The 60948-nt window shown below is 30.3% G+C and overlaps 4 protein-coding genes and 1 pseudogene across 9 annotated transcripts in view; 3 read left to right on the plus strand and 2 right to left on the minus strand.

Annotated features, from left to right (window-relative positions):
* LOC145191908 (uncharacterized) overlaps nt 1–8724 on the plus strand; it is a 19150-nt gene extending 10426 nt beyond the window's left edge. The window contains exons 10-17 of the mRNA XM_090078882.1: nt 2322–2372; nt 3374–3714; nt 3933–4187; nt 4804–5247; nt 5416–5502; nt 5676–5892; nt 5978–6019; nt 8332–8724. Coding sequence (XP_089935008.1) covers nt 2322–2372; nt 3374–3714; nt 3933–4187; nt 4804–5247; nt 5416–5502; nt 5676–5892; nt 5978–6019; nt 8332–8468 — 1574 coding nt within the window. The 3' untranslated portion in view covers nt 8469–8724. The remainder of the gene's footprint in view (nt 1–2321; nt 2373–3373; nt 3715–3932; nt 4188–4803; nt 5248–5415; nt 5503–5675; nt 5893–5977; nt 6020–8331) is intronic.
* A 9680-nt stretch (nt 8725–18404) lies between these two features.
* On the plus strand, nt 18405–24871 carry LOC145192440 (zinc transporter 7-like). The gene is made up of 12 exons (XM_090095245.1): nt 18405–18544; nt 19119–19220; nt 20061–20174; nt 20269–20356; nt 20562–20676; nt 21008–21289; nt 21509–21586; nt 21992–22049; nt 23324–23414; nt 23642–23700; nt 23912–24002; nt 24442–24871. The coding sequence occupies exons 1-12, from the start codon at nt 18462–18464 to the stop codon at nt 24484–24486; spliced, it is 1206 nt and encodes a 401-aa protein (XP_089951371.1). The 5' UTR covers nt 18405–18461; the 3' UTR covers nt 24487–24871.
* Nucleotides 24680–33420, minus strand: LOC145192364 (uncharacterized). 2 transcript variants are annotated; one of them, XM_090095238.1, is made up of 5 exons: nt 33303–33420; nt 31382–33060; nt 30511–30764; nt 30158–30261; nt 24680–25760 (listed from the first exon to the last, which is right to left on the minus strand). In XM_090095238.1, exons 2-4 carry the CDS (start codon nt 33045–33047, stop codon nt 30160–30162), a joined length of 2022 nt encoding a protein of 673 aa, XP_089951364.1. In that variant the 5' UTR covers nt 33048–33060; nt 33303–33420; the 3' UTR covers nt 24680–25760; nt 30158–30159. The 2 variants fall into 2 exon arrangements, with proteins under 2 accessions (XP_089951364.1, XP_089951358.1); XM_090095232.1 differs by lacking the exon at nt 24680–25760 and having other exon boundaries at nt 30017–30261.
* Nucleotides 33421–37197: 3777 nt separating this feature from the next.
* Nucleotides 37198–59923, plus strand: LOC145191904 (protein patched homolog 2-like). Of its 5 annotated transcripts, XM_090092221.1 has the most exons (23): nt 37213–37352; nt 41945–42137; nt 42264–42459; nt 42716–42785; nt 42884–43081; nt 43191–43268; nt 43428–43546; nt 43694–44006; nt 44154–44312; nt 44409–44630; nt 45164–45282; nt 45563–45863; nt 46133–46384; nt 46653–46728; nt 51284–51429; nt 55678–55788; nt 56216–56273; nt 56380–56468; nt 56568–56759; nt 56925–57062; nt 58589–58731; nt 58871–58970; nt 59086–59923. In XM_090092221.1, exons 1-23 carry the CDS (start codon nt 37257–37259, stop codon nt 59833–59835), a joined length of 4119 nt encoding a protein of 1372 aa, XP_089948347.1. In that variant the 5' UTR covers nt 37213–37256; the 3' UTR covers nt 59836–59923. The 5 variants fall into 5 exon arrangements, 4 of the variants coding, with proteins under 4 accessions (XP_089948363.1, XP_089948347.1, XP_089948354.1 ...); XM_090092228.1 differs by lacking the exons at nt 37213–37352; nt 41945–42137; nt 42264–42459 and having other exon boundaries at nt 42748–42785; nt 42927–43081; XR_016453915.1 differs by lacking the exons at nt 51284–51429; nt 56925–57062; nt 58589–58731; nt 58871–58970; nt 59086–59923 and having other exon boundaries at nt 37205–37352.
* On the minus strand, nt 53466–55334 carry LOC149894678 (uncharacterized; annotated as a pseudogene).
* Nucleotides 59924–60948: the final 1025 nt, after the last annotated feature.

Here is a 60948-nt window from a genome sequence, read left to right on the forward strand (position 1 = left end):
CGCAATAATTAAAATATGTTAAGAAAGTTTGTCCATCCTACAGAATATACGTTTTTTAAACTGGCCTTCTATTTTTTTTCGATTTAAGCAGAAAAGAAGGCCGTGTATTTAAGTAGGCCATGAGTTCACATTTTCTGAATTCCACGGTAAATCATGATATTCATAAGACTTATGATATTATGGTAAATCATGATATTCATAAGACTTATGTATTTAAAAATAGTATATAATGTTATGCGTATAAGATATAAGTGTATATGATATTTGTATTAAGTTTTAAAATGCCAAAAATTTGTTTCAATGGATATCATTATTTGCATGAATTATAAATCAAAATTTTTTAAAATTTTTGTATTTTGATACTATATTTTGTTTATTTATCATGCTAAATTTTAATGGCTTTAGTGCGGAGCACAATATTGAATAGAAATTGGCCGGATGTTGGCTAGAAATTGTCTTGAATAAAAACAATTCAATCTTGATGTTTTGTATTAAGCTCGAAATTAATTTGTTTTCAATCTTTATCCGACTTACATTCGATCAAAATTGATTACAGCCCTATATGTAGGTTAAAAGGAAACATTTTTCTTTTTGGTCATTGGTCGCAGCGATGATCGCACATAACAGAAATGGTCTTTCTCCTGACCCTTTCACTTTAGATGTGATTAAATGATGGAAAATTCTTCAATCTTAGTTGTACTTGTTATAATTTTTATCATACTTATGTAATTATCATAATTATTATTATATTTACATAACTATCATAATTATTGTTGTACTTATATAATTATCATAATTATTATTGTACTTGTTACAATTATTAAGACTTAATTTGTATACAAATACATATCCAGAAGTGTGCATCACTTTTAATATCCTTTTTCTTTCTAAGATCCTTTTCATTAAAAGATTATCCTCTATATAGGTGTAGGCTATTCACCGTTAACCGAATCTTCATCGCCGGTTTGAGAACACAACACCCAACTTACGTTCTCATTTCAGCGATGAGGAGTTATGTAAGAAGTTTTATACAAACGTAGAACAAAAACTGGTGAGAGAAAATGTTAATTTAAGGCAATAGATTTCAGTAAACGACACTGAGGAAAGTAAGGGAAGGAAAAAAGAAGCTACAGGAGGCGTAAAAATTACCCACAAAAAAACAGAGAGAACTTTTTACACCATGAAAAAAATTATTGTTTTATGATTTAATTTAAACACATGATAAAATTAAAACACATTTTGTATTTTGATTACATTTACAAACTTATGAGATTATTTTTAAGGTGGCTTCACAGGAAATGTTTTTTTTTTAGTAAAATAACTTAAATCTGTTCTAAAATCAGTTTTATAAATTCAATTTAATGAAAATAACAATAAAATATAAATGCTTATTGAAAAAAAAAAAAAAAGAGGACTTTATTTATAAAAAACGCATAAAAAAGCATATATTTATTTATTTTTCAAAACACGATTAAACCAGAATGGCTAATTAAAACAACTCGCAACTTTGCAATATTATTATCTGATATATGAGGTAGAGGATGAACTAAGATCAATATATAAAAACAAAAACGTTTCTTTTAAGTCCCTAAAAACTGAAAATTGACTAATTTTTAGGGGGTAGGGTTCAAAAAAAGACTTAGCAATCAATAAATATTCATTCAATTATCAAGATTCTAGTTCATTCTCTACATATATATGTATTGGACAATTAGGGAAAATTTGAAGGTCTAAGCATTTTTTAATGTTGAGATATCGTGTTTTGAGTTTATAAATTATGTTAAAATCTTCATTTTTAGATATAAGGCAAATAAGTTAAAAAAGTTTTAAAAACATCCCTTTTTGTATCTATTTTTTGATAATTGTTCTTGATCTTTATCAATCCAACCTTTCCTAATTCCTCTCAACTCTTTTCTTCTTTTTTTTTCTTTTTGGTTGTCCTTTTTTCACCATATTCTGTAACCGCTTTCGGTCTTTTTTTACTGAACTGGTTATTGTATTTTTTCCAAAGTCTAGATTTAAATGTTTAAATACACGATAAATACCAGATGAATCTTCATTAAAAGAAAGAACTGCTGAGTTTACTCCCATTTCAAGAACATCTGTCTTTACATAAACATTTTTAGGACATCGGGACCAGATGATATTATTTAGTCCTTCATTACAATTTTGAGTTTGCCCATGAAGACATTTTTTCAATAAACTGTCATTACTCAATTCATCAAAGTCTTTCTTAATAATTTCATAAATCCATTCAGGCAAGTTTAATTTACGAGAATAGTTTTCATCTGCATCTGCATTACTACTTATATTGTCAAAAGCATTTACAGTTAAACATGACATGTTCATAAGTCGTGAAAAATTAACCATTGGTTGGTGTCCTCTTCCAATTTCACGGAATCCAATTACCATTCTCAGGTTAACATCAAACATGTTTCTACCTTTTTTATCATTTTTAACAATGTTTGAAGTAAAATTACTGTATGTAAAAGAACATTGTGCATTTGTACATGTTAAAATAAGTTTATGGGAGAAACCCATTCTGCTAGAATAATCATCTGTGATGTTAACTTTACTTTTACAATCAGGACATGCACTAACCAAATCAAATAACTGTTTGATAAAAATAAAATTAACAAGAAGAAAATAATCATTTGTGTTGGCATTACTTGTATCTTCGACATCAAACTTTAACTTTTTAGAACTGATACATGAAACATTTTCAGACAAGTTACCAGTTACATTCGTATCTTTAATACATTTGGTGTGCTTGTTACCACTAAATTTTCTCTTCTTAGATCTTGAAGTATTCTTATAATTACCCATTATATATTTAATTTATTAATCTAAAAAAATATTTCAAGTAAACATTGTATCAACACAACTTGTGTTAGTATAATGGTTTTGTCACAAGAAGTAATTAAATGATCGTGGAATGATGCAATTTTAATAAGTGGAACGGTTTTATTTTTAAAACTGAACATGGTTAGCCTCTAAAATAAATCTTTTATAATTGCAGAACACGAAAACATACCAAAAGAGTGGTTAAACAAAAGTTTTCATACTGCTTTTTTCCGTTGCTATAGGCGTTGCTAAGGAAGCTACTTTATATCATACCTGCAAAATGCAAAATTGTTGCTTAAAAAATTAAAGTTATTAAAAAATAATTGTACCATCATTTTCAGCATTGTTAAAAGTCTCAAAAATCATGTTTTTCAATTTTTTTTTTTTTTTTTTTTTGATTTTACACCTTTTATTTCCTGTGAAATATATATGTTTGATTTTACACCTTTTATTTCCTGTGAAGCCACCTTAACCGTAGCTTTACTATACATACGTCTTTTTTTCCTAGTTAACAAGCTATAAAAAAAAGAAATAAAAATAAGAATTATGTCTTTTGAATTGGACTCGTTGAACTTTTTAACAGAGGCTGGTGACCCAAATAAAAAATGCGAAAGAAAGAAAGCAAATAATAGAGTCATTATCAATGTTGGGGGTACAAAACACGAATGTTACATAAGCACCATTCAAAATTTGCCTGATTCTCGACTACATTGGATTGCAGAAACTGCCCTGAAAACTTCAGATTTTGATCCTGATGTCCATGAATTTTTTTTTGATCGCCATCCTGGCTGCTTTGTACATATCATGAACTTTTTCCGAACCGGGCAGCTTCATTTTCCAAATGATGTATGTGGACCATTGTTTGAACAAGTAAGAATTGATCTAAGAACGATTCTTAAAAGTGCAATCAACTGTTTCATTTTTACATAGATGTAATTTTACATGCCAGTTATAAAACTATTTTTGATAATTTAATACGCAAATTTGTTACAAAATTAGTAGCAATAAAATAAACTTTATGTGGTGCATTTTTAACAATAAAATCGTTTATTTTGAGCAAATAACAACTTGGTTTACATTCACAACAGGAACTAGCTTTTTGGGGGATTGATGAGCAGTTTATGGAACCTTGTTGTTGGAGTAATTACACACAACACAGAGAGGCGCAAGAACACCTTAAAATATTCGACGCGTTTGTTAATGAACCAAGTGTTCCTAGCCATGAAGAAAAGGCACTAAGCAAAAAATACAGATATGCGTCTCCATGGAAATGGTACATTTTAAGCAAAAGGTTGAAAGTGTGGTGTCTGATGGAAAACACTTTTACCTCTTTTTACTCACAGGTAAGAAAAAAAAAAACTCTTTTTTTTTCTGGTTGCAAACAAAAAAAGACCCAACAAATAAAAGTAAAATGCGCAAGGGATAGGAGCTTTTGACAGTTTTTTTTCTGATAGCATATTTTTGATAGCAAGTAATATGCATGTCATGACAGTTTTATTTTTTTTCTGATATTCCACTATATTAACCAATAGTTATACTATACTTACAGATAAATAAATAAATTTCAAAAAGGTCATTAGTATATTAGCATCACAGATTAAAAAAAGTAGTAACAGGGCTACATAACGTCTTTTGCATTAATGTTATTCTATGGTTCATCACAGTACTAATATCATAATAGTTTCAATAACATGTTAATATTGTTTAAATAAATCACGCAAATAAGTTTATAAAAAATTTTGAAATTAAACATTCTCATATTTTTTTGCAGAAAGTTGGCAATCTTTCCGTTAATAGTACTCAATTACAGAGATAAAAATTAGAGAGATAAGAGTATATAGATAAATAATTATTGAGATAAAAATTTGCGCTCGTACTCCAGGAATGTTCTATAAGTTGCGCTCATACTCCTGGAATGTTCTTTAAGTCGTTTCATTTGTTTCAATTACTCTTGTTTAGATTATTGCTTTAATATCAATAGCAGTTATCATACTCTCGATCACGACTTTCTGTTTAAGTACGATGGAGTATTTTCGTGACCAAAGATGGATTTTTGCTATTCTTGAACGAGTCTATTGCTGCTTTTTCACGATTGAATTTTTGATTCGATTGGCATGTTGTCCTTTCTACAAAAAGTTCTTCAAAAGTTCGCAAACCTATATTGATATTATTTCAACTTTGCAATTTTATATAAACTTTTTATCAAAAACTGTTTCTGTCGATTTTTTACTCGCGTTTCGACTTTTTCGAATGTTTCGTTTGTTTCGATTTTTTAAAAAGCTCAGCGGAATGCAGGTAATTGCACAGACATTGAAAGCAAGCTTGAATGAGTTAATGCTACTTGTGCTCATCTTTTTGATACCGATGGTTATCTTCTCAACATTACTTTATTATTCTGAGAGGGTAAAAAGTTTTGTGTTTTTCTTTAATTATCTTTTATCTTTTAATTTTGTTTCTTATAATTTACAGCTATTTACAACTATTTTATATAATATCTATTATATTTACGTTCTTTATTACTTCTGTTTTTATAATAAAAATATCTTGTAAAAAAAGTTTTTTGTCGTTCAGGCCTTTGCTAATAATGACTTGAAGAGTATTCCAGAAAATTTTTGGTGGGCGATTGTTACCATGACAACGGTTGGATATGGAGACATGGTATTCCCTTGTTTCACATTCTAAAACACCGACAGAATATATTTTTGACAAAAATTATTCATTTTTGCGTCTTTTGCGCGAAGCTTGAATTCATTTGAGTTTTGAAATGATTTTTTAATGCAGTGTTAAATTTTTGTTTAAAAAAGACGTAAATTATTTTATTGATCCTTTAGGTTCCTCAATCTGGTCTAGGGAAGCTGGTAGGAGCAATGTGTGCGTGCTGCGGTGTACTTATAGTCGCATTACCAGTATCTGTGGTTGGAAGAAATTTTACATTATTTTATTCGTATGCGCAAGCCCGTATTAGATTACCTCAAAAAAAAAAAGCCCCCTTAATTGCAGCTGATAAAATGCTAGTGGATAAACACCGTGATGGTTTTTCGGCTGCCGGTAAGTTGACTTTTTAAAAGCCGTTAAGTAAGAAAAAAATTTTTTTTCATCAAAATATTGATTGGCTTCGCACTTTATTTCCTAGAATCAAACTCAAACGAGTTGTGGAATGAAAAAGACACATCAGGTAAAGATTAAACTTCTATCTGGAATATTATACACCATAACAAAAATTAAATACATAACTGCTCCAGTCCGCTTCTAAAATAAAATGTTTTTAAACAAATTTCCCGATAAAATGGATGCTACTGCAGTTTTTCAAAGTTTCCCCTCTAGTCTTCAAAATGTTCAAGACTTCAGAGTCTGTCACAATGACGTCACAATTTTTATTTCACTGAACTTTATTTTTAACGAATGGCTGCATTTTGTATTTTCCAAAAAATGTTTCTGGATAGATAAACCAAGATATATTGTCACAGTATTAACAGTCCTACGATGAAATATTTTTAAGATTTTGTGTATTATAATAGCCATCTAACCCATTTTATTCAAAGTTATTGAGTTGATGGTTATTTTTGTACACAGTAATTAATGACCGTCAAGTCAATAAGTTTGAGTAAAAGGGGTTAGATGGGTTTGCCAAAGGAATCCGTTCTCATCTAACTTCGTCAAAATATGATAGCTAGCTGTAATATTATTCATCAGTGACTTCTCTGGTCTTGTTGCTGAACATAGAGAAGGAATGCTTTATTTTGCATACTCTTGTTTTACTTGATCCGAACGAAAAATGCACTTTAAAATCTGAACTGAAATATAAAGATATAGAGTAGGATAAGGAAATTAAAAATCAGTTATAGTTTGAATCTCTTATTTATATTCTTTTCATTTATCTCTTTAATTTCTTTCATCAATTCAACAAAATCAACAGAAATATATAAGAGGTGGGGAGGGGGAAACCTAATTCATATGTTTAAATTGAAGTTTTAAAGTCACTAGAAATAACCATCTTTGCAAGGCTTCGAAAACTCCTGGAAATTGATCCTCTAAAAAATTTGTAAATTCGTTCAGAAAACTATAGAAGAACTTTTTCGATTTTCACAGCATAAATCACAGTATAAACGCATCCTTCTGGAACCACAACTGTTCAAGTTACTAAAACGGACAATAAGCAACAGTTAACAAGTGTTAAGAGTAATCAGCAAGCCAACTGTTATCAGGTAGATGATAACAGAGAAAGCGAAGCCATTTCAGCTGAAACGATTTCTTCTTCTCTCCTGAGCTTTAAACTTAATATCTAAAAGCAATTAGTAATAGGAAAACATTTTAACCTAAAAAAGTTCACGTCTGGCTGTTGCTTGAAAATTCCACATTGGTACTTAGAAAAACCTAGATTTCTGATCGATCAAATCGTTCAAGATTCCAGCTGTAAGATTTTGATAACAAAAAACCTTTTATAGGTAATTGTTGTGAATAATGTAGCGCTAAACTAAAGACTTTCTCGACAATCCCTGAATAAAAGTGCACTATCAAATCATTTTGCAAGATGTAAAGCAGTATAGAAAAATTTGAACGAAAAAAAAAAGTATAATCGGAAACATAGTTAACACCAAAAAGAAATTAGTTTGGAATTGTAAACTGTACTTTACTTATATGAAACCATTTAGTATTTGTAAAGTTTAATTTAAAAAGTCAGTTTTTGAAGTTTGAAACTAAAGTTTATGTGGCTAATTGTCTCATAAACAATAGCCAGTCTTGTTGTTTTACAGCTCAGGAATAATTACTCCTCTAGAACCCGTTAAAAATACACATGAAAGCTGATAACATTAACGTTTAAAAATATATATATATACAAACTATATTTTCTTAAAATAAATATAAAGCTAATAAAATTTAATATAAAATTGTTCATAAAACTTTTTATTCATTCATTAGGTGGTAATCTCATTGTTTACAATGATTGTATCCTGTATCGGATTATTTTTTCTCTTGCCAAAAATTATATGATCGTGTTGTTACTTGAAGGTCATTAAACTTCATTCGCCAAACTTTTTTTAGCCTTAATAGCCAAAAAAAATTCAGTAAAATAAAAATTGTGCCGTCATTGTGACAGTTTTTGACGTCGTTGAACATTTTGAAGACTACAGGGGAAAAACCTTCTTATATAAAATACTGATCTGAAAGTGTCACATTCTTCCATAGGATATAGCATTTTTACTGCTTTGTACTGATGATGTAGGTAATTTTTCAATTAGCAAAGAAATTGAAAAATCATCTATTGAGCAATTAAAAATGCTTCTAATTCATCTAAAGAGCAATTGAAAATGCTTTATCTTTGGTAGAATTAGAGACACTTTCAAACTTAAAATCCATATTTTTCAAAAGTCGAAATATATGACACGTCTGTTTTTTTCTCCTGCAGTTTTCAAATGTAACGAGGTTTACTGTTCATTTATACCTTTATGAATGAAATATTATATTTTTGGAATATTTTTTGTTTAGCAGAAAACACTGTGATCAAGCCCATGGCAGAATTATCATCTTTAATGCTTCATTTGGCTCTTCCTCAATTAAACAAAACTGTGTTTAGCCCAAGGTTGAGAAATGAACGTCGCAATGCGTTTAGTCCGAGAACCTAAGTGTACTAGTTATTACCAAATATGTTTTATATATTTGTAAAATTTATAGATTATAAAGATTTTAAAACATAATTTTTTTTTGTGTTTAAATTTTGTTATCAAAATTAAAAATATTGTTCAGTGAACAGATGATTTAGATCTTAGGTGCTGTTTATGTAGAAGTAAGTTCAGGGTAATGTAATCTACTTATATTAGTAAAACTATTTTACAATTATATGAACAAATGAGCAGGCTCTGTAGTTCATATAAACGAGAAATTAGAACGAAATTTTTTTACAAATTTTTTTCAACATTAAGGTAAAAAAATGAGTTTTGTTTATAATTCTTTCAATTTCCTTTTTCAATAAAATTTAAGGATTGCATTTTTAACTATTATAATTTTATGTTATTTTGTATTTATACTTAGGCATATTTATGAATTAAATATTTATTATTTGTATTATATTTTAGACAAATAAGCTTACCAAACGTACTAAAATACTTCTGTAGTTGAATAAGTTTACTTTGTTAAAATCCAGTTTAAAATCCGCTCCATTTATGGCTCCGATTTTCATATAAACTACTAACATTTGAGGTGGGTTCGAACCTATCGAGAGGGGGAAGGGTTAGGGAGGGGATTTCGCTAATGTATTTACATAAATCAAAAATAATTTTTGCCAAATTTTGTTGTAAAAAAATTATAAATATTGCATAATTGAATTATAAAGTATTTAGAATTTATTTACACAAACCAAAAAGATACAAAAGGATGTGGTAAGAAGATGGAAAATCAGTTCAAAGTCGATAAAAATTAAAACTAAAAACTGACTTGGTTCATAAATAAAAATATTAAGGGTACGAAGCTAAAAGCAATACTCCAAGGTTTAATTATTGTTTCAAAATAGATTTGTCAACAAAAAATGCTTCCTTAGTTTTAATGACTATTTTACAAGTCACAGCATTCGAGCTACCAATATTTTTACGGTTTCATGTGAATCAGTGTCTCAATTATTTTAGTTATTCCATATCTCTTCTATTAATAATTTTAGTGAACTATTAATAGTTTTAGTGAAATTGACATCGTGTTCATTCCATAAAGAGAACTTTTTGAAATATAGGATCAAGGGAAGAACAAAAACTCGGCTGTTTTAACGCCCGTGCTTAAAAACCTTAGTTTAAGTGAAGGAAACGAGAATGACACCTACGTTTATACTAAAAAACTAACAAAAAGATTTACATGTAATCCTTACGTGAGAAGAGTTATCGCAAAAAAAAAGTTTATTTCTAAAGATAAAGAAGTGTTTCTAGAGGTTTAAGATAAAAGAATGCTTCTAGAGGTTCATAGACCAATGAAGCTCTGGAAGCATTCAAACACTCTTTTTATGTTTTTTTTTTTGGTAAGAATATTTTTTTAAATTGAAATGCTTCTGTACCAAGCTCAGAAAGAATAGATCAACCTTTAAAGAAATATATTACAAGTAGTAATCAGTCTAAGGAAAATAGAATTATGTCATTCATTGAAATTTTAGCTTAAAAGAGCTCTGTTAGACGGCCGTGGCAATGGTCACAAACTGCCTTAAATCAGTCTGCTCAAGTCTTTAAAAACGTAAAAGATTAATTTCTTAAAAGAGCAACTAAAATTAAATTGTTGATAAGTACACTCTCAAGTTAAACAGTGCTTAATATTTTTCTACATGCAATGTAATACGTGCATTTAACATAAAATTTAATGAAATTTTTGGAAATGCAGTTACTTTTGTCTCGTGAACGGATGGTTTTTATGTATATTGCACTTTTTTGCTTTTTTGGTGTTTTTTTTTTTTTTTTTGTATTTACAATCTGTATCTGCCTTCTTACTCATCTAACTTTCTTTTTTTTTTGAATATATGCAAAAATAACTAGCCCAGAGTTCATATCACTCCCCATTGTGTATTGTATATGTCGAATTGTTTATCATTTATACAAATTAGTAATCAGTTACCATCTGTGCCTGTTGTATATTCAATGTCATACGGGAAATCAACAAAAAACTAAAAGATATTCTAAAGGCCATTCAGTAGAATAAGCATGAGTGGAGGATATGTGCTGATCTGAAAGTAGTTGCTGGACTACAAGCAGGATACGCTAATTTCTGTTGTTTACTGTGCGTTTGGGATTCAAGAGCAAGACAAAGCCATTACAAAGAGAAAGTGTGGTCTAGGCGAGATGGTTTTACTCCTGGATTAAAGATTTTTGCTTGTTCTCTACTTGTTTTGCTGATTAAGATTATATTGCCACCTTTACATAAATAACTAGGCCCCATTAAACAGTTTGTGAAAGCATTTGACAAAGATTGTAATGCAATCAACTTTTTGAAGACAAAATTACCAAAATTAAGTTCTGCAAAACAAAAGGTGTTTTCATCGGGCCACAGTTGAGGGAGCTGCTTCCCGATCAGCACTTTGATGACGCTCTTACATCAGCTTAAAAGGTACTATGGTTATCTTTTTTTAACAAATAAAGCTGCAAATTTTGAATCTTCAATCAAGGATATGTTGCAGAACTATGTTAGCTTAGACAGTAATATGTTACTCAAACTTAACTTTACAGATTTTCATCTTAACTTTTTTTCCTGATAACATATGTGATGCGTCTGATGTATAATGTTGAACAATTTCATCAAGAAAGCAGTGAGATGGAAAGTCGTTATCCAGGAAAACCTTGACCTTCATTACAAAGCCCCAGTATCCAAGTAACCTTTTGAATAATGAACACTTGCGACCATTTAAACAATAACGAGAGTTTGCCTGACAGTCATAGCCACCGAGAGATATTTCGGGCCCCGGGAATCTTTCCGTCCCCCCCTCCCCCTCTCGGCGGTCATGCTGACAGTCCACAGTGGGCCAGAATGCACTTTTACTGGAAAAAATTCGTAACTAATTTAATATTAGAGCTATATTCACTAAACTTAATATGAGTACTAACATGATGTCTGCGCACACCCTGTAAAAAATGACAATTAATACCAACTTCATGTCCCCAGGAAACCCCTTTAGGGGTAAATAGTAAATGGGTACAAAGTTCACTACAAGAAATTTCAAAATCAAGTATGGCCGTCTGAGCGAGATATTAACGTTCAAAGTTTTTGGTCCATAAATCTCATTTTCACCATAAAGATATTGTCAAAACCTAACACATTTTTTTTTTTTTTTTTCTATATTGAGAAGCTCTTTATTGCTGCTGATAGAAACAGCAACTATTTACAACATTGGCACCACAATCATGTACTTGGCAGAGTGGATATACTAGGGTGTAACTTTTCACCATATCACGTATTTTAAGCTAAAAATGAACCAGACAAAAAAAGATAACAAAGGGAATTTTATTCTTGTCAATTCATTTTAGCATGTATAAAGAACAAATTCTGATGCTATAGTTTCTGTCATTCCACATAAATTCACATATGTTTCCTGTTTAAGTCCACAACACATTGCAAAAGTTGAAGATTGTAATCAGAATGCGTTTGATCCCTCTTGAATTGCTGCCGATGATTAGCAAAGTTGGAGTGCATTGCCTCGGTGTTTGTTCACTAAAGAGTCCCAAAGAACAGTTATTTCTAGAAATGAACTGAGTAACATGGTGGAAAAGAGTATGAACGTTTGGTGTCACAGTTATTGGAAGTCTTAGGTAAAAAGATTTGACTGCCTCAATTTTCTGACAATAGTTGGCTTCCAAATGGTTTCCAAAACAGGCTGATACAACAGATGAAGTGTTTAAAATGCACCAGTGAACTTTGCCACTTCTTGAGCTTTGTCTATTGGTGCAAGAGATTCCAACAGATCAAAATTTTCCAAAATCTTCTTGCATTCATTTCCATTGAATTGACCCTCATGGTATGATTCCATACTAATGTGCAGCTTCAAAGGCCATTCTTGAGCACCTGGTCACACTTGAAGTAACCCCTTGAACATGTGATTTACAACTCCTAACATGAGATGCAATTCCATGGGTGGAATCAGATCAAGAATCAATGATGATTCATCTCCTGAAATGATTGGTGGGTGAATAACACTTTTAAACTCTCGGGCTTGTTTCACATTGCATCCTGTTAATTCAAAATCTTTGAAGCACTTCTTGATAGGTCCTATTGTTCGGAGAGTACCAACATTGGCAAGATCTGTTGATGCAATTTGACACCAGCAGCAAGGGTGACTACTAGAATGTGCCTGGATTCCACTGATGATGTTGGCAATCTTCAGGTCACAAGAAACAACAAAAGATACCTTGTTAACATGAAGAAGCCCCAAGACTTTTTTGATATTTTCATAAGCTTCTGGAACCTCTTCAGCCACTGCCACCAGCTGCTGTCTTCTCACTCCAGTATCTTTAGAGGCTTGATGAGTGAGAAGCCTGAAACTTTTTTGAGTTGGGTTAGTCTCATATGGGATGACTCCTAGAGCAACTTTAAAAAATGATCCACCACCATCCATGCCAATCTTTAGAAAGTATTTGTTCTACAAATCTCTTGCTTTCACAACCTTTTGTGCAAGTTGCTCAAGACATTTGAAACGACAATATTCTTTATCTGTTCTTTGCCAGTCCTATTAATAGAGATTATGATTTGGGAGGTGGTAAAAAAAATCTTGCAAAACTCGACCAGCAGCTGCAAAACATTTTTCAAAATTGGGATCATCAACGTTGCCTGTTGAAGATTGGTTTAATGTTGAAACCAATTGTCTCATTTTTGTGTTAGAAAGACCAGTATTCAACTGTACCTGAACAAGGTTATCTGTTTTAAGCTGTGGTCCAAACAGCTGTCGTGCAGCAGATCTTCCTAAAGGTGTAAAGTTATTAATTAGTCTAATTTTTCACGCAAAAACAATATAACTAAAGAAACAAGTTTTGCTCACTTGGTTTCACTGACAAAGGTCTTCCACCAGATCCTTGGCTTAGTTAAATTGTACCATATGCGGATGATTCCTTAAGTTTAATCACTTGAGATGCTATTTGTTCAGCACTCTGTGAATCTTCCATAGCAAGTTTTCTTAGATTTTTATGCCTTGTTCCTGCTGAGCAGAAATGTGGTAGGCCTCGGCCAATTGTTGAGAGGCAACTTGCACAGATTTTTTTAGTGATCGGTTTTGAACTTGTCTTACCTTGTCTTTCAATAATTTTTCTGCAACCACTACAGACAGCTGTAGGTACCCTTTGATTGGTAAATTCAATGTCTTTGTTTACAACTAAATGCACTCTTTTAATTATGAATGCAGTAAGTTGTCTGTCGGGTTTCTGAAAGCACAAAAAACGCACTGTTTTTCTGCAGTCCTCATGAGTTTTGCTTTTGTTAGGCATTTTAATTTTGGAATTTTGAAATTAGAAAACCAACAATGCACAAAAGAAAATTAATCTATGAAAAAATGTTTAAAAGAGGGTGAATGCCCTTTCCTGGATAATGGTGACATCTTTTCCCGGAAACAGGAGTTGTGAAAAAAAATTGTAATCTGCCAGACAACAAAAAATAAAACCAAAAATACGTGAGAGAAAGACATTGTAATCCAATTGACAAAAGAGGAGATGTTTGTTAAATATCCTTTTATTACCTTTTTTTTGTCTGTTTCCGGGAAATGATATGGGTAAATATTACACCCTAGTACATCCACTCTGCCAAGTACATGATTGTGGTGCCAATGTTGTAAATAGTTGCTGTTTCTATCAGCAGCAATAAAGAGCTTCTCAATATAAAAAAAAAAAAAAATGTGTTAGGTTTTGACAATATCTTTATGGTGAAAATGAGATTTATGGACCAAAAACTTTGAACGTTAATATCTCGCTCAGACGGCCATATTTGATTTTGAAATTTCTTGTAGTGAACCTTGTACCCATTTACTATTTACCCCTAAAGGGGTTTCCTGGGGACATGAAGTTGGTATTAATTGTTGTTTTTACAGGGTGTGTGCGCTTTTTATGAAGGCAATATTTTTTATTTTGTCGCTATGGATACTTTTATTTTGCTTAGCAACAACCTACTTTTGTTATCTGCAGATATTTTATAAGTGCTATATTCACTAAATTTGGCATGAGTACCATTATGAGATCACACTTCTTACAAAAGTGATAATTTTTCAAATTTAGTTGTTATAGATACTTATATTGCTTAGTTACCGGATACTTTCCTTAGTTACAAAGTGGTAAGTTGATATTTGAATATTTTATCGGATTTTTGACCCACCTATATTGAATAACAATTGAGTATTTAGGTAAATAATGTTTTAGGAATAATAAAAGCAAAAAATAGTTCAAGAAAACATTATCAACTTTAAATTACATCAAAAAATTATAAAACAATAATATCGTTTGAAAATTGTTTAAGTAATTGTAAATCATCTGAAGGAAATGCTTTATGATTTGTTTGGTGTGATGTTGATTTACGCAGTGATGAAATAACAGGATCACTGGAAGCTAGGAGTCTATTGATAAGATCAGTATTTGTTGCTTTTCTGGATGTTTTTCGGCTGAAATTTTCGCGATAAGATTTGAAGTCTTTATTTCTAGCCTCTTGAGCTTCCTCTGACATAAGTCCGATGGGTAATGTAAGACTTTTAATTATGTCATGTCCATGTATCAATACTTTTTGAACTGATTGAGCCATGTAATACCATGAATAAAGGGATACATATAGTCTAAAGTGTCAAAACAATAGTCCTTGAACTTTTAGCAGTCTATTTCATCCTGAAGAGAGCGTTACCAAGATAATATAAAATCTGAATATAAGTTTTTGATCAATACCCAGAATTTCAGCTGTTTGTTCATATGGTGCAAAAGCACGCCTTGAGGTATTGCCATCATTGCTTGTTCCAGAACCACCACTTTTAGGGAAATCAACAAGTCCCATTTTTTTCATAAAATTAGTCTGAATCTTTCGTTTAGCTACAGATGCCTTTTCTTTGTGTTCTTTAGATCTTGCTTGTCAATTTCTTGTTTCTTTTTTATATGCAATGTGCAATACCATCTTAAAAAATCGAATCCATGCACGAAGACTGGAAAGACCATATTTGAACTCTCTGTTAGTATAATCTATATTAAGGATATCAAGACTATTCATATTTTTTGGAGAGACACCACACATTGAACAGCATTGTTATGAGCTATTTTTTTCAGATAATATTGTTTGAACTTTCCCATCAATCATTGTTAGTTCAATAATACAATTCACTTCAATAGATGATCCGCAAACCTCTAATAAAAATCATACCCAAGCTTTCTATCTCACTTTTAATCTACTGATCTTCTTCAATCACAGATTCCTTGGATTCCATTTTGTATGCAAGTCTTATGGGTCTACAATAGGCTGTGGAGGACGACTTTTGATTTCTCCAAAAAGGCACCTTTTTGTTGCTGTTGTTAAATCCAGTCAAATCCAATAGGACTAGACAAGTAATAAATAATGATTCTTCACGCTTTAAATCTCTGTTAATGTCAGGTTCTTATATAACTTGTTTATAAATGCTTTGGCCAGTAGCACCATCAAAATCAGCCTTACACGTTAGTGTCATTGTTTTATTGCTTTGTCGTTCAATATCAAATGCCTTAGCACAGGTTCCTGAACTGCACAGATTCTTTGCAAAGTATGAATCATTAAATCTTTTAAAGAAACTGAAGCTGAATAGTCCTCCACTGTTATGTTTGCAGGATAACATTTCAATTTTGCATCTCTGACATCATTGTAAGCGGGGTAGATGTTATATTCTTTCTCCAAGGCTCCGCTTCTAATCAATTGATAGGAAGCTTTTGTCAGACTTGCATCAATTATTAAAGCCGGTGCTTCGTCTGCTGAATATTTAGTTGCTTTATCTGTATTTGAAATATTTAAAACGTTCTTGGCAGCAATAACAATAGATTCATTTCAAAATTTTTTATTAGCAGCAAAAAATAATTCATTGGGTGAATGAGATTCAATTAAACAAGATACACGCCGTTTTTTAGTTTTATTAGAACTATTATCAAATGCAACTGGTTTTCGACCACGTCTACTTGCAATTGGTTTATTGTCTTTTTTTCTGACAATTAAATATTCATTAAGCCAGTTCACAAACTTCTTTTCAAAATTTTTGACAGTTTGCAGATTTCCACTTTTTTTTATACAAGTAAACAAATCGTTGAACAGCATGTTTAAAATCAACGTCTTTAAAATCAGCAAGTTTTGGCTGAATGAGTTTTAATATATCTTCAGTAATATTTTGTTTTGAAATACTAAGATTGTTTTTTTGGTAAAAATTATGAATGTCTAAGTTTAACAAAACCATATCTAAATAATTATTGTAACAAGTATTTTGTATTTAAAAGTAAAATGTTATAATATATATGCCGTCCGGACTACTAATACTTGTTAGTAATTAATTTGCAACAAGTGTTAGTAATTAAAATTAAAAGTAATTAAATTACTGCCAGTGTTAATAATTAAATTACTTACAACTACAGAAATATGTTGTTACCATGCTATGCAAAGTAAGGTATCCGTAGTAACCAAAAAAAGTTAACCTCATAAGAATTGTGAATCTCATTTTAATACATACCCCCAATATTGTGTACTTAGCGCAATTAAAATACTGTTAAAACAACGTTAATGTAAAAATGAGTTGTTGCTATGCAAAATTTAGTACCATAGCAACCAAGTTAAAACATACATAAAATCTGAACGGGGATTTAAGGGGACGAGCAATCAATTAAAAATCGATTGAAGCATCATATAGCTCAAATAAATATAAGACAACACATGGCAAATTGTGGTAATTATTAGTTATTGTGCGGCAAAAAATAAGTTTCTTAAGAAATTTTTTTTTTTAATCTGTGATTTTCAAAGTATAACTGAGATAACATGCCATGACAAATTTATTTCACACATTGGTTTTTCTTATCTCTAAATACTCTAGAATAACATGTACTAATTTTTTGTTTTAAAAACGTAGATGTAATTGAAATATAACACAACGTTGATGTCACCGTTAATTACTTATTTATAATTTTTTTTTTTTTTTATCTCAATATTCAAATGCTTAGAGTTCTGGTAACTAAGGGATTTAATATAAATAAAGTATGAATAAATTTCTCCTAATATATGCAGATACTAAAAATAAATAGGTTTTCAAGGTTAGACAACTAAAATTTTTCCCATTTTGTCCACCTACTGGCCCACTGTGCAGCCATGTGAATTAATCAGGGTAATTTTAAGACTTAAGGAAGATTTTGCTTGAAGAAAGTAAATTTTGAGAGTGTGAGGTGAGTTGATTTAGTATCCAAACTTCAGAGTTACTTTATTTAGGTCCTTTTCTTAACTACGACTTTAACCTTAGAAGCACTAAAATATATCAATTATGCTTAGTAATTCAGAGTGGATTTTTTCCACATGAGTATAAATTTTATACAGCTATCTGCTGAGTTTCTTATGGAAGGGTAATTTATACACATTTATCCTTCGTTTTTTGAAGTCCTTTTTAACTTATAAATTATCAATTATGCACTTTTAAAATTTTGCTAAAATAATGGTTAAGTCCGTTTAAAGCTGGGTTACTGTGAGGTTTGTCTCGATTTTCAAACTAAAATATTTGTATACATTCTAAATCGAGACTTGCAAAACAAGGAAAAACGAACACGTCCACATGTGTACTGAGAAACTTAAATCATAAATGAACTCTTATGTTTGATGAGAGTTACTCACTGTCATTGTCATTAATCATACTCTTTTTAACCTTTAAGAGTGCTCTTGCTCAAAGTACAACCAAATGTATATTTTTCTTAAAAAAAATGGGTACCGTTTATACACGACGTACAGTCGCATAAAAATATTTTTTACTTTTAAATAATTTTCATTATTATTATTCAATAACATCGCGGTCAATATACGATATAAGATATACATCTTTATCTGTATCATATTTATTTTTTAAGTGTATTTAAATCTATTTAAAAGTGTATATATTTGTATCTATATAAGTTTGTTTAATTTTTTGCAGATTGACAAAAAAAATTACAGATGCTATGCTTCCTATAACCTTGTATGACAAAAGTGATGACTTTAAGCCTAAAATTAAGTTTAGGTCTCGCATTTTTCGATGGATAAAGTATGCCTACATATATTTTCTAAAATTTCAAACTTCTATAGGTTTATAATTAATTGCTGTATATGTTATTTAGATATTGTAGTTTATGAGGAATTTTACAAAAATATAGTTTTAAAATTATTCTCTTAGTTTATCTTTTTACATGACCTATACAAATCTTGAAAAATTTGTACAATTTTGAAACTTTAGATGACAATTATTTTTAAATCTGAAACTAAAACAGCGCTCTGTTTTTATTTATGAACTATTTAGAGGAAATATTTGTTTAACTTATTAAAGTAATATTCATTTAAATGTTCATAATTCATTTGATTTGGTAGTTTTTGAATAACTTGTATGTACTATATCTTTTATTATATTTTTTATCCTGCTTATAATAATCCATGCACTATTACATATCTATTACAGACCTATTGTATAATTGTATTATAGACCTGGTTTTAGAATGAAAAAAGTTTTGTTTTTTTAAAGTTTTATAACAGGTTAGCAGTAGCTTGAGAGAAGAAAGTAGCAAATTTGTTTTTAAATTCAAATAACAATAATAAAAGAGTTTAAACTTTTATTTTTCTTTTAGGTCGGTTTTTGATGATAAAGCTTCAAGAAATATATTTTGCTTTCTTATACTTAATCTTGTGTTTGCATTCTTGGAACTAATTTATGGAATCTGGACTAATAGGTAATGCAAAAAAATCTCGTTTATATACGCATTTAATTATAAGTTTCAGAGCCTTTTAACTTATAAAAGCATAGTAATCAAGTAAAGTTAAAAATCAAAACTTATGTTGTGTTATCATTAAGACATTTTTAAAGAGACTTTTTGCATGAAAGCACAACTTGCACAGTTCTAGGTAGCCACTCTTGAGAACTTTTTTAAGCATATCAGTCAATTGGATTTTTTCAAAATTGTATTGTGGAAGTGGGCTTTTTTTTTTAACACTTCTCTTTAGTTCAACTTGCAACAGCTCAGGCTTTGTGGTGATCGTATTATTATTTGCACTTTATTATTTTCCTGCATACTATTTAAATAAATTTTCACTTAAACACTTTTTGTTTTGGGTTATTGTCATGCATGCAAATAAAAGAATTGCACCTCTGACATAATTTACATACAATACTTTAAGTGATATTTCACTTTTATACCCACCCTTTGCATTCATTTACTCAACCAATCTATTCACCTTAAGATAGGTATGAAAGGTATCTTTAGTCTCAGCAATAGAAAAAAGCCAAGAAAATTATCAATTTTTAAGGGTTGCATCAGAAATGCAGTAAAAACTTGCAAGAAGGCAGGTTGCATGTTGCATCCTGAGTCCAGAAGACCCCAAAAACAAGCTAACACAAAAAAATTGGATTTTAAAACAGTTTAGAAAAGATTTTTCTGACATTAACTTAAATGCTAATTTATTTTAATTAACTAACAAATGCTAATTTATTTTAATTAGCTAACAAATGCTAATTTATTTTAATTTTGTTGATAAAATCAAAATTTTGTTATTAAGAATTTTGTTTCATTTAGTTTGGGATTGATATCAGATTCTTTTCACATGTTTTTTGATTGTACAGCTTTATTGACTGGTCTTATAGCAACTGTAATTTCAAGATGGGGTAAGAATGAGCGATACTCTTATGGGTGAGTGTTTCGTTTATAAGATTCTTCCTACACATAAAGTTTTGTTCAACAGAAATAAAAAATGAATTTTTCAAAGTTTTCTTTTTTTTTTTAGGTATGTGCGAGCAGAGATTATGGCCGGCTTCATGAATGCTCTTTTCTTGATCTTTGTTGCTTTTTTCATATTTTCTGAAGCTGTCGAGGTAAAAAATTAGATTAGTTTGTTGTAAATTCAAACCTAAAGAATATTAAAAAAATATAAAAAAGAATATAAATTTTAAAAAGTTTATTAATGCAATAAGCAAAAACTTTATATTGTAATTTTATTTGACTTTTTAGTGATGTAAAAAGTACAAATTAAGAAAGGAAAATTATTTAAATTGTAATTTGAAAATTGTTTTTTTTTAGCGTGCATTTCACCCGCCTCATGTTGAGCATGAGCGATTATTTCTGATTTCTGTCCTTGGTTTCATTGTCAACCTAATTGGTATATTCGTATTTGGCCATGGACATGGTGATGGTGGTAAGTACAACACACTCTTTGAGCAAAGATTAAATAAGCAAATTAAAAAAATGACATTTGCAAGCATTAAACTTCTTAAAATTTAGAGTGTTGCTTTTTTAATTACTTACATTTGTGATAAGAGTACTATTTTTTTGAAAGTATTACTTAGTTGCAGAAAATCTAAAGTCCTTTAATTTCTGTAATATTTTGTTTAACTTCTGTAATGCAGTGCTTAACATCACAACATAATGTGAAATCTAAGTGTTGCATAAATGTAATAATCAATTAAGATTTTATATGGTTGCAATCATTCTAGAAATATATTGTGTGTAAATAAATATTTCTTAAGACCATGGTCATTCACATGCGGGTGCTTCTCATGGACATTCCCATGCTGGTGCTAATCATGGGCATTCTCATGCTACTCAGGTCAAAGGTTTATTAAAAGGAGAATTTAATGATGATGATTTCCACAATGATTTTCATATGAAAAAGAAGAAGCCTGTTGATGGACATGGACATAGTCACAGTGATCATAATCATTCTCATGGTGGAAATAATCATGGGCATGCTCATTCTATTTATGATACCTCAGACAAAATACACAGATCAAGTGATCAAATAATGCAAGGTATCTTTGTTAAAGAGTTTTTTTTATTAATTAAAAAATTATATTTCTTGGATCTGTATAAAAAATAGAATTTAAGCGTTTATTTAAATAACTGTTGGTAAAAGCAAAATTTGCAGTCAAAAGTCTGGTAAATAAATTGCTTAAGTTGTGGTGAGTTTTTTTAGATGCGTCCTTTTACAATAACTTTGTAGGTAGAGTTATTTTTGTTCCTTTTATAAGGTGTGTTTCTTCATATTTTGGCGGATACACTCGGAAGTGTTGGTGTTATTATATCATCACTTTTGATAGAATATTTTGGTAAGTTTGTTGAATTTTTTTTTTTTTGGAAAAACAATTTTGTGTAAGCTACATCTTGTAATTAATGGTAGTCAAACAAGTCTAAAAATAAATTTCTTAAATTTTTTGATATTTTACCAATACAGTACTTTTGATAAATTAACCTTAACTCTAATAAAGTGTCATTAACACTCAAATTTCTAACATGACAAATAACAAGTTACTAATATTGGATTTAACCTCTTTGTTTCCTAAGTAAAAACTTCAAACAAATGCTTAGTTTCATTGTAATATTTTTTTGCTTGGTAAATTACAATATGCTGATTAAAATAACATTTCATCTAAAACTTTCTGTTGAGTTTTCCATAATTGATGAGTTTGAAAAAATAATTAAAAAAAAACTGTGTTGTTTAATCTTTTATGTAGGCTGGATGCTTGCTGATCCATTGTGCTCAATGTTCATTTCAGTTTTGATTTCTTTGAGGTATTTTGTTGATTATTTACATGCATGCATGTATACATACATACATACATACATACATACATACATACATACATACATACATACATACATACATACATACATACATACATACATACATACATACATACATACATACATACGTGAAGTCAGTATTATGAAATTTAAGATATTAGTGCATGGTAAAATACTGAAAAACAATATATCATGAGGTAAAAAAATAAAGCACAATAACTTGTTGAACGCCTGAAATGTTAAAATTGTTCAAAACTCAAATTAATGGGTCCACAAAAGGAAACTTTATTGATATAAGAAATTTGATAATACAGCTGTGAAAGGTAAATTTTTGAAAAATGCTGCCTCACTATTCAGACTAATAATGAGCTACTAGAAATGAGTTAAACCAAATAGTGATCATCCACATGCTTATGTGATCAAGATGTTTTTAAAATATTCCTCTGTTATTTATTTGGGATCAATCACAATAGCTGAGCAGATTGGTTTTCATTGAAGGTATACTAGACCATTGCCTATACCTACAGATTTAGCTAGGTAATTTATAAATATCTGTCAGCAGATTATGCCATGACTTCTTTATTGACTTCTAATAGGACAGTAGTTCAAAACATACATAAAAAGTCCTGTAAGTTGTAAGTCATACTTATAGTTGTAATGAATTAAGAACTAGTATTAATTGTCCTGTAAAAGTTCTAAAAGTCCTGTAAAATCAAACAGCTCCATTCACCACCATAGTCAACAGACCTAAACCAAATTGATCATTTGTGGGAAGAGCTTGAACAAAAAGTTAGAAAGCACAAAACCTCAAACAAGGAACCTTTAAAAGTTGTATTATCATTGGCATGAGTGGAGATTACTTCAGATACAAGGAAAAACTTGGTGATGTAAAAGACTCTCGGTTTTGCTCAAAACATTGTTGGTAGTGCTCAAAAAATTGTAGGCAGTGCTTGAGCAAAAGGAAGGCCAACTTACTAATTCGATTTTAAATGCATAAATTGTCTACTGTTTTACTAATCAAAAAGAGATGACTTATGGTGAGGGCTTCTGATAATTACCTAATTTTAATTTCCTTTTTGTTAATTTTTTTATTTGATTTACTATAGATTTAAATATACTACATCTTTATATATGCACACTGTACATTTACTATTGATGTGTACTTTTTTACATGCAACATTTTATGACAATAATAGTAGATTTAAATAATCTAAGATTTACATTTGACTGCATGAACGAATGTTTTAAACATTTTATTTTAGTATTTGGCCTCTTTTGATGGACTCTATGTCAATTTTGATGCAACGTACACCTAAAGATATAGAATACGAACTTCCTTTAGCTTATCAACGAGTATGAATGTTAATTTTGTTTTGTAATTGAATTTGTACACTCTACTTTGTTTTATTATTAGTTTACGGAAAAAATTCTTTTTTTAAATTTTACTCGTGATTAGCACAAAAATAGAAATTTATGATAAATAATTTAAAATACTGCCTTTCTTCTTGCAAACCTACTTATCTGAAGGATGGCTCATTAACAGATATTTTAAATTTTTTAATAAAAATTTCTTTATTGAGGTGAGTCAAATAGATGGAGTGTACAGTGTCCAAGATCCTCATTTCTGGACGTTATGCAGGTATGATTTAAATATTAAAGAGTTAATCTTTCTAAGCCAGTCATTAAGTTAATACTGTTTTCTCTGGAATCAAATGAAATTTTGCTACAACGTTCAAAGAAAGGTTTCTACATTTTTTTATTTTCTTGTTTCATTTTTCGGACTTATGAACGCTTCAAACGATCTCAAATTTTTCCGATCAGTTAATAATCTCAAACTTTTTTTTTCATAGTAAAAATAACGTTGGTTCCATGAGGGTGCTGATATCGCCTCAGGCTGACTCAGCTTATGTTTTGAGCCAAACTCACGGCATTTTTAATCAAGTAAGTGCTTAAGTGTTATTTCATTTTCTCTTAAAAAAAGACCGTTTAGTTATGCGTAAATGCCGATGTATCTATGTAAAATTCAACACAATTTATCTACAAATTAATTCCCTTGGCATTTACACATCTTTTTACACATACAATTATTTACAAGTAACGCTATAATAACATTTTTTAAGCACACAATTATTCACAAGTAACGCTATAATTACAGCATCATACATATATATGCAATGTATGATCATCTATGTGTGGTTGGGTGTGGGTGGGTGTAAATGCCAATTGGTCTTTCATGAAAAAGTGACATGGATTTCTGAAAAGCCTCCTTGAATTATTTTTAATGACTAATATATTTTTATGTCTATTATTGTAACTCGTTAATAATATTGATTTAAACATTTTTTTGTTTAATATTAGTTTTGAGTATTTTTGTTTTCAGCTTGGAGTTAAACAACTGTTCGTTCAAATTGAGAGGTCGAGCTAACAAGATTTTATACGGGACTCCATAATAATAAGAAACCAGAGCATTATCGTCTCTAGTTTACTTCAATTAACTAATAATTTATACTCATAAAATCAATTTCGACAATTTTCTTGGTATTTTTATATTTATACATTGCAAGTACGTTAGGTACGTTATGCCAAATAGCAACAAAAGATATAAATTGTTATAAATATTGTCAAAATTTTTATCTCGTATATTTCTTTACCTTAACAAAAAAATGTCCAAGATATTTTTTTACTGAGAAAGATTTTATTCTATTTATTTACAAATTTGTTAGAGTAGGTCTTTATTCTATTAACATATTTAAATTAAGTTTTGGTTTACGGTTATAAAAGCTTCACAATTAATAAATAAATTGAATTCACCCTTTGTCTTTATTTTATGACATTAAAGAGTAAAAGGTTTTTACAATCTCCTCATAATCCCAAATAAACAGATGTTTAAACTGGAAATTATTTCATTTTTTAAAATGATCCTCGGTTACACCTGATACTGTCATTATGTAAATCGTAAAAATTCAAATAATAACTCATACCCCCTCTCTCCCCCTCCTCCCTGAGTAAAAAGTCAAAATTTGATTTGAGATTTGCTTCTAACTACTTAGATTTACAAAAATGCCGATCCACGTAGCAATGCTGCTTCGGTTCTGAGAGACGTTAATCACCTACATCTCCCCTTGAAGCTATGTCGAGTCACGATTGATCATGAGGTGTTCTAGCACTATGTGTTGAGGGATATGAACTTGAATCTATTTTGCTATTATGTATTAGAGTTGAAAGTTTATGCTCTAATAAGATCTATCGGTGAGGTATAAGATGCAGGAGTGTGGTTTCAATGATGATGAGTTTATTTGACTTGATAAACTCCCGGATTCCTGGCATTATACGGACGAGGAGATTGATTTTCGGCCTACGAGGTTCTAATTTTACCGAACTAGAGGCTTCATTCCAGTTGATGCACCGCTTCGTACGCGTGTGCAGATCGCTATTAATCACTTTTATATACTGCTAAAGGCCCTTTTTTCACAATGCTTCAGAGCCGTTTAAAGTGAGGAAAAACAACATAAAATTCAGAGTTGATGAGACTAGTGACCAACATTTTGTTGATGATGCAAGGAGCGTTAGTAAGAATAGGGGGTGGAATCTATCTAGCTTGGCATCTACTCTGCATCCACATTCCAAAAAATGGAGATAAGCTGCGATGTTCGGACGTCGAAATTGTTCGCCAGGCAAAGACGGGATGCAACTCTAATTCTAAAAAAAATTCGAGAAGAAGAAATCATGGGTGTTCTTAACAACATCAATACATTTACTGATGGAGATAATGAAGAAAGTGAACCTTTCAAATCCATAAAAATAGAGCAGAATAATCCAGGAGAAAAGATGCCGGTAAAATGAGGTAAAAAAATAAAAGAAACTATCATAGATATAAAGATTGAGACCCTAAATCAGAGTAAAGCAGCAATTGAAAATGTGGATGAGCTAATCAAAATTCAGGAAAGATATCGCGAATAGATACGAGCTGAAAGAAATTCTATCAATAAAAGCATATTGGATCTTCCAATTGACATTTGGGATCAATAAACCGACTTTGTGGTTTGATAAAATTCATCATCAGTGAGTATTTGAAAAAATTTATCTGCAATTTTTCTCAAAGAGTGGTTTACGCTGTGTTTGCACAGCAGATTCGCTGACTCCATTAGTTTCGTCAGTCCTACTAACTCCCTCAGGTCCATAAAGCTTCCAAGTATTCTTGATAACCTAAAAAACGCGCTACATCGACTCGCAGATAAAGCTGCTTCAGCTCTTACCAGAAATCCTCGGCTCAATCATTTCTTGGATCTTCAGTGTGACCGCAAATGTTGTCGACTGGGTCGCTGAGAACCTGTGGATATTACTAGTGGCCAGTAGAGCATTCATTATTACCATCGTATAAATGTACAAGTAAAAGCGAAGGCAACATGTAAGAAGTGCGAGTTCTTAACGTTGATAGAAGGGGGGGGGGGGGGGCATCACTATTGTCACTGATAAACTTTGTGATTGATTTACAATTGAATAGTGCTCTGATATTAGACGATAGGTTTTATGTCGTTTATCCAAATCAAACAAATATAACACCAACATAAAGTGATGGATAATAGATTAGTGGTATCGAGCATTACTATCCAACTCTACGGAATATATAAAGTTTTAAGCACAAACCAGAGGAGCCTTTACCAAATTACCCACTGAAGATAGACGGTGTAAGCTGACTATAGAGGAGTTTTTTCAGAGGCGGTACCATTGTTGGTAATGGTACTTCGACTTAATAATATACAAAAAATATCGCTAGCGTTATCAATTTATTTATTTATTTTTTGTGATCTACAGCATGCTACCAGCTAACCCATAACTCAATGCTGAGGATAAAAATACATAATCTCTGATGAGATATATCTGCTGATTCATTACTATATAGGTTCCTTTTAAGTGTGTATCTTTAACAGCGTCTAGCACTTGGGAACGAACACTTTGTCTTGATGGGTTTGTGCGAATGCAGAAGGCCTTTGGTGATGTTATTTCAGCAATTGACACAATAGATTTTAAGGTTTTTAGTCAGGTTTTGATACACCTATACGTATTGCAAATTTGTCGTTTTCTCTATGCGAATATCTGCTCATATCCTTCATTACTACCTGTGATGCAAGAACTGTTAGATGTATCGGAAAATTTGCTCAACAATTGATGGAATACAAAAAAAAAACGTTTTATGCTAATGTGCTTTAGTGGAATGTTTCAGCGTATACATTTCAAACGCTTCAGCCATGATTGATAATGTTTAATTTCTATGTTGAAGCTTCCGCTTCATTTGCACTAGCGCGAGCACCCATCCTAACAAATTTATCATTTTGGCTCAATCCGCATGTGGCTTTGTTTGAACAGAAATCGCTAATGGATGATGTGCTAAACCATAATTGAAACGACATGGTGTTTGCAACTTTTACTTTTGATATATATGGCAAAGACCACCGAGACGAGTATTGAGACATCTTTCTATAATCGATATGCAAGCTTCTTTTTAATTTGAAGTAATTACAGTTAATTGGTATGATCTGAGCTACAACATAGTGATATATTTTTTTCAGTTCAAGCAATATCTTATATCAAGAAGCTACTTTGAGAAGGAGTGATTAAAAAAAAGGTTGCTTTGTTAAGAGCAGCACCTGCACAAGCGCAAGTTCAAGCCCGTCAAGACGAAGTGCGGACGCAACCTATCCCTGTACCTAGGCTCAAACCTATACTAACTCTGCGGGCACAGGTACGGGGACAGCAAACAGCAAAAAGGCTGCTACAACAGAACATTTTCAATGCATAGTAAAATAACCATATACGAGAACAAGTAATCCGAGAATTTGATCTGTTTGTTGTCAGAAAAAACACAGCTGAGGCTGTAAAAAAATCTGGTCTCTAATAATTGTTAGCGGTTCCCCTAGAGCACAACGAACTTCCAGAATTTGTTCATCAATCAAATTAATCGGTGAAACAGACATTGTAAAAGACTATAGAGCAGCATACGTGCAATAAATCTGCTACTCCTTATAAAAAATGACTCCATTAAGAACCATTATGTATAGATCTAAGATCTGTCACAAATACTATGTAAAATCAGTCAGCATAGAGATAGAAAGCATTTTGTGGCCGATGACTGCATGCATTCTCGAGTGAGAGATAATTCAAATCTCATATGGAGATCTGTCAAGGTATAAGCGAGAAAGCATAACACACAAAAATGCGAAAAGAGAGCGAAAAAGTCTCGATGTTTGTTAATCATCACAAACAAATGCGTATTCCATTCATCATAATGCTGATTTTGAAGCGTTAAAGCAACCAGTTAACAAAATTACTTCAAACTCCACTCGCCAGATCTCTAGCAGGCTCCATGTACTACCGATATGTAGTAGTCTGAAGAGATGTAGTGGTCACCAGAATTGTACCGTAGTGAAAATGCTGTTGAGCAATCCTTGAAAGCCATGCAAGCCAGATATACTGAGATCCCCAGGGTCTTATAAAAAAAAGTAATTATGATGACTTGAGCTTAACGAGAAACGTTTAATAATGAAACGCACTGTCATATATGTAATTTTTGTCTTAACAGGTTCTTTGCGGGAATGAAAAAAAATCCGCGACTACTGCTACATCACTGAAAAATATCGAGGTGCGCGCGATGAGCGCAATCTTACGGTACGCATCTATCCTTAAAAAACTAAAGTGCCAGTTGTCTTTCACAACCTTCGAGGCTGTGATAGGCATCTGATCATGTCAGCACAAGTAAAATCAGAAGCGGTAAGTGAGCTGCAAAATAGGCTGCAAACCTAATAACATGGAAAAATACATAAACTTTGGCGTTAGACAGCTCCAGTTCATCGATAGTTTGTAACTTCTGCACTTCTCTGTTGACCGGCTGGCGGCAATTCGATGGTCGGATGATTTAAAAATAACCAGATGACTCACAGATGCTGAGTTGCAATTGTTGCGCCGCAAGGGTGTGTATCCATACGAGGCAGCTGACTCGAGATCACATCACATCACAGATAGAGATTATCAACATGGACATGATGTCTGGAACGCATTAGGGTGTAAAGCGTATGGTGACTACCACGATATATACTTGAGGACCGATGTCCTACTATTTGCTAATCTGTAGCACCATACATTAGGCTGAAAACTGATCTACTGGCGAGGGTCACTGAAAAAATTTTAGTTTAAAAAATTTTAGTTAAAAAAATTTCTGGTTGGCTGTAAGAATTTTATTGGAAGACACACAGAGTAACAGATTACCAAAGCAATTGATAACAATTTGTCAAGCTTATGGCACCCATTATTGTTTAAAAATTGTGTCACCTATGCAGTGACCAACATGACAGTGGCGTGGTCGCCCTTGATAGAGAACGAGAACTCTTTAAAAGAATAAAAAGAAATCTCCAGGGACCAAAGTATTACAGTATATCAACTAAGCACAATTTTTTAGAAGAATGTGAAAAAAACATTTCGTAAACTGAATAATCATTAAAGTCTTATAAATAGATTTCAGAAGAAAGAAAGAACGGTCATATTTAACAGAATTATTGCGTATACTGTTTCAACTTCAAGGTTTGGAGGGTCTTCTAAAGCTGCCCGATTGAGCTGAAGTTTTGCAAAGATCGTTTTTTTGTTGATGGAAGTGGGAGCAACAAAATTTTAACTTTCGAAAATTATTACATTAATTATATATATTACATATATTACATATATACAAAAAAAAAACACTATTATTTATACAATTGTTAAAATTATTTACAAATTAATGTGCAATCATATTTATCACACGACGTTTTTGGTTTAATTTATAAATATTATAAAAAATGTTAGAAATATTTCAAAATATTTTTAAACTATTTATATAATGTAAAACATTTATAAGATTGAATATAATTAAGTTCAATAACAGTTGAAATAATGCTTAAAATCTCGAAGACAATATTTTTAAAAAATTTTGACATTAGAAATCAATACGCTGGAAAAAAAAGCCTTAGTATAAATATAAATCAAGCAGGAAAATGTATAGAATATTTATCTTTTAAATAAAAAATATTAAAAGTTGTCTATATGAAGTTTAGGTTCAAGATACCTACTTTCACAGCCTGAGAACTTCTTTTGAAAATGGAGCTGTACTTGGTCGTGAATCAACATTCAGAGCATTTATATTGAATGGGGCAGACACTGGGCGATCCTGAAACTGCATAAAACAAAAAACTCATTTTAACTTAAAAAAAAATAACAAAAGAACTAAAGTTGAGTTTTTAAGAAAAGGAGATGAGAAAACAAATGAAAGGGAAAAATTCAAATTATCAAGAAAATGTAAATTGATTTTACATTTTCAGCTTGATAGAACCAAGAATCAGGCCAAGCATCACTAGATTTTTTTTTTTAATAAAAAACAAAACTTTTTTTTTATACAGAAACTCTAAAATTTCAAGTTAATTACCTCATTATCAAAGTCATCAATAAAAACTACTCGATTTTGTTTGATACCACTGTCAACATTACTAGAAGTTATCATATCTTCAACACTACCAGACCTTAGCAACCCTGAAGCCCACTGAATTGATGTTTCTGGACTAGCAGAACTGAAACCAATGCCTGTACCAATACTCAAAGAATGGCTGTCAAAATCGTCAAGAGATACATCCAACTTTGGTTTAGTTTTTGTTTTGTAATGTATTCTTCTCATGAAGACACCTAACAACAAATAAAAAAATAGTAAGAGTCAAAAATATCTTACAAATAGTAGGAATGCAATTTGAGAAATATATTCTGCAAACTTTAGATCAATAAATTTAAAAAATTAGCATTTTACAATTAGGCAATGAAGACACAACTAAAAAAAAAAAGTTTTCATTTTCACTCAGAACCACTTTAGAAAACAACTAAAGAATTATTTATTAGCCTATGAAAATGTGTAACATTTTTCATAGCTTTTTTATTTTATAAATAAGTTCCTTGAATATCTTTTTTTAAAAGACAGTTGCTTATTCTTGAATAAACTTTAGCTTGTAAAAAAAAATATTTGAAACTTTTAACTTTAAAACAACAGATTTTTGTGTTAAATATTAAGCAATAGAATCGACTATTCTTAAGCAGGTTGGTCTGTTAAAATCTTTCAGATTTTTAGGTATATGAGAAAGTCTCAAGTCATTTTTTCAATTAAACCATGTAATATTCCTTGATTAATTATGAAATCATTTTGAAAGATGGTGAGATATTATTTTTTGCCTGTTTTTTTTATTAACTGAACAATAAGTATTATTTGTATGTTGCTTAAAATAAAGGTCAAAAATAAAATAAACAATTCATACCTAAAATATACATTTTGAGTAAAATTCTCCTTTTTACTGGTGAAATAAGTATAAAGTCATATTCTCTCTGTTTAAGTCGTTTATGGAAACTTGGCATGAGTTTAATGAATTCTTCTGAAGTTTCTCGGATTGAGTTTTTTGCTGACATTCCAAACACAGAGATCTTTCCCAATTCATTGTGAGCTTCAATAAGCTCATCTAATAAATCCAACAATGTGTCATGAGCAGGATCTGATAGTATCTCTGCCTCTCGGCAATAAGCATTAATTACTTTTATTTCATGTGTTAACTCATGAATTGGTGCAAATAAAGGTATAGCACTTGTTGATTTTTCAAGAGCTTGTCTGGCTTTTAAAGCAGCCATCAAATATTTCTTTGTGTTATTTCCAATTACTTTTGTTGAACTGTAAGAGAGACGTGGCCATATCTTACCACTTGTTAGAATTGAGTTATTCAGGATAAATAAATATAATACCCATAAAAATAATGCAACAACCCATGTGATATTAAAAGCCTCAAGTATTTGAAGAATAGTTGGATAACGCAAAAATGACACTATTTGAAAATTTTCAGGATTTATCCATGGAGGTCTTACCATAAAGTTTCCTACGAGAGAATTACATAACAAAATAAGATGACACATTGCTAACATTGCACTGAAACATCTCACTCTAAATGGTGGCTGAATAATTACTGTAAACATTGATATGAAAAACAGCAATGTAACTGCAGCAGATGACCAGAACTCAGCTTTAGCAGAAAATGCAAAAGCAACAATAAGTAGGAATTTAAAAACAAATTTCAATGGATTATATAGAACCCATGGTCTTTGAAAAGATGAAAATAAATGATATTGATTAAGGTCCCATAACTTATTCAGCCCTTGCTCATATTCAGCTTCTTTTAACTGCAAATAACCTTCATGGCGTGATCTATCATCTGAAAACACTTGCTCCATAATCCACTTCCTTAGCAAAAATGGATAATAAAAAAACCATAGCACAAATATTATTGAGACAAGAGCAGCAAGGAATAAATGAGAGCCACTCAGACACTGTGTTTCATTATGTACATCCAAAACAAAGGAATTTCCCAGTAAACGACAATGAAAAATTCGTGCACCAACAAGTCCAAATGGAATACTCAAGAATTGTATTGTAATAAACATTAAACGCTTCCATCTTGCAATATAAAGCAATAAATAAAGTGGTCTTCTGTGCATCCATTTAATATAAACCAAGGCAAAGCTTGCAGTAATAAGTAATAAAACTAAAATCCAAACACCAATATACAATATATAATTAAAATTTAATGTACTTGAGTCAACATATGAGGAAGCTGAATGATTAAAGGCTCCTGCAGAAATCTTGCGAAACTCCCATATGTCTACATTAAAGAGAAATGTAAAAGAGGTCGTATTTACCCAATCCAGTGGCCATCCCCATTGATCTGAAAGTGATAAAAGGATGGCATAATATTGGAGATGTTCAATTACAAGGACAACTGCATCAGTAAACCAGAGAGTAATATCTCTTTGCTTTAAAGGTTTTTCACTAAGCAAAATATCATTTTCTTCATCTATATCAACAACCAATCTTTGGGATTCGTTATTGTACATTATATACTCGTTATCGTTATCTTTTTTACTCTTATGTTTACCAAACATTTCAAGTTTAACTCTAAGAAAGGAAAATATAGAAATTTACAAAATGAATTTCAAAAATAATCTTCGAGTTGTAGTTGTATATTAAGGTTTCGTTAGTTTTAGCTAGATTGCTATAACTACTATGTAAACATGCGTTCATATAAACATTATATATATATATATATATATATATATATATATATATATATATATATATATATATATATATATATATATATATATATATGTATATATAACTTAACCAAACTTTTTTACATTTTAGGTAGAGTGCTAAAAGTAGTAATACAGTGTTAATCTGGAGTGAACAATGAGATTTCTCATGACTTAGATTTTGATGCGATTTCTCATGGTTTTGGACGGCAACAACGAAACTATGTACAGGTTGATTAGCGGGACACAGCAAAAAGAAATTCATCGAGACAAGAAGCGGTAAAAGAGACCGTTCTAAAACTTCCTTAGTGGCATTAGAACAGCTCTACCCATTACAATAATTCGTTTAACGATTTATAAGAATAAACGAATTTAAATGATAAAATGAAGATTTTTTAAAAAGTTGTGGAACTGAGATAAAAAAAGAAAATCAAAATACACATAGTTTTCTATTGATTTCTAATGTTAAAAAACTGAATAGGTACCACACTCCTATGCGATTCCCGTCGTGGGAGGTAAAAACTAAAGATATAATATTCTTTATAATCTTTTTCTAAAAAGGGATAAACTAACTTTAGAATGACGGAATATATTTTTGGAATGATTTTTTTATTTGAGAACTTGTTCTTCTTGTTCTGATTGTATTTTGAATAAATGTAGATAACTAGTTAAAATTAGGCAACTTTTCTTTTTAATGTGCCCTTAAGTATAACTTTGCAATAGCATATTTCTATTACAACATGTATGCTTTCTCGAGGTACCATTATGCTATATACATGGATACATATGTATTCAACAAGCTCAACGTTTTTAACTAACGCAGACAATTTCAATTTAAACAGTTGTTACTTATTGGTCTGTTTTCTTCCACCAGTGTGGCGAGAAAGCATGGTTCCTTTAGGTTCTCAATGAAGCTAGATAAAGTAAATGCTAACATTATTATTTTTTCTATTTACGTTGCATTTGCATTTAAAAAGTTCATTCTAACAAAAGTTATATAAATAAAAATAAAAGTTATACAAACAGTCTTTTTCATGGAATAACCAACTTCAAGCAGTCCTAGTTAACTTGAACTAAATTAAGCCTTAAAAGTTAACACTAGTAATTTATGCGTCCCATAATAACGTCAGTTTAACGTCAAATTCTCTAAATGTGTAAAAATATTATTTGTGAGGTAGCACACAATGAGAACTCGTAAACTTACAAAGAAGACATACAGACTACAATAGCCCTTAAAACAAATAATCTTTCTTTCAGAGAAATTACAAAGCCAAGTCTTCAACACCATCGGCACTTGGAATCTGAAAAAAAAGAAACCTTGAAAAAAAAACTCCCGGAACCTGATCTTCCAAAAATTCCGGAAACTGATTTTTGAATTTTAACATTTTGCGTTATTCTTACTGAATAACAGCTTCAAATAAATCTTTAATCTTGAGAGCAACTTTTAATTTTAAATTTGACAGGTAATAAGAAAAGTTTTGCCAAGATCTTAAAGTAAGAAAAAAAGAATTGCCTGAACCACGAAGCTCCGCGAGTACGCAACGAAAACTCGAAGAAAGGTCTTTAGGACCAATGAATCAAGCTTTAAGCTCTTTTGTTCATCAAAACAATTTGTTTATTTTGATTAATTCTTAAATTTGATTGTACCAGTAGCAAAGACTTTTGTACCCTAATGTACTTTAAAAGAAGCATGTTTGGGCGACACGTTTAGGAAAACTGTTTTCTCTAAAATGACATCAATTTTTTCAGTAAAATTAGTTGCTCAATTTATTATATGAGCCGAAAAGACTGTTGTACTCTTATATAAAAACAGCTCAAAACTCTTACCAAGAACGTGAATAAAAAAAACACAAATAATTTTTCAAAACCTTAAAGCTTATTTTATTAACAATAAGCTTGCATAATAAAAAGACCACCCAACTAAATTATCTTATCAAAGCAATATTGAAATTTGTGGCTATGAGGTTTTCCTTTAAAAAGAAAACAAAAAAAACCTTTTGCTTTGTGTAATGTACACACGAACACCAAGCCTCATTTCTAGAAGCTAATTTGAAATTTCAAGTAATTTAAACTTTTTATTGCACATATGCAAGTCATACTTGAAATAAGATTGAAAAATATTGCTAAGGAGCTAAGAATGAAAAATGTACATTATGGGAGCATGGTTTAGCCTTAAGCTCAAACTTTGGAACCAAAGGAATAATTTTTACCAAATCTCTATCTAAAAGTTGTTATAAAAGAAGTCTTTTTTTTTTTTTTTTATTAAAGATGATTTTAATTTTCCTCCTGTCCAACGAAAGTTCAAAATAGTAAAAAGGAAAACCTTCATCCCATAGCAAGATGAAAAATTTAAGTAGAAATATGGAAGCATTTCGTTTATTATTTTTGAGAACATGAAATAAAATCATTAGAAATTTCAGAAAAAAATAACAAGTTACATAAATTGCTTCTAAATACGTGTTTGTTTTTTTTTTTCAACTTCTCTACTTGGCTTTTCTTTTTTTCTTTTTTTAAAATCGCTCACCAGCTAATTCAACCTTAAACATATGCAATGAAAGTGCCATATGTTTAGGCTGGTTTACAATAGTTTTAAAGACTGGTTTCTTTATTAAAGTCTGGTTCTGCCGGGATGAAACAAAAAATGTCTTTTAAATGTAAAAAATTAACTAAATAATGTACAAAGCTCTGCGCATTTCGAAGTTTGTGTATTTTTTGTGTATTTTTTGAATAGTTGGTTCTTGTTGTAAATGCTAATTATAATTCATAATAATGAAAAAAATAAATTTTATTTAATGCACAATAATAAAAAATAAATTTTTCATGTGAGACTTTCGTCAAGGAACTACGGGAGTGGTTTACGCAAAAAATTACAATCAAAAGAATATAATGAATTCTAGGTTTGTAATTACAAACTTTTATTACCTCTGGACTTTTTACCTTGTTGATTACGCTTTTATTTCTTTATATACTTAAAAAAAATTCAAGGCGTTTTATAGATGTATGGAACTTAGCAACTACATGCTCTTTAACCTAAGCCGAAATAATATTATACGTTACTTTATTCGATTCGTAACTGATATTAGTTGTAATAACAAGCCTGTGGTGGCTGCAGCTCACAATCTCGTTATATACTTTGTACTTATAAAAAGGCACTCTTAAGGAAAAATAGTTCATTTTCGCGCAATTAATGCTTGGAAAATTGACAGTTCGCTGCGATTACAGCTTTAAAGATTAGCTCCCATTGACTTAAAAGCTATCCTTCATTATAGTGATGCACTCAGCCTGTGAAGATAAAGAGTCAGTAAAGAATATTTTTAAATATTACTACAAAAAACGTTTAGAGATCGAATCCATGAACTTTATTTGAAAGTTCTTTTAGTTTTGAGTTGTTTTAAGAAGAAAGTACAAACTGGGTTCCAATTTTCTTAATTTTAACGCAACGCCTTGATTACATTTGTAATCTTGTTTTTTTTTTTGTTATTTTTTTTAAATATCTTCTTGTGTGGTATGGAAACTGGAAATGATTCCTTTTTTTAATTGAAATGCTTTCCACCAGTGTGGCGAGAAACACAAATAATGTAATTTGAGACTGCCTTTCTATAAAAGCGACAAAACATTCGCAGAAAATGCGACGTTGAGTGACGTTTAAATTTTTCACAAATATGGAAAAATAATAAAAACCGCTGAAGCTTAGTGAGAGATAATGAGACCTTTTTTTTTTTTTTTTTATCGCTGCTCGTTTTTATATTCTTCGTTGTTCGTTTGTGAAATAGTTGTATTGCGGATTAAAAAACGATAAATTTCATGATGTTATTTTGACCAACTTTTTTTACTTTTTCTTTTTAATCAATCGTTATTTTTATTGTTAAATATTTTGGCGAAACAAATGAGTTTATTTTTTTTTATTTAGTACTTCCAAATGTTAACTTTTATGCAATAACTTTACCAAGAACACTGATTGGCAAATAATGAAATTTGGTGTCATTCAACTTTCGAATTTTTTTTCTTTCATATTTATTTTAAGTAGAGTTTTCATATTATTTTATAGATATTTAAAAAATGTCTCCGATAGAAGCTAACAACACCTGCCACGCTGAAGCATCACTCGTTCAATCACCGAATGTTGGTTTTAGAAATTCAAACAAAAGTGAAAAAGTAAGGGGAAAATAAATTTGTAATCTTAGCAACTCACTAATTTATTCAAAAGATAATATTTTTAACTTAAAAGATTCCTAACGTTGAGCTGAAGCCTTATGAACTTTGTTTTGTACATAAAAGCTATAAATCTGTCAGACTTGTCGAACAACCTTTGACCACAGCTTTTATGTAAACGTTGAAATTTTTTTTTAATATTTAAAATTCAAGCCTACTAACATTTGAGAAATTGTAGTTATAATTTTTGAATATTAAAAAAAAACAACAAACAACTAAATTTGCTTTCAAAGAATATTGCTATTCGAGTTGTACTTACAATAAGAAAATAAATTAATGCAGATAAAAATTTGCTTAGCATGATTTTTTTTCCAAAAAATTTCCAAAAAATAATGTAACGAAGGAAAAGTTGCTGAGTAAATATTAGAAGTAAATAATACTTGAATAGTAAACCATTACAACAAAATTACTCCATCCATTCATATGTATAACTCATAAAATATTTGCTGTTTGCTGAAGTCACATGAAACAAATATCGTACGATAAGTTATTTCGGGAAAAGACAATAAAATCCACATTTCTTTACACATCACAACACTGTTTCAATAATCTCCGTGATCGTTGTTGCTTTCATTCATGAAAAAGATAAGATACCCTTCAAGGTAAAAAACGCCATTTTGAACTTCACAGTAAAAAAAAGTTGTTTTTAAGTAAGTAAGTATATATATATATATATATATATATATATATATATATATATATATATATATATATATATATATATATATATATATATATATACTCATAAAATTGATAAAATCTAGAGAAATGTGTAAGGTGTTCATAACGTGGAAATGAAAGAATCAAAGCTGATGCCGAATATTAGATTATTAGTTTAATCCGAAATATTTTTGTTAAATTAGCATATTCCACTCAAATTATGTCACGTGGTCTACATAATTTATATGGTTGAATGTTTTTCATTTTAAACCAAAAAAAGAAAAATAAATAAAAAAGATAGAAGGTAAATGTTCAAAAATGAAGTTTAACAAATTTAGCGTTTTTTGTTTACAAACAAAGAAATTTTTTGAAAGCAAAAGTGAAAAAATTTAAATTTTTTACCTAAAATAAGTGTCTTTCTACGATGCAGTTTCCATGATTTCAATACACTTATTTTATTCTTCATTTACACTTATTTCATTCGAAAATTTTATACCATCTCTATAAAGATTTCTGGAAGCTCTGCAAAATACTGATCTACGGCTGAAATAGCTTTTTAATTCGATGAAAAACGCTTTCTCCGAAGGAATAGTTTCTGAAGAGTCGCTAAGAGCCAAATTTGGCAAAAAAAATTAGAGGTTCAAGCAGTTCGCATTTTAATTCATTTAATTTAGCCATCATCAAAACACTTCGTCTTGATAAAAAATGATTTTTTTCTTCGCTAAACCAGGTTCTTTTCACGAATTTTAGCATCCAATTAATCCAAAAGATTATAATATTCGGAGTTAATTGCTTAAACCTTATTCAAGATAATCAATAAAAACCCTTTTGCATCCCAAAAAATTGATGCCAAAATCTTTTTTGCGAATCGTCTTGATTTCACCTGATTTGGAGCTGAACAACTAGCTTGAGTCCACTGCAATTGTTGTTGTTTTAATTAAGGATCTTGGTGGTAGATCCAAGTCTCATCGTTATTCCGCTTAAAACGCTCCAAACTGCGCAGAGTAAGAGTTATTGTTGTTATAAAGTTTCACATGCAGTCAAATTTATTTTCTTTATCACATTGTAAGAATAATTGAAAATTGAAAAGAATTCGTAAGACTTTTCTACCTTATAGATTAAAAATAATTTCACGCAAAATCTGTCATTCAATTTTTTTGTTTGAAGGAGTTTAATATTTATTGGGTAACATTTTCTAATATCCTAAACTTGTTTAAAATATACTTTCAACTTATTTGTCATGTTGCTATATTGGAGATGTACTGCATTAAATGCGAATTCTTCTTCAGGACTAAAAATCCATCTAGAATCGTACATAAAATTTAAAAAGTAGTATTTTAGAAAATTTTTTAGCACGGCTACAAATATGTTCAGAGAAAAATAGGTGACTGAAAAAATAAAGGACTTATAGCTTTTTACCAGAACTTACAAAGAAACTAGTAAAATATTTTTCACAGAAGAATATTGGTTGCAACCACCAAATTTATAAAAACCCTATATAATTACAATTTCACAAACTTCCATAAACAGAGGCTTTATTTATTTCAACGTTATTTTAGGTGTTCAAAAAAGCAGTAGTTCTATATCCATGTACATAGTTCTTAGTGATGAAAAATATTATGAGTTTTAAGATTTATTGATACAATTAGTTTTCAGATTATCGAAACAATGAAACCCTTATTTTTCTGAAAAACTTCAATTTTTAATTTAAAAATGGGCTGTTGAAAACATTACACATAAAGAAATTCAAGATATTGACGAATGTTCCCCTACCATGGTTGCTAATGCATTGTTGTTTGAACCAAAAGGTGAAACAAGAGGAAGAAATAGAATTATTGCTGCTACACAAGATAACAACATTGTACCAAGATTAAACATGACTTGAATTTGACACTGAAAAGACATTTGGTCCAATCAAACCTAAAGTCTAGAATCATTTCTGAAAAAAAAACAAAAAACAAATGTCAACAAAATGTTTGCCTAAGAACGTATAGATTTAAAAAATAATCTGACAAAAACAGAATCGCCTTTTTTGGTTTTGCTGTGTCAATATTTTGAAATCCTTTCCCCTTATTTATATTTTGAAATCCTGCTCCTTTATGAGAAATCATTCCTATATACCAACCGAGCCCTACCACCGCCTTGTATTCTTAGCATACAAAATCTTTTCTTATATTTCTCTGAAGCTAATTTTTTAACAATAAATCTTGATATACGATTAACCACCTCAAAGTTTGATTCATCACTAAAAATGACCTTAGACCAATCTTCTACTGACCAACGAAGTCTTTTCTTATCCACATATATCTTTTAAACCCATCTGTCACTCTTAAAAGCGGTTTTCTGGTAGTAGCATAACAATTAATACCCTTTTTTTTATTAAGACACCTTCTAACTGTGCTATAGCTAACACTAACGCAACCAACCTTATTATTAAACTCAGCTGATAGTTCTCGGTAGCTAATTTTAAGATCTTCCTTTCCTCTTCGTTTCAATAAGCTTTAATCCTTGGAATTAAGTTTTGACGGCCTGCCAACTCTTGTTAAAATATTTTACGTCATTTGAAAGTTAATACTTTTTCAGCGTTGTTTGGACACAGCATAGTGAAACACCAAATAATCTTGCTATTTCTCGTTAACTTTTTGTGTCATCTTTGGAATAGACCAACTATTTGCTATTTGATACTGATTTTCTGTCCATTTTTCTGCTTCTGGTGTGCCAAAAATTTACCAACTGAAATATCTTTTGAAATACTGGTTAGAAATTGATTTTTTTTTCGAATTTATTTGTAATTTGTATTGGTCAAAGCGAGTAAAAATTATCAGGATTCTCGAGTAATTGATTTAAGAATTTTTAAGTTTAATTTAATTGACCTTTATAACATTTTTTTTCCTAAAAGTAGTTAAAAGGGTTGCTTTAATTTACCATTAAATTACTCAAAAAGGATAAATAGGACCGTTAAGTGTTATATATCATTAGAAAGCTGATTGATTAACTAATTAAAAATGAAAAAGATAATTAAGTAGTCGTCAAAAAATTAACTGACCTCGTACTTTTAAAAGCCACTGTAGTACTTATCAATATATCAGAAAATTTTGCTGGTAATCATTAATATATCAGAAGGCCGCTACTAATAGCTTACAAGTCCCAAAATGCTATACAAACAGTAAGATACGGTTGTGCAAAACTTAATATTTGCCAACGAGAAACATCACTAAGGAAAAACTTATCATTACGCAAACCTGTGAACGTCATTTTTAATTCTACCATTTGAACACCACTTCGAATGCTTATACCTGAACTTCAAACTAATTCAAATTTATCATTTTAGCAATTCTGATTTGTCTAAGAATCAGTCTGATGATAGCGGAGGTATGAAAAATTTAATCCGAGCAAATAATTTCCGTTGACAAATATTTACCAACGCTAAGTTTAACAAAGTAAGTTTTAAAAAAGAATTTTCTAACTTAATCTTTATTTTCTTTTGAAAAATTTATTTCAGTTTTACTGAGATAACATCATTTCTTTCCTTTTTTCCATAGTATGCTTAATAAGTTAATAGAAATCTCCTTACATTGTTTTTCGCTTAAAATTTTTTTTCGCTGAAGCTTTTTAGTGAAAATTTCGTCACTTTCCCGGCAAAACTGTAAAAAAAAAAAAATCTGCAAAAACGAAAGTACGTCTTCTAATTCAAAACAAAGAATCGTGTTAAATTAGTTCTTAACTGCTATTAGTGAAAAGCTATTTGAAAGGATCAGAGAAAAAGAAAAATTGTTACCCACATTTGAAAATGTTTAAAAAACAATTTCCATTTATCTTCTATGTAGTTACGTATGGTTATCGTACAAATGTATATATTAATGTCTTTTTTGCAGCAAAGTTGGAGATGTCAAGCCTTTGCCAAACGATCCAGAAGACGTGTACATACATCATTTTTTAAACTTGGCTGTTTTATTCAGCGCCATTACATTGGAGTATTTATTTTTGGAGTTTCTATCTTAAGTATGTTTCTAATTGGACTTAAAGATATGAGTGTGGAACACGATATACCAAAAATGTGGATTGAAAGTAGGTACAATAAAGATTGAATACTATAGTTTTATTACAAAGAAAAAGAAAAATATATAGAGAAATATATGCCTACAAAAAATAAAAATAAAATAAAACAGATTTAATATACATAAAATTCTTTAGCTGGTGGGCGTTTACAAGAGGAACTTGCGTACACTGAAGGCTTTTGGGGTAAGCAAGGCTATGGTTCTGAGTTACAAGTGCTTATTCAAGTTAAAAGCAATGAGAAATCAGCAAATCTTCTTCATCCAGATGCTTTATTAGAACATTTAGAAATACTAAAGAAAGTGAAAAATCTAAGAATAAACAAATTTTACAGGTAGTTAAAACTATTTTTTTCTGATTTAAATAGTTTTTGCAAAACAGATTGTGTAATAAAATGTGATTCATAAATACATTTGATGCAAATATTTAAACAATAAATAAAAATTTACAATTGCAAAGTGTTTTTGTTAGTTCTGATGTCACAAACTTTTATGCTTTTCTAAGCAATATATTGTTATTATACATTACATATATTTATTTTTGGTTATGAGATTGATATGAACTCTAAATTTTAAACAATAATTTGTTAGTGATTGGTCACTCTACGATTTTTGTTTCAAATATGATGTTCCTTTTACTGCAACAAGAGAAGTTTATCTGGTATGATTTTATTAGCTCATCTTAAACAATGTTTATTTATCCTACTTGCTTGATTTTAGTGAATTAAATAGCGAGTTTTTTTGTGTGTTGCTATTTAGCAAATTAAAAAATTGATGCCGTGTGTCATAATGACTCCTCTAGACTGTTTTTGGGAAGGTTCACTAATTGCTTCTCCTGACACAAAGTATGAAGAATTTAGCTGGACTAAAAATTCACCTATGGAATTCTTAGATCTTATCAAAGAGATGCCATTACTACAAAATGATTATAATCAATCTTTAAAATTTATGAAAAAGGTAATTTACAAATTAGGATGACAATGAAGTGGTGATGATGATGACTGTAACAATAAATGATAATGATAAAATATATCTATTCCCATAGTAGATATTTATTATTCTTTAGGCAGGTATTTATAATGGCTACTTGGGAAAACCATGTTTAAACCAAAACAATCAACGATGTTTAAAACACCAAAAGAATGTATGTTTATCTTTGCAATCTTGAATCGAATTAAGTTCTATTCTGCAAGTTGTAAAATTTGTCTGATAAATAATTCTTTTTATCAACAAACAAAAAAACATCTTAATGATTTTATCAAATTTTATTGGGTGTTCTTGAAAAAAAAATTATTTTTTTAAGATGGAATCAAACCTCGGGCTACATCTGTCTAAAGGTTGTTATGGAATTGCGGAAAATTATATGCACTGGCCTAAGGAAATGATTGTCAGTGGTCTTACAACTGATTTAATTGGTCATAGGTACTATTTGTTTTCATTAAAGATGAAAATTCAATTGATCCGGATAAAGGTGTATTATGTTCAATTGATCTGTGTGAAATCATTCATTACATAAGTATTATTAACATTTATATATATTTTTTAAATGTATATATATTTTTTTCATAGAGCAGATGCTTTGCAAAGTGTCATTCAAATTTTTGACGCACAAAATTTTTATAAGTCGGCTCTAGACAACCAATTTTACAATGATGAATTGAAGTCAAAATTAAATTCAATTGAAGGAGGGTTCACACTTGAAGCAGCTGCAGAAATATTGAGAGACTGGAAGATTGAGTACACTAAACTTGTAAACTCAGAACTTTTAAAAAATTCTATGAAATATACATTCTTAGCTTTTTCAACATCATCTTTTACTGAGCTTGTTGAAGAAATGACATCACTAAACAAAAAAAATATGATTATAGCAGGGGTTGTTGTGGTCAGTGTAAATGATTTTTTTAAGTTAGCTAGTCAATAAAAGTTAGCTTTTGATTTTTTAAGCCATTTTTGTTAAGTTGAATTTTTATGATTTTTTAGTTGTTTTATTTTGCAATAGTTTTTTAATTTTGAGATGACTTTTTTTCAGGCAGCTTATGCTGTTATAAGTTTAAAGCGTTGGTCAAAAGGAGTTTATTCTTATGGATCAGTTGGCTTAGTTGGAGTTATTCTAGGTTGCTTATCCGTTGCATCTGGTCTCGGTTTGTCTTCTATTGTCAAAATGAAACTAACAGCTGTATCAGCACAGGTAATTTTTTTAGTAAATTTTGTTGTTTATACGTTTATTTTCTAGCATATTAAAAATTTTCAGAAATTTTTTAATTCATATGTTTTTCTGTAAAAGGTATTGCCATTTCTTGCACTTGGTTTTGGAATGGACAATATTTTTTTGTTAGCGAGAACTTATGTGTTTGTTTGTGATGCTGGGATTGAAGATAAAAGAATTGTTGGAATGTGTCTTGGTGAATGTGGGCTTAGTATAACAATAACTTCAATTGCAACAATATGTGGATTATTATCAGCTTCCCTCATGCAAATAACAACTCTGCAGACTTTTATTTACCAGGTTAATTTTTTGTTTTTTTGTAAGAGGGCTTCAGATTGAACAATTGAAAACAAAAGATTTGATTGGGAAATTCAAGTTTTTATTTATATTTAAAAAAAAAAAAAAAAAAACTGCAAATAATATTGTGCTTCAATTATATAAGTTATCACATTGTCTTAGAGTTGGCAGTTTATCATTATGGAGGGTTTTGTTGTGGGTTAAAGTTGTGGGTTTTCCCCTGTGGTTGTTAAACATTTTATTTTCATAATGTTTTTTATATCTGTATATTGAAAAGTAGTCCGAAAAAAAGAAAAAAACAGATTGAAATGTTAAAAAAAAAAAAAAAAACTAGAAAGTTGTTAATTCTATTAGTAGTTAGGCATATTTGCAAGTAATTGCATGCAGTTCTGATTATAGATAATGAAGGGTTAATGTTACTTGACTGGTTGCTGAAATTTTTATGCTTTAATTTTATGTAGTAAAATTCTATTCTCAGCAAAGTTCTAAGTTCTAACTCCTGTTCAAAATTTGTTTAATTGAAAATAATGTATTAGGCTGTCTTGATCATGGTGGTGTTTTGGTTTGCGGTTACTATGATATTCCCATCTGTTTTGGCACTTGATGTTGAACGGCTTAAGATAAAGAGATATGACTTATGCTGTTGTTTAGGAGAGTAAGTGTCTCTTCATTAAAATTAAAAAAAAAATTTTTTGAATTAAGAATTTATCATCAACAGAAGACTTGTAATTGTGATCTGTAACTGATTGATAGGATGTTAATTTTTGAACTAAGTGCGAGTTTGTTTTTTTGTTTATATGATGTAAATGGCTGTCTTATCAAAGCAAATGCCCACTCTTTAATTTTTTTTTTTTTTTGTTAACCTTATTCTCAGGACATGTTGTATTTTAAAATGCAAAGTTTTTCAAGAGGACTTTACTGTAGTTTACATTTAGAATTGATGACATTGATAAAGAAAGTCCGTCTCTAAGTTTGAAAAATCAATTTCCTAACAACTTTGGAAGTTTTAAAAATCAGCCATTTGTTGTCGGAAACTCCTCTTTTGCTGTGAAACCAAAAAACTTCCAGTTAACACGTACTCATAGGCAATTTAATGTTAAACAAAAAGTCTGTCCAAATGAAAAAAAACTTACAAAATCTGAACCTTCAAATATTGAACTTTGGTTGAAAAAGTTGTCAATAACATACTTTGCACAGAACTATTTTGGTGAATGGGTTATAGAAGTTCAACTAAAAGTAAAAACTTTTTTATTTTATTATATTTATTAATTGTTTTATTATTTTATTTATATGTTGATGATATGAGATTATTGGTTATTTTTACTTAACTATATAAAAAACAGTTTGTTTTACCTTATTGGGTGTGTTCTGATCATATTTGTAGTTTTTAGTAGAAAATGATATTTTTACAGTTTTTTCATACTTACTTCTAATTATAAGTTAAAAAATCGAAGATGGATGGCTTGTTAAATAAAATCAATTAGAAAATAATCCATTTATTTCAGATTATTATTATGTTTGTCTGCTGCATCCAATTATTTCTTGCGGGATATGGTACAGCAAAAGTTTACCAAGGACTTGATTTAGGTGAAATGGTCCCAAGAGAGTCTTCACAATACAAGTTTCTTAATGCAAGGCAAAAGTATTTTTCATTTTACCAAGTTCATGTTGTCACAAAGGGGAAATTAAATGGTAAAATATTTGACTACGCAAGTAATCAACTGTTATTAATGGAGTTTTATACAAGAATTACAAAAGTACGGATTGTTAGATTTTTTTATTGTGCAGTAATAAAAAGTTTTAATGTGTAGTTTTAAAATGTAATTTAATGTGCTTTTTGGTCTATAAGAAATTGCTTTGTATTTCATTCATGTTCTTTTTGGCCAATCAGAAGTAGCTTTGTGCTTTTATTCATATTCTTTATAGCGCCATGTTAGGTTTTATATACATCAGTCATATACATGGTATATTAGTAATATTAAATAAAACATTAATGTATTATTGGTGTTAAGTATATTTTTTCAGCTTCCTTTTGTGGTTAATGATAAGGAGGAAAAAGAACCAACATTTTGGTTGCCAATATACAGAAATTGGTTGCAAGGTAGCTAATAAATATTTGTATTTAATAAATATTCTTATTTAATAGAAATTTTTAGCTGTATAATTTCTAATGTGCCTGCTGACTCCTTAGCTTTTTAAAATCTTAAAAGATTTTCTAAGCAAAAAGGATTACTGACTGTCATGCAGACCATAAAAGCATAAAAAGATTTAAGCAGAAATACTGATTTTCTGAATTCCAGGTTGCTGAAATTACAGCTTAAGAAATTGCTGAGTAGGATGAATAGATATTTCCAAATAGCAGAATAAGAACACATTACAGAGCTTGATTACAAAGCTATTTTCAACAACAACTTAATAAGTTGATTGTTTTAAACAAATCTTAAAGTTAACTAATTTGTTTTGACTTTTGCATCAATAATTGTGCATAGGAAAATGACATTAGATTACAGAGATATGGAGCTGAGACAAATAACATCAAACCCATGGAAGAATATGTGTTTAGCTGTTAATATTCTTAAAGTCAAAAGATAGTTGAAGAGCTCTTCTTAGATCACTTGCATCATTGGTATGCAAAACTGAAATTTCACTTTGTGCTACAAAATTCCAGAAAAAATTTTGTCATGCTTTTAATAAACTATTTTTTTGTGTTTGATAAAAATGATAAACTTCTCTAAGTCTATACAAAAATCCTGGCTAGATAAATTAGATGTAAGTTAACAAATTGCAAAACAAAACATTGCATACATAGATTGATAGTCTTTTTCTGTTTTTTTTTTTTTGGAGGGTAGGTGGGCATTCTCTGTTTTTGTGTGTGTGTGTGTGGGGGGGGAGGGGGGGGGAGGCAAGACACTGCATATTTAGTTTGTATATGGTTTAAGCAGTGTTGAGTATTTTAAAAAGTATTTTAAATGAAAGTATTTAAAATACTATTTATAATACTTTTGTATTATTTTTATTTTTATTTGAAATGCTTTTATTCATTAGTATTTTCAATTTAATTTCAAATACTTTTCAAGGCCATTTTTTATTTTGTTTAAAACACAAAATACAAAATACTTTTCCACCAACAGCAAATTAATTAAAACTTGGTTTCCAAAAGTGTAATAATAAGACGACTACATTCTATATACGTTATGTATTTCATCCTGACGTTCATCCGCTTTTACAATTTAAATATCATTTCTTAATTCATTGTGCACAATGAATTATGCACATCGAGCCATATATAGTCATTGAACTACATATTCATTGTGCACAATGAATTACACAATGACGCAACTACAAAAAGTTCTTTGGCTGGATTGAGCTGCCTTAGACCACCCTTGGTAATGGTAATTTGTTATTTAATTACTTTATTAGAGGGAACCAATCTACCAAAAATTCAAAATGGCGGAAGAGAGGGAAACGACTAAAATTGTAGAAAATGAAAATGCTGAGAGTGAACAAGCCGTCCCTGCCATACTTGATGGAAAATTTTTCAAAATTATATCTAAAAGTAAAACTACAGGGGATGTTAAAATTATTGCACAGTGTATGTTATGTGTTGGCAAAAAAACCTACAGTGGTTCACTGAAAGCAATTTCTAATTTTACTCAACATCTTCAGGTATGTATATAACTACAAAAACACTATATTATATTGCGCACTAAACATTAAAAACAATAAACTCATAAAGCAACACAGACAAACGCTAATGCTATAACATAACACAAATAAATGCAATAATCTCGGTTGATTGACTGTTGTTGTTGTTGTTGCAGAATGCTCATGGCAAAAAGCGAATCGAGGAATACAAGCAGCACAAGGTTTCAGTTGCAAAACAGCGTAAGCGCTCGGTAACTGAGATGGAATCTGGAGTTGGAGGTGGACCTTCTGTCGAATCTGGTCCTGCTTCTAAGAAGTTGAAACAAATGCATATTATGCCTCGAAATCAAACATCCATTTCACAGGATGAAGTTGACAAGCTTATTGCTGACTACGTTGTGCAAGAAATGCGCCCCTTGATCACAGTGGAAAAGCCGGCGTTCAAAAATTTGATCCACGGACTCAATCGCAATGTCAGTATACCTTGTCGCAAAACATTAGGCAAGCGATTAAACGCCCGTTTGCAAAAAATGCATGATGATAAAAGAACAGTCTTCAGTAAAGTACCATTTGTTTGTACAACAGCTGACATTTGGTCAGTGAACCAAAAGAGCTACTTAGGAATGACAGCTCACTATATTGATATTAGTACTGAATGCTCAGTATCACGCATATCTGTTGCTCTTTCCTGTCAACGTTTTGTTGGAAGTCATACTTACGACTCAGTGGCTGCAATAATCTCAAAAATTCATAATGATTATGGGTTACACGTGGAAAAAATTACAGCAACAGTAACAGATAATGCCTCTAATTTCAGCAAAGCCTTCCGAGAATATTTTGTAGATACTAGCAGTACTGCATCTGGTTCAGGGATCTCTGCAACTGCTGAAGAACAAATTCAGGAAACAGGAACTGGTGATGATGATGAAGCAGAAAATTTCGACAATGATGTTGAAATAGCGGACATGACTGCAGTCCTAAATTTACCAGTTAGCGAAGACACGGATGATGATACTGAAGTTGTTCTGCCTCACCATGAAGCTTGCAATAGTCACTCTCTCAGCCTCGCATCAACTACTGATGCAGATAAAGCATGTGATTCTGATACTAATTTCAAACGTCTTTATCGAGCTGCATTAGCCAAGTGTACCAGCATTTGGAATTTGCTTCATAGAAGTTCCAAGGCATCGGATGCTGTGAAAAAAATCATCGCAAGGGCAATACTGATACCAGTCCCTACACGATGGAACTCCCGGTATGATGCATTGAAATGCATTCTCCAGTTGCAAGATAAGCTTGGAGAAATATGCGACGTTTTGAAGTTGCCAAAGTTCAAAAAGAAGGAGTTAGAATGTCTAGAAGAGTATGTAATGATAATGGCTCCTATTGCTGTTGCCATTGACAGGTTACAAGGTGACAATGTGTACTTTGGCGATGTATTTCCGACGCTGCACACCGTACAGCAGAAGTTGCAGGACCTGCAGCAGAAATCACTGAAGCATGCTAAGAAATTTGCAGAATCTATGCTTACAAGCTTGAAAACAAGATTTGAGGTTCATCTATCATTTTCTGAACATAATGCCAGCAGGATAGTTGCAGCAGTATCGCATCCCTACTTCAAAATGAGATGGGTTCCGGGTGATAAAAAAGATTTCTGTCGTGATCTCTTCGTTCGTGCAGCTAAGTCTCAGCAACAACAGTTGTTGGACAGAGCTAATACTATTTCTGGCCCTGACCCACTTCCAGCTACTCAATCAGCTGGTGGCAGTGGCATGAGTGATGATTTTTTCTTGTTTAGCAAAATTAACATTGCAGAACAAACAACAGTCAACAACGAATGTTTATCGTACTTAAGCGACTCTGGTACGGATTTTAAAATCTTGGCAAAATATGAAGTTATAAAACACGTATTTGTGAGGTACAATACGACCTTACCTTCATCCGCACCTGTTGAGCGGTTATTTAGCACCGCTGGACAAATTCAGACGCCACGAAGGAACTGTCTTAGTGATGCAACATTCGAAAAACTGTTACTTTTAAAGGCCAATAAATGTTGATTTAAAGGTTAAATTATGTCAATAAAGTTGTGATGTACGATTCGAGTCGTTACAATTCCAGTATTTTGTATTTTGTATTTAAAATAGTTTTATAATGTATTTTTATTTGAAATATTTTCCTTGTATTTTATTTTTATTTTCATTTCAAATACTTTTTAGGTAGACTATTTTATTTTTATTTCAAATACTTTTAAAAAGTATTTTGCCCAGCACTGGGTTTAAGTATATTATATTATTATGGTATAAGTAATGGTATAAGTTTCTAATAAATTTCTAATTCTCTTGATTAATATTAAGTTTTAAGATTTTCCTAAAGCAAATGATAACATTAATTGCTTCCTTAACTTAAAATAGATATGTCTTGCTTAATGTAGTATAGGAACAAGCAATGAAGTATAACAGCTATATAACCATTCTTACTATATTTCCCTAAAAGTACTAACTAGATTTGCACATAAGTCTGCAAAAACAGTTTCTGTTAAATACCTCATCTCTTAGCTTTTGGCTTTCTTTTAAAAATACTTATGAATTAATAAAAATACACATTTAACTCATAACTACTTTTTACATCCTTGATAATGATAGTATGGAGAAAGAGAGTCCCCTTTTGGCTTGTGGTAATCTGTAAGGACAGATTACCACAAGCCAAAAGGTTTTTCTATTTCTATGTGTCAGCAGATGTTTCTTAATTATGAAGTTTGTGACAATCATGGGTGTAGAAATTCATTTTGTATTCTGGTTTTGATGTTTCATTCCCAGTTTTTCAAATAGTTTTTTTTTTTTATTCTTTTTGAGATTTACTCAAATCATCAAAGAATTCACGTTATAATTTTAATCTTTGGTGTGCTATGATTCTTGAAAAATGGTTTATCGTTTTTCTTACAATTTGATTTTAAAGTTTTGGTTTTAAAATAACTCCATATTAAAATCTAGAAGAAAAATTAACATTTTTAGGTTTGGAGAAAACGTTTTTAGAGGAATGGATGCTAGGTTCGATTAATCATAGTTGTGTACCACATTGTCAAAATGCTTCAAAAGAATCAATGATTGTTTATGCTCTACTTTCAACAAACCTTAAAGATAACATTCAGTTCTTTCAGGTTTTGTTTTATCTTCATATTTTTCTTTTGCTTATCAACTTATTGTGTTAAATTTACTTTCTCTAGAGCTATTAGCAAATTAGTTTATGAAGATTAATATATGAAGGGTGCAAGAGGAAAACTGGTGATGTCACAATTTTTTCGTTTTGAGAAAACGAAAAAAATAAAGTTTGAAGACTTAGGTTTTAAATTTAGTATAACCTATTGTTTAGTATTAAACAAAATAAAAGTTTATTGGAAGGTAGACTACAAAAGCTGCAATAAAGCCTGAATTCTATGTCTTCTTGACATCACTGGTTTTCCCCTTGTAAATATAGATTTTAATTTTACAGTGTACGGCAGCGATTCGCAAACTTTTTAGAACGATTTTCAAAATGAATTTTTAAAGTACTAAAAAATTATTTTCATGGAATATTAATAGGAGAAAAGTTGAAGATAAATACTTTTCCCACCTTAACATTCAATTAAGTCTCCTTTTTTTTTTGATCACTGCCTCAAGCCTAGGAAGGAAGGACTGGCAAGTGCTTATTATATAGTCCCTGACATTGAATTCCAAGCACAGGTAATTGATGACTTTAGTGACTTGAGACTTGAGTGGGTCATTTTGCAAGCCTTACTCTCAAATACGCTCCACACACTATAGTCATAGGGATTCAGGTCAGGGCTGGATGATGGCCAAAAGTGTTTGGGCCAGAAATTAGCCATATTGTCCTGAAGATATTGTTGAGTTTTTCTAGACCCATGACAAGGTGCATTGTCCTGTTGAAAGATGTAATTGTTTTCTGGGAATGTCTTCTTCAGCCATGGCACCACATAGCGTTTTAGTAAGCAAATATATACACATCAGAGGTAACTTTTTCTTTCTCTTTGATGTATATTGGTGGGCATTTCTCTCCATTAGAAGCGATGATTCCTAGCATCATGATGGACTAAGGGTGCATGGTGTGATACACAGGTAGTGCTTTGTCACTCTTCTGTACAATGAATCTGTCATTATGCCTATTTATCACACAGTCAACACTAAAAAGTTTTTCATCTGAGAAAACTTTAACTGTTGAAGAAGCATGGCTTTTTAGCTGATTCAGAAGCTTCTTTGATCGTTCCAACCGTAAAGTTTTTAGTCTTTCTGTTAAAAGTTGACATGAAGGTCGGGACACACTGACTTTTCCAAGTGTTTTTAGAGTTCTTCTGACTGTCCTTTTATCAATATTGAACAATTTTGCTGTCTTTCTGATGGATACAGTAGGATTCTTTTCAACATGCTTATTAAGCTTTTCTGTGAACTTTTTATCAACTTTTTTATTCACTGGAGATAGCATTTTGGCTCTTTCAGCACTGCCATGTTTTTTTACTTTGTAAAATGTAGTTTTAGATACTCCAGAAACACAAATCACTTCACGTGCAGACAAACCCGCATGAATCACATTTAAAACTTCGGTCCTTTTGGCTTCCATTGTAAAACTTTTAAGTAAAATGTTTTCTATTTTACAATTTTATTAAAATCTAAGACAGTCATTGAACATTAATCAACAAAAACAAATTGTGGAAGTATTTTATTTACATCACAAAACCTAGCCAAAAATTAGTTTGCGAATCGCTGCTGCACCCTGTATCATCAAAATAATGTTCTACATGTTGCTTATTACAGTTTAAAAAGCACAGTTATAGACTTAAGTCCCCAAGCTTTTCAATCTAAACCATAAACATGTTAAGGGAGTGGGACAAAAGGGGCCATAGAAACCCCAACCCGGGATAATGATGTCATTCTTCCAATTCTGTTTAAAAATTTTTTACCAATTTTTATTTCAATTATTTTGTTAATCCTTTGATCCTCCATGCCCCTGCCTCCCCCCGCCAGGTGAAAACATATAACATATATGGTAGCTAGAGAAAAAAAAACACAGTATTTGAGGTGTGTAAACAAATTGTTTTATTAAAAAAATAGATAGTATTGGCATAATTTGTGTAAAAAATATCATGTATTCAAAATAAATCTTCTTTTTTGTCAATCATAACACATTAATGTAATTTAAACTTCATTCATGCTCAGAATGTTCTAACACTGAATCATCATCATCCAACTGACCTTTGTGAGATAGGCCATTAAAAAACTGCTGTACCTCAGGGGTGCAAAAGCCTTGAGATTATTTAATGACTCCTTTTACCAACTGTTTTTGAAACAACAGCTCTTTTTAAAGTTCCATTCCAGTTCTCTCTGAATTTTAGCATATGAGGTAAATCTTGGGAAAAAATGATTTCACAGATTGGATGGGTTTGTATTGGACACAAAACTTTTGTAAAATGGTTTGATATGTTTAGAAATATTTAGGAACATGTTCAGCTCCATCTTAATAATTTGAAACGATGAAGGTTTCTTGCAACAAGAGCGGAATTCTTCCATCCATCATTTTAGTATCTCTGCTCAAACCTTCTGTTTGACTAAAGCCATATCATAATCACATTCCATGTATCTGTGACCCCTTATTGAAAAAGATTTCTTGGAAGTGTTTCTTATTTACTAAATTAAAATGCAAAAAACGAATAATAGTCCAATTTTTATTTTTTACTGCACATGAATTGCAAAATAGCTCCAAATAAAATCCTCTTGGGAGAATGTGATCAAAATAGTGCTGCAGCATACTAGCTATATTGTCTGCTCCTTTCTTCCCATATGTTTCATCATAATAAAACAGGTGCACACTGTCTGATCCTAAGCTGTGTATATTAAATGTGTACATAGAGAGCTGCCTACAATAATAAATATCATTGGTAGATATATTAGGACAGCTCATGTTCTTAGAAAAGCAAGAGCTGCATTACTAGTTTTTACCAAGGTATTATGTCATGCTGCTGCCTTTCTGACATAAAACACTGCTGCTTTGCCCAAGTAAAGCTCTTTTTCTTGCTGGTTTTTGATGAGCTGATCTACAGAAGTGTTTTTGTTTTCATGTATAATAGTGAGCTTGTCACATGTTGAGCATGTATTCTTATGATGTTAGATTTTTCTCTAAATATTTTCCTGGAAAAGAAAACTTAGAGTCAAAGATCATAATAAATCACAATTAAAAAAAATCATCAAATATTATTCTTAAAAAATCAAGCATTATTAAAGTACCTGTAGCTCTCACTACTAACTTTATATTGTGCAAAGTGCTCCTTATACATTTCATGCATCTTTGATAAATTAAGTTCCTTTGGCAGATGAAGCTTCCTAGTATTATGCAAAGCATAACAACTTTGTCATCTTCTAAAAGATTTAATATGATCAAAAATACTATTCACAATGTGTTCAGAAAAAGCAAGAGGTTGGTTTGTTTTTATTTTCCTTGCAGGCTCATAGGAGGAACTCCTAAAAAAAAGCAATTTCACAAACAATATAATCAAATGTTAAATTGTTAAACATTATTAGCTGTCAAATTTTACAAAGAAAATATTTAAATTACATTTGTATAAATTGTTATATTAATTTTTTGATTCTTTATTTAAAACATTATTTAGTAAATAATATTTTATATATTTTTGTATATTCACCAGCCTTAGCAAGAGATTTTCTGATTCTTTCTACTCTTGCTTTTCAAATGCCAAAGATTGATATAAAAGCTGGAATTTTTACAGTACTGTTATGTCTTGCCACTTTGATACAATAAGAGAATGAGTGTTCATGTATTGTATCATTGAAGCAAGAAAGGTGTCTTGGTGATCTTTACTTTGTATTTTGTTAAAGTGTACTAGTGAAAATTCCCTCTCTTCTGATGCCATTAGTTGAAAACATAACACTTGCAGTAGCAGGGCCCATTACATGTGATGATAATCATTGATTTCTCTTTCTTTCCCACTTTCAATCAAGTTTTTTTTTTTTTTTTCTGACTTTCTGTTATATCAGGAAATTTACATTTATCCGTCATTTTAATAAACAGTAAAGTATAATGTTACCCTAAAAAGATTTTGATTGGCTTTATTATAGACAGTGCCCATTTACAACTTGAAAGATATAGACATCTCTGGTTTACCCCTTGTGGTACTTTTTTCATGTATAAATTTAGGGGTGACTTAATTTTTTTAAATGATTTATGTAATTGTAATGATGCAACAACATACTTGCTGTATATTAGGGGGAATAACTCGAAAAATCCAAAAATGTGACATCACTGGTTTTCCCCTTGCACACTTCATATATTTTAAATGTTAAATATATTTTAATCTTCAATGTAATCACTATGTTATTGGTGTTGTTTTTTTTTTTTACAGAATTTCACTCCAGGGGTATTAGTGAAGAAAGGTATCATTGATGCTGCATACTTTTATTGTGGATTGTCTTTTTGGTACTGGAATGATATGCTGGGTGTTTACAAATCTCAGGTGATTAAAATTTTTTATGAATGCTTCAGTATATGTGGTTATTTTAAGGTTTTTTTTTTTTTTTGCTGGATATAACCAAACTTTTACAAAAGGTCATTTCTTAAATTTAGGTCACTCAGTACAAAATTAATTACATTTAAAATTTGTGTTTTTTGGCCAATCAGAAATTGCTTTGTGTTTTGTTTATATTCTTTATTTCTACATGAATTATAGATTAGCTCAAAGTTATTCTGAAAAAGTAATTAAATGTGGGTTTGAAAATGTAAAAAGTTTTAATTTTTACTTTATTTAAAGTTAAATTTTAAGCTTAAAAGAGTCTAAAAAATAATACTTATTCCAGGCCTTAATTTTTCTCTGAAAGGCCCTGGGTATAAACATAACATAATCTTAGTCATCAAAAAGTTTTATTATTTAATTAATTTTTCAGATTGGATTAAAACCAGAACCAAGAAAGCCAATTGCAGAATCTGTGACCTTAGATTCAAGTAAATGTTTTTGTTATTATTTTTTTAATTATATGAATGTAATGTAAGCATCTTTTTTAATGTGTGTAAGATGCTTCATAAACTTGTAAATTGATACTTTTGAAAGGTTTTTGCAACTCAAATCCAGAGTTTATGGTTATACCTGTTCTAGTTGGCAACCTTCAGAAAACAGAAGATTATATCACATTAATAGAAGTACATCCTTATATCTCTTATTTCTTATATTTTTATGTATTATAAATCTTTAGCTAAAATATTTGTTAAAATTGATTGAACTTTTTTTGGGTTCCTTAGGAATTTCGTGACTTATGCAATGAGTTTAAGTTGCTTGGTTTACCTAGCTACCCAATGGGTGATCCATTTACGTATTGGGAACAATTTATTTACCTGAAAAAGTATCTCTGCATTGCTTTGGTTGTCACACTCTCCTCTTTGTGGGTGGTTCTTGTTTTTGCCTTTATGAATGTTAGGGCAACTTTTATTGTTGTAAGATGTTTTTCTTGATATTCAATTTTTAAATAAATAGTAAAAGAACATAATATACATAATTTAAAGCTTTCCATTTTCTCTTAGACAATAAAGTTGTTACAGGGTTTAACTTCATTAAGTTACATCATTAAAAATATTTTTTCTTGAAAATATTTTTTATAGATTTTTGTAGTTGGATTAATGTTTTTTGAACTCTATGGCTTTATTGGGTTGCTGGGTTTACAATTAAATGCTATGACTATAGTAATTCTTATAATGTCGATTGGAGTTGGTGTATCTAATTCTGTTCATACACTAACGGTTAGTAGAAAGTAATAATTTTTTAATGTAAAATCTACTTTAAAAAATTAGTTTTTTTTTAAAGCAAATTTTTCTTTAAAAAATAATTTTTATTTATGTTTTTTAAAAGTTAATAATTTTTGTTTTTGTTCTTGAAGAAAAAAAAAAAGAGAGAGAAAAAAAATCCGAAGAAGTTTATTATTCTTCTTCTAATCACAAGTTTTACCTTAAACTTCTTTTGTTGTGTAAAGTTGTATTCATATCATTTTTTTAGTTTTTTTTAAAGAAGTTTTATTTACTTTGCTAAATTTAAGAAAAATAGCAGAATTTCGTACAAATTAATGGTGGAGTATGTATGTAAATGGTGGAGATTGCTAAAAATTCAATTTTCAAAAATTAAAGTTTTTTATTATTTTTGTAATTTCAATATCTAAATCAAAGTTTTTTCTTTAAAAATGTAAAACAAATAAAAAAATATAAAACAAGTAAAAAAATGAAAAATAAGTAAAAAAAAAGAAAAACAAATGAAGGTAAGGGGAGGGTAGAAAAAGAAAATGGTGAAATGTGCAATTCTAGCTAAATAAATGCCTCTCAGACAGCTGCCAATTATAACTTATGTTATATATTTCTCCATCTAAGCATCTAAACATTTCTGAATTTGCTTCTTTCAAATAAATGTATACCATAAAACAGGTTTACTTTGATTAATGTTGTATTGCAGAAAAAAAGGTTTTTGAAATTATTCTACAAACCATGCAACTTTTCTGCTTTAAGTAAAGATCCTGTCTGATTGTTCTGACTAAAAATCAGTCTTTAAATTTATAAGCTTTGTTAAAAAGTTATTTTGAAAGTTGACTGGATTGCAGAAAACTATTATATATTACTAGGGTTATATTGTTTTTAAAACTTTTTCATAGCTTCGTTCTTCAAAAAGTCCCCTTGGTGAACTTTTGACTTTTTTCAGTTTTGTCATTAAAAAAAACTTTGACAGTTTAATTATAATTTTTTTTTTTTTTTTTTTTTTTTTTTTTTTTTACAGTTTATTTCTTCCAGTTTTTTGTTTCAATTAACTCTTTATTGTCCGCTGATCAGAAGAAGAAAAAAATTTAAAATTTTGAATTAGTTTTATCAAGCAAAGATTAATTTTGTTTGAGTATTAAAAGTTAAAAGAAAAATTAATTTGGATTAAAGCATAACAAATTAAATACAAACTTGAGAAGGAGTAATAAAAAAAAATTAACTTTAAGCTGAACTTATTTAATTTCCATCAGATAAAACGATTTATAAATTTTAATGAAATTATAAGCAAAATCTTTTTAACAAAGAGGACAGATATTTTCTCAAAAATTATTTTTTTAATGACGAAGCTACAAAAAGTCCAACGTTTTCATGAGATGACAATTGGACTTTTTAAAAAAAGTAGGTCTTTTTTTAAAACAAGTTTCTGAAAAATCTAAACATTTTTCAAAAAACGACATATACACTTTTTTTAAATTTTTGATTTATCCAGCTATGTCGTGAACAAACAACTTCGCTTTTATTAACAGGCATTCTTGAATACCCCTGGAGATCGAAACGAACGTGTGCGAGGAGCACTCGAAATAACTATGGCGCCAATTTGTGACAATTATGTGTCGATATTTCTTATGCTGGTTCTGTTATCCACGTCGCCGTTCGATTTTGTTGTCAGGTAACTTTGTAATTAAGTAACCAAGGTAACTAAGTTCTCTGATCAATAGTGAAAAAAATTTTAAACAGTGTTTAAAGATGTTTTTGAGAAACAGATGACGGTGGTGGTAATTTTTCTTTTAAACATTTTTTTACTTTAGGTATTTTTTCCGCCTGCTTTTATGCTTGCAATGCACTGTTGTTTTTAATTCGCTTTTTGTTTTACCCACAATTCTGTCATTTTTTGGTCCTTGCCCTGAGGTAAGATGTTTGCTCTTTATTTCGTACTTGCATGCAACATAGTTCTCAGTTGCTGTAAGGACTCCTTCAAATTGGATTTTTTTTTTCCTTACTTTGTATTTTATGTTTTTCTTAGGTACAAAATCGCTGCATACGTCCTACACTAAATCCAACATATCATATCCCAATTTCAATTCAAATCAACACTCATCACAATTCTGCAGTGCCGCCATCTTCATGGGAGTTGATTCGTTATCGTCGAAAAACATTGACACCAATCCAAGAAATTTCAGAAAGATCTTCATCAGCTGGAATGACAGAAAACTCTTTAGACGATAGTTCAAGACCCCCTACTCCGTTCAGTATGCCAAGACCAAGCAATAATAATGGAGAGTCGTGCGATGAACAGCAAATTAACGAACTTCCTGAAACCAATTTATCGAACGTTGGCAGATATCAAGCAGAAGCATGGCATCATTTGCCGAAGCTCGTTAAAGATAATGATAACGATAGCCCCATCAATAATGTTTTAAAAAATCATCCTGCAAAACCCAAAACGTTTTCACCGCGGACTAACGAAGATGGTTCAACATCTTCGAAACACAACTTAAATTACCTTAATGCACCAAATTACCAGAGTGCGATGAATTTTCGTAAATTGCCTAGTCGTTTTCAGGTTACAAAAGAAAAAGCCGAAGAAGGCTTTAAAAAAACAAACGATGTAAATGACGTTCAAAATTTTTATAACCCAGGATGCGGAGAAAATAGCTCTCGTGTAATTAATGTACAATCATCAAATACCACGTTTTCAACGAATATAAAAGCAACTTTTTCGTTTGATATTAAAACGTCGTGCGTTGATGACGGTTTACCATGTGTTGCGTGATTATGATTTTAAGACCATTGTTTATATATGTAAATATGAAATTTATTTATTATTTATTACTTTTTTAAAAAATGTTTCTGGAAATAAATATTTTTCATTGTTTTAGTGTTTCCCAACGTTTGGACCCATAAGGCAGTGTTTCCCAACGTTGGACCCACGCCCCAGAGATGGGCAAATGTTAACTATATAGCGACTTAACTTTCTTAAGTGAACATTTCAATTTTTTAACATAAAAAAAATTCTGTATATGTTACTTGGGGGATAAAATAGGTCGGGAAACATTAGTATAGAACCTCGCTACTGATAAATAATAAATAACGATCTAATAAATAACGTACAAGCTTATAAATAATAATAAGTCTACCGTGCGTCTAGCCTATTCTGTATCTATATTTATCGCGTCTAGTCTAAATCGTGTCTGTTTATTTAAAAGGGCTTTATCGTAGAGTTAATAGAAAATATTTAATATAGTAAAAATTCAAAATAAAAATTTTTCAAATTTTAAGTTTAAAAAAAAAAAAAAAAAAAGCCTCTTTTTTTTGAAAGTTAAAAATTTGAAAAAAACAAAATTGGAATAAAGTAAGGAACTAGAATTTAATAATTTTAGTTTTTTAATAAAATTTAAGCAAAACTTTCAAGACATTCAGTGAACTAAAATAACGTAACAACACAAATCCTTGACATGAGGAAGTATTAAAATGAAGCAGTCAGAAAATGTTAAAATGAACATTCATCCTCAAAACTTATTTAGTAACTAACAAAATTTACTTCTTAAAGTACCTTTTGTTTGCTACTAAATACGTTTTGACTGTTTCGTTTTATCGGTCGCATTTAACAATTCAAGTAAAATACTAAAAAACGTATCTCTTTTTTTAGTACCTTGAAAAATCTCCAGAATTGCACAATTATTGCAATAACATTTATAAAGAGAATAAAATCCTAATAATATTGTGGGTGACTTTAAATGTTGCAATTTTAATATAGCAAAAATGAATGGTGGAGATTGCTAAAAATTCACAAGAAGAAACCTTCAATTGCTCGATTAAAAGGTGAGATACCACACAAAAAAAAACAAGGAAACTTTGAATTTTTTTGAGTTTTTCAATTTTGTAT

Source organism: Hydra viridissima, unplaced genomic scaffold (genome assembly GCF_058129835.1).
Source record: "Hydra viridissima isolate aposymbiotic clone 2 unplaced genomic scaffold, HvirCarnegie_v1 scaffold_1, whole genome shotgun sequence".
Lineage (NCBI taxonomy): Eukaryota > Metazoa > Cnidaria > Hydrozoa > Anthoathecata > Hydridae > Hydra > Hydra viridissima.

Bases quoted from the DNA above. Each gene is read 5' to 3' on its own strand.
- LOC145191904 (XM_090092221.1), top strand. From the start codon at position 37,257: ATGTCTCCGATAGAAGCTAACAACACCTGCCACGCTGAAGCATCACTC. The intron at 56,469-56,567 runs GTACATCCTTAT...TGGGTTCCTTAG, and splicing joins ATTATATCACATTAATAGAA to GAATTTCGTGACTTATGCAA. The intron at 58,971-59,085 runs GTAAGATGTTTG...TGTTTTTCTTAG, and splicing joins TTTTTGGTCCTTGCCCTGAG to GTACAAAATCGCTGCATACG.
- LOC145192440 (XM_090095245.1), top strand. From the start codon at position 18,462: ATGCTTCCTATAACCTTGTATGACAAAAGTGATGACTTTAAGCCTAAA. The intron at 21,290-21,508 runs GTATCTTTGTTA...TCCTTTTATAAG, and splicing joins AAGTGATCAAATAATGCAAG to GTGTGTTTCTTCATATTTTG. The intron at 23,701-23,911 runs GTATGATTTAAA...TTTTTTTCATAG, and splicing joins CATTTCTGGACGTTATGCAG to TAAAAATAACGTTGGTTCCA.
- LOC145192364 (XM_090095238.1), bottom strand. From the start codon at position 33,047: ATGTTTGGTAAACATAAGAGTAAAAAAGATAACGATAACGAGTATATA. The intron at 30,765-31,381 runs GTATGAATTGTT...ATTTGTTGTTAG, and splicing joins ACTCAAAATGTATATTTTAG to GTGTCTTCATGAGAAGAATA. The intron at 30,262-30,510 runs GTAATTAACTTG...TGTTTTATGCAG, and splicing joins TTGATGACTTTGATAATGAG to TTTCAGGATCGCCCAGTGTC.